Below are 63,800 nucleotides of genomic sequence, written 5' to 3' on the forward strand. Positions count from 1 at the left end.
ATGTTTTGGGCTGGAATCATGGGGAGAGAGATTGTCGGCCCCTTTAGGATCCCTGAAGGCGCTAAAGATGAACTCCATAATGTATGTGGATTTTCTCAAACAGCACTTCCTGCCATGGTTCAAGAAGAAGAACCGTGTATTTCACAGCAAGATCATTTTTCTGCATGATAATGCACCATCTCATGCTGCACATAAAACATCTGCATCTCTGGCTGATATGGGCATAAAAGGGGACAAACTTATGGTGTGACCCCCATGCTCCCCTGACCTCTACCCCATTCAGAACCTTTGGAGCATCATTAAAAGGAGTGTCTATGATGGCGGGAGGCAGTTCACATCTAAGCAACAGCTCTGGGAGGGTATTCTGTCCTCATGCAAAACAATTGAAGCAGAAACCATCCAAAACCTGACAAATTCAATGGACGAGAGAGTTCAGAAGCTCCTTTCGAACAAGGGGTCCTATGTGAAAATGTAACATCACCTAAAATAAAGTTTTGAGTTGAAAACTGTTTGATTTCAGTTTCTAACAACCTGCTAATGCTTATAATTTCAAAAATGACCATTTTTTTGGTCTTTATTAAAATGAAAAGGTTGATCGAAAAGTTTGGGGGATCTAAGAGTGTGGCAACCCAGTAGTCATGATTACTTCGAATTCTGACAATATGAGGGTCATGCTGCAGGTAGTGCAGCAAGAAGGCACTTATGTGCCTTGCGCATCTCGGAGCCCCAAAATTATTTTCCGGGCTAGATACAGCTAAAAATTATTTTTAATTTTAAATCTGGTGAAGCTTTAGTATAGATGGCCTAATAGGATCAGTGCTGCACACTGCTACAAAGCCAAAATTATTTTCCAGTCAAGATACAGATAAACATGATTAGTAATTTGAAAGCTTAAAACGGTTGGTAGGGTGATTTTAACCAATCATCAAGCTTTTACTCTCCCCAGGATGACACAGGGGTAGAAAAGTCATTTCGGATCCATGATTTGTTCATCTTTATGAACGTGAGTCTGTCTACATTATCAGTGGAGAGCCGCGTGCGCTTATCTGTCAGCACACCACCAGCAGCGCTGAACACACGTTCAGACAGAACGCTGGCTGCGGGGCATGACAAGATCTCCAAGGCGTAAGTGGCTAGCTCCGGCCATTTATCCAGATTGGAAGCCCAAAAAGAGCAAGGGTCCAGTGACACAGTCGTGGCTTCAATGTTTACTTGGAGATACTCCTGTACCATCGTCTCTAGGCGTTGACTATGTGTCAGACTTCTTGTCTCCTGTGGCCTTGCAAAGGATGGGCTAAAAAAGTGGTGAAAAGATTCCGCAAAATTGATGTTACCAGCAGATACTGTGGTTCTGTTACGGTTTGAGTGCTGAACACTTGACGGTCCCACGGTTGGCAAGTTGGAACTGTGAGATTCACTACGTGCACCACTGGTATTTTGTGGAAAAGCACATGTAAGATTCTGCAACAGTCTCTGCTGATACTCCTGCATGCGTGCATCCCTTTCTATGGCAGGAATAATTTCTGCAAATTTACTTTTGTACCGGGGATCTAACAGTGTGGCAACCCAGTAGTCAGGATTATTTCTAATTCTCATAATTCGAGGGTCATGTTGCAGGTAGTGCAGCAAGAAGGCACTCATGTGTAGTGTTGAGCCACCCCCGTAGTGTTCGGGTTCGGTTCGGTTCGTCGAACACCGGGATGTTCGAGGAACTGTTCGTCGAACTGTTCGTCGAACAACTTAGAACACCGTCGAACACCGTTAAAACCAATGGCAGGCAAACAAAAACACATAGAAACACATAGAAAACACCGGCAAAGGTGTCCAAAAGCTGACAAACTGCTCAGAAGACACTCTCTTTAAAAAAGCCGGCCGGCAAATTCAGCAGCGGCATACACCGGTACCCGACAATTTAGACAAGAAGGAATAGAGCATCACACATAGATTAGATAGATAGAAACATGTCAGTCACACATATAAGAAGCACAGTGACAGTGTTGGTTACTGCACTTGTCATTTAGTGTAAAGGATTTATTAAAAAAAATATTAGTGTTTTCATGCACCGTCTCTTTAAAAAAGCCGGCCGGCAATTCAGCATCTGTACCCGACAATTTAGAACAGAAAGAATAGAGCTTCACACATAGATTAGATAGATAGAAACATGTCAGTCACATATATAATAAGTACAGTGATAGTGTTGCTTACTGTACTTGTCATTTAGTGTAAAGGATTTATTTAAAAAAATAATAGTGTTTTCATGCACTGTCTCTTTAAAAAAGCCGGCCGGCAATTCAGCAGCGGTACCCGACAATTTAGAACAGAAAGATAGAGCATCACACATAGATTAGATAGATAGAAACATGTCAGCCACATATATATATATGAAGTACAGTGATAGTGTTGGTTACTGTACTTGTCATTTAGTATTAAAGTAAAGGATTTATTATTAAAAAAATTGGCGTGGGGTTCCCCTTAATTTTAGGCTCTAGCGGAGGTTAAGCAGACGGCTGGGGCAGATGTTTGAAGCCTGGGAAGGGGGTAATACCCACGGAGCTTCCCAGGCTACTAATATCAGCCCCCAGCTGAATACATAGCCTTTACTAGCTATTAAAATGGGGGACCCCCCAAAAAAAATGACGTGGGGTCCCCCCTAATTTAATAGCTAGCAAAGGCTAGGCAGACAGCTGGGGGCTGATATTAATAGCCCAGGAAGGGAGCCATGAATATTGGCCCCCTCCCAGGCTAGAAACACCAGCCGTCAGCCGCCCCAGAAATGGCGCATTCATTCAGGAAATTCATGAAATAATTTAAAAAAAATTGACGTGGGGCTTCGCACTATATTTGTGTCCAGCCAGGTACAGCAGGCAGGAACGGGCTGCCCCCAACCACCAGCTGCCTATTTGTACCTGGCCGGACACAACAATATAGGGAAGCCCTTTTTTTCTTAATTATTTCATGAAATAATTTAAAGAAAATTGACGTGGGGCTTCGCCCTGTTTTTGTGTCCAGCCAGGTACAACTAGGCAGCTGGGGGCTGGAATCCACAGCGCAGGGAGGCCCAAGCTTTCTGGGCCACCCCCGCTGCAAATTGCAGTCCGCAGCTACCCCGGAAAATGGCGCGTTCATAGAAGCGCCATCTTCTGGCGCTGTACCCAACTCATCCAGGGCCCTGATGCGGTGGCTCCCTGGGTAATAAAGGGGTTAGGGCCAGCTTGGCATTATCAGCTGGCCCTAAGCCCGAAATTCATGGGGTCACGCCAATATTAGACATGACCACCATGAATTTCTAGTAAAGTATTTAAAAAAAACACAACACCCAGAAAAAAGTCCTTTAATTGAAATAAACACACAATTCTTTATTGTTCTAAATTAAACCATACTTACCATCAAGCCCATTCCAGCTGAAGCCAACGATCTCCTGAAATAAAAGAAAAATAATAAAGCAACATCATCCTTACCTTTCCATGGTTCCCATGACAGCTTCAGCTCTGCTACATCGAGATGACAGGCTGGACCGCAGCAGAACGCTGCCATCCAGCCTGTCATCCCGCAGACACTGAGAAGCGCAGGCTTGCTTGCGCTCCACAGTGTCTCTCTGTGAGGGCATCCAGATGAGCCGAGTTAATGTCCAATGAACTCGGCTCACCTCACGCACGTCACTGACAGCGTGGGAAAATTCTCCTGCACTCAGCGCTTCAGCGTGGGAGAATTCTCACACTGAAGCGCTGAGTGCAGGAGAATTCTCCCACGCTGTCAGTGACGTGCAGGAGGTGAGCTGAGTTCATTGGACATGAGCTCACCTTATGCACGTCACTGACAGCGTGGGAAAATTCTCCTGCACTCAGCGCTTCAGCGTGGGAGAATTCTCACGCTGAAGCGCTGAGTGCAGGAGAATTCTCCCACGCTGTCAGTGACGTGCAGGAGGTGAGCTGAGTTCATTGGACATGAGCTCACCTTATGCACGTCACTGACAGCGTGGGAAAATTCTCCTGCACTCACCGCTTCAGCGTGAGAATTTTCCCACGCTGTCAGTGACGTGCATGAGGTGAGCCGAGTTCATTGGACATGAACTCGGCTCATCTGGATGTCGTCACAGAGAGACGCTGAGCAGCGCAAGCAAGCCTGCGCTTCTCAGTGTCTGCGGGATGAGAGGCTGGATGGCAGCGTTCTGCTGCGGTCCAGCCTGTCATCTCGATGTAGCAGAGCTGAAGCTGTCGTGGGAACCATGGAAAGGTAAGGATGAGGTTGCTTTATTATTTTTCTTTTATTGCAGGAGATCGTTGGCTTCAGCTGGAATGGGCGTGACGGTAAGTATGGTTTAATTTAGAACAATAAAGGATTGTGTCTTTATTTCAATTAAAGGACTTTATTCTGGGTGTTTGTGTTTTTTTTAACTTTGACTATGGGGTTAGTAATGGGGGTGTCTTATAGACGCCTCTCCATTACTAACCTGGGCTTGATGTCAGCTGGCATTATAAGCTGACATCAACCCCAACCCTATTACCCCCTGCCACCGCACCAGGGCAGCGTGGAAGAGCGAGGCTAAGTGCCAGAATTGGCGCATCCTATGAATGCGCCATTTCTGGGGCGGCTGACGGCTGGTGTTTCTAGCCTGGGAGGGGGCCAATATTCATGGCTCCCTTCCTGGGCTATTAATATCAGCCCCCAGCTGTCTGCCTAGCCTTTGCTAGCTATTAAATTAGGGGGGACCCCACGTCATTTTTTTTGGGGGGTCCCCCATTTTAATAGCTAGTAAAGGCTATGTATTCAGCTGGGGGCTGATATTAGTAGCCTGGGAAGCTCCGTGGGTATTACCCCCTTCCCAGGCTTCAAACATCTGCCCCAGCCGTCTGCTTAACCTCCGCTAGAGCCTAAAATTAAGGGGAACCCCACGCCAATTTTTTTAATAATAAATCCTTTATTTTAATACTAAATGACAAGTACAGTAACCAACACTATTACTGTACTTCATATATATGTGACTGACATGTTTCTATCTATCTAATCTATGTGTGAAGCTCTATTCTGTCTGTTATAAATTGTCGGGTACCGCTGCGAATTGCCGGCCGGCTTTTTTAAAGAGACGGTGCATGAAAACACTATTATTTTTTTTGATAAATCCTTTACGCTAAATGACAAGTACAGTAATCAACACTGTCACTGTACTTCGTATATATGTGGCTGACATGTTTCTATCTATCTAATCTATGTGTGAAGCTCTATTCTGTCTGTTATAAATTGTCGGGTACCGCTGCTGAATTGCCGGCCGGCTTTTTTAAACAGACGGTGCATGAAAACACTATTATTTTTTTTGATAAATCCTTTACGCTAAATGACAAGTACAGTAAGCAGCACTTTCACTGTACTTCGTATATATGTGGCTGACATGTTTATATCTATCTAATCTATGTGTGAAGCTCTATTCTTTCGGTTCTAAATTGTCGGGTACAGGTGTATGCCGCTGCTGAATTGCCGGCTTTTCATGTTTCACTGTTGGCACTGTTCCCATCGATTTGGGCAATCACTGTAATGCCACAACCACCATGGCTGTGGCATTACAGTGAGTGGCAGACAATCCCTGCATGATTGGTGCTCTAAATAGCGCCAGACATGCAGGACACGCTTTTGGTGCACGAACAGTTTTCGAACATAACCTCGAACAGCCGAATTTCTTGCAAATCGTTCGGGTTCGTCGAACAACTCGAACACCGCCCAAAACAGCTCGAATTTGAGATTGGCGAACAGTTCTAGTCGAACACCGCTCATCTCTACTCATGTGTGTTGCGCATCCAGGAGCACCAAGTCCCTGTTGTGTTGGTGGCGAGGTAACAATCATGCTTCCTTCCTCTGTCCTCTCCCCCCAACCTCGCACAACAGAAATGTGATCAAGGTCTCCCTCATCTGATGAGTCTTCCATCAGTTCGTCCTCCACTTCTTCCTGGGCTCCTGCACCTTCCTCACTAGTTTGGCTGCTACCATGCGCCCTGGTAAAACCATCTCCCCCACCCTCACATGCCTGCCGCCTTGGTGCTGCCGACCGTCTGGACCTTGCAGATGTTAGCCCTTCCGCATACAACTCCTCCTCCTCTACTTCCTCCACCTCCTCTTGTGCCACCACCTGACTCCGAATTCTGTTTAACATGTGCTCCAGCATGTAAATCACCGGAATAGTCATGCTGATAATGGCATCGTCAGCACTAAACATCTTCGTCGCCATTTCAAAACTGTGCAGAAGGGTGCATAGGTCCCTGATCTGAGACCACTCCTCCAGCGTGATTTGCCCCACCTCTGAATCTCGTTGGCCCAGGCTATACGTCAGAACGTATTGCACCAGGGCTTGTCGGTGCTGCCACAGTCGCTGCAACATGTGCAGAGTTGAATTCCACCGGGTAGGCACATCGCATTTTAGCCGGTGAAGTGGCAGGCCCAACGACTTCCGTAGAGATGTAAGTCGCTGAGCTGCGGGATGCGAACGGCGGAAGTGAGCACACAGCGACCGTGCCCTCTGCAGAAGACCATCTAGTCTGGGATAGTGGGCTAAAAATTGCTGGACAACCAGGTTCAACACGTGAGCCATACAAGGCACATGTGTGACATTGCCCCGGCGAAGGGCCGCTCCCAGGTTTGCAGCATTGTCGCACACGGCCTTCCCTGGTTTCAGGTCCAGTGGAGACAACCATTCATGAAATTGGTTCTCCAGAGCTGACCACAACTCCTCAGCTGTGTGACTCACATTTCCCAGACATTTCAATGTAAAAACCGCCTGATGACGTTGAGCCCTACTGCCCGCATAGTAAGGAGGTGTGCAGGATCCCTTCTGCGCAGTTAGAAAGCTTGTGGCATGACCAGACAGGCTTTGGGTGCAGGTGGAAGACCGAGAGGAGGTTGAGGAGGCAGAAGCAGTGGAGGAACTTTGACATAAAGAGGATTTACGCACAACTCGTGGGGACGGCAAGACTTGGACAGCAGCCCCTTGTCCTGCTGTCACCATAGTTACCCAGTGCCCAGTCAGCGACATGTAACGCCCCTGTCCATGCCTACTCGTCCAAGTGTCTGTGGTGAAATGCACCCTGTCACACACAGAGTTTCTCAAAGAAGCGGTGATGTTATGTGCGACATGCTGGTGGAGCGCAGGCACACCTTTCTTTGAGAAGTAGTGCCGACTGGGCATCTGGTACTGGGGCACTGCGACGGACATAAGGTCTCGAAAATCCTCTGTGTCCACCAGGCGGAAAGGCAGCATTTCTGTAGCCAAGAGCTTGCAGATGGTGAAATTCAACCTCTTAGCTTTCTCATGGCTAGGAGGAAATGGTCTTTTACTTGTCCACATCTGAGGGACCGAGGGCTGGCTATTGTGCTTAGACGGGGTTGATAAGGGTGTCCCCGGCAAACTGCCGGTCTGTGAGGAAGATGCAGGCGGACATGTTAGGTTGACTTCATCCAAAGGTGGTGCTATCGATGTCGGACAGCGCTCAACACCAGCTGGTGTTACCACCTCCAAAGAAAATGATGACCTGCCAATCACGCTGGCTGTTGCGGGTAAAGAGGTGGCAGGTCTGCGCCCCAAAACAGGTGTGACTGCTGTCCCCCCAGTCACAGAGGATGAAGAGGCCGCGGATGCACAAGATATGGCAGACGGTGGTTGGCCCTGCCGGCTAGGCCGCATTGTAGCACACTGAGCTTCCCACTGCAACTTATGCTTCATGTCCATGTGCCGGTTCATGCATGAAGTACTCAAACTATGTATTTTTTGGCCTCTACTTAGCTTTTGCTGACAAATGTTACAGATAACACGAGTTGGGTCATCTTTATCGATCTGAAAAAATGCCCAGGCTATGCAAGGCTTAGCACCCATGCGACCTGAAGAGCCACCACGACTTGTGGTGAGAGGCAGAGTTGTGTTTGAGGATGCAGTTGTTGACGTGCTTCCAGTACTACGTCTCTGTCCAGGAAGGCGCAACCTGACCTCGTCGTCACTAGCATCTTTCTCCACCTCCTCTGCTGACCTCATCTCTTGGCTGACTGTGGGTTGACAGTAAGTGGGATCTCCGACCTCATCATCATCACCCTGTGCGTTATCACACCCGTCGTCCTCAGAGCCAACCTGTTCCCGCCCTGACAAAAAACTAAAGTTGTCGCTCCAATCAGGTATTTGAGTCTTATCATCGTCTTCCTCATTGTCTCCACCAACAGGAGTTACAGTTTGGGAATGAGGGTCTACATTATGGTCAGAACCTTCTGCGTCTGGTCCTGGATCCGACTCATAAAGATTCTGGGCATCAGTGCAGATCATTTCCTCGTCTGGATTCACAGAAGCGCTGGAGTCGACCTCTGATTCCCAGGCTATAGTATGAGTAAACAGCTCTGCAGACTCAACCATCTGTTCTACCTCATACTCAGACGGGCAGCTGGAGATTTGGGAGCTGTGAGGAAGCAAGTGCGATTTGGGTGACACCTTTGAGGACTGGAGTATTTGTGATGTTGAAGTTGATGTGGAGGAGAGCCCACTTAAAGGAGCACTTGATATCCGTTGAAGCACCTGCTGTTTTTGTGCCTCATCTGGAATTTGTAGCGATTGGCGTGGCCGTAAGAAAGGGATCTTATCACATTGTCCGCTAAAAGAAGTAGACATTTTAGTTTGGCTGGAAGATGGTCTTTCTTCTGCAGATGTTACTGTTGCTTTAACACCTACCCCACGGACACAACCTTTTTTCCCCTTCCCAACACGCCTATTCTCCTTTCCACCAGCAGCAGGTCTTTTTCCACTCATTTTGGTGGTTAACTAATTCACAACTCTGGAGTTGTTTGCACAAAAAAACAATGGATGGTAACCGAGCAGAGCTGAGTGGCCAAACTGTGGTATTAGGCCAAAACTATTGGCTGGGTTAGATGCAGAAAAAAATTATTTTGAATTTGCAACCTGATGGAGGTCAGTATAGATGGATTAATAGAACAAGACCCACACACAGCTAGAAGCCCAATATTTTTTCAGAGGTAGATGCAGAAAAAAATATATTCAGTTTGCAACCTGATGGAGGTCAGTATAGATGGACTAATACAACAAGTCCCACACACAGCTAGAAGCCCAATATTTTTTCAGAGGTAGATGCAGAAAAAAATATATTCAGTTTGCAACCTGATGGAGGTCAGTATAGATGGACTAATACAACAAGTCCCACACACTGCTAGAAGCCCAAATATTTTTTCAGAGGTACTGTAGATGCAGATAAAAATTAGTTTTAATGTGCAACCTGATGGAGGTCAGTATAGATGGACTAATAGAGAAAGTCCGACACACTACTAGAAGGAAAAATATTTTTTCAGAGCTAGATGCAGAAAAAAATTATATTCAGTTTGCAACCTGATGGAGGTCAGTATAGATGGACTAATAGAGAAAGTCCGACACACTACTAGAAGGCAAAATTTTTTTTCAGAGCTAGATGCAGAAAAAAATTATATTCAGTTTGCAACCTGATGGAGGTCAGTATAGATGGATTAATAGAACAAGACCCACACACAGCTAGAAGCCCAATATTTTTTCAGAGGTAGATGCAGGAAAAAAATATATCCAGTTTGCAACCTGATGGAGGTCAGTATAGATGGACTAATACAACAAGTCCCACACACAGGTAGAAGCCCAAATATTTTTTCAGAGGTACTGTAGATGCAGATAAAAATTAGTTTTAATTTGCAACCTGATGGAGGTCAGTATAGATGGACTAATAGAATGATGCTATGCCCAAAAGATTTTACTTCACTAGGTGCAGTACACAGGTGGTATATCTTGCAACACAGATAGGCTACTCCACTGACTAACACACTCTGCAATAGGCCAAAAAGGATTAGCTTTGCTAGATTCAGCCAAATGCTGTGAAAAAAACTTGCACAGCACTGGCACAGACCTGCCTGGCAAAAACTGATAGGAACTGATGTAACCTAGTCCTGAAAAGGACTCCAATTACAATTAGTCTTTACTCCCACAACCTATCTATTTAAGAGCACAGACCTCCCTGATAAAAGTCGTAGGAAATGCTGTAACCTAGTCCTTAAAAGGACTGCAATCACAACTATTCCCTACTCCCAAGCTATCTGTATATTTGTGCGAAAATTGGCTTGAAATTAACAAGGTATAGCGCACACAGCAACAGCGGTGCCGTCTAACACGCAGCTGCAGCAGTGAGAAAATGGTGGCGACGGGGAAAATGGCTTGGTCTTATAGGGCAAGGACATGTGACATACACTGCCAATGACACATGCCCTTGCTTGTGTGAAAAAAAGCACTTCGCTCCGTGTGTGCGCTGCTGATAGGCTGACAGATTGCACCTCCCCACTGCAAATGCGGGAAAGAGAAAAAAAAATGGAGATCTTCATTGTTCCTGCAGAGATCCATCCCCTGCCCCTCCCCCCACCCCGCTGTACACTCAAACTGCGTATTAACATTAATTTTCATCATTACTGAGAAAAATCCAGTTATGATTTTGGTGCACGAACAGTTATCGAACATAACCTCGAACAGCCGAATTTTTCTCAAATTGTTCGTGTTCGCCGAACGGCTCGAAGACCGCCCAAAACAGCTCGAATTTGAGATTGGCGAACAGTTCAAGTAGAACAACGCTCATCTCTAATTTTGACATCATATTTTGGCATGATTTTGTATAATTTCAGCAAATTTTTCCTCATTTTAATTTGGAGTTGAGCCTGGGTAATTCCAGAATTCTCTGATATTTTTAGTGGCTCTTGTACGTCCGTTCCTCCTACGTCACTCAAGTCTCCTCCCACATCACCTAGTATGTCGGTTTCTCGTATGTCAGTCATGTCTCCTCCCATGTCAGGTTTCTGTATGTCCGTCTCTTGGTCAGACCCAAGGTCACCTTCAGTTACAGACACGTGTCTTACTTCTTGTTCATTTTCCACATTACAGTCAGAATCAGTATCACCGTCTGACACTTCTACACTATTTTCCTGCTTAGAAATCTCTAACACAAGACTATGAAAAAAATCTACCAAATGTTGAATATTTCTCAATTTCTGTTTGTCTCTATTTACCAATTTAGAAGTTAACTGTAAATTCTGCAATTCACATTCTTTGTATAAACTGAGCCACAAAACTTCTATGTCATCTCATACATTAACTTTGAAATTAATATTACTTTGTTTAGCAAAAGAAGAAATTATATCCATATTTTGCTTACCTTAAGATTCCTTGGCTTCTCTTTATCAGCACGTCCTGTCTTCAGTTTGTCTGATTCTTTTCCTGTGTGATTCTGTTCCTTGTTAGTACCTCTGCGTCCTGTCTTTCCTCAGTCTGTAGGTCCTTTCTGCTTCTCGTGACAAACTAGTGAATTTACTGACACGTGAACAACAGCTGTTCAGCTCGTCAGGACTCCCCCCTTGTTCACGGAAGAAATTCACTTACTTAATTTAAAAAACAAAAAAACAGGACTGGCTGGCTCACCATTGTAAAATAATACTCTTCCTGTATTATTTTTTTCTACTGAGGACTTCTCAAAGTATCAATATCACGATATTCTTATAAAAAAATGTATCTATTTATTCTTGGATTGTCCATTAAAAAAAATCAGATTGCAGCAGGTACATACAATAATTAGTTATAAAGTAATTGTCCATTTGTCCATAATTAGCCTAATTGTTGAGATTCACCCATCTTTCCTTGGATCCTGGCTGGTAAATCATGTCTTTGTCCAGCATGTGTCCAGGCCTACATGTCATCTGCTTCTCAGCATGAAGATTCTGTGTCTTGTGGGGTGGGCAGAGCAAGAGAGCCCCCCTTTCTGTACCATGGGCTTTTATAGCCAGTCGTATGGACACCTGTTCTACATATGGTAGTGAACCAAAAATACACACACAAATAGCGCATGTCAACTAGACACGATGGCTGAGGCATAGAACTCAGAAAAATGATTATCGATTAACATTCCAAATGAATTTCCATAATTAACCATTTAACAGAGACCGCCTGGGAATACCAGGTGCTGTAGGCTTTTGCTTTTTCCTTCCTTCCACCAGCAGGGGGCACTCTCTTCTATGCCTTTTTTCCATTCCCTTTCACAAGTGCACACATTCATTCTCTTTTCTTTTTTTCATTTGCTTTCTCTCTTGCGCTATTTCATCTCTGCAAAATACCAGCATCCTTCTGATCACCGTGGGCCTCCAGCATTGTTGCTTATTTACTTTTAATACTAGGCTCCTTTTCACCAGGACCAGCATCTCCCGGGTGGCTGGAGGCAACCACCGGTAACCCCAAGCAGAAGACCTTTGCAGGCAACACGACCCTCCCCCCTGAAGAGCAGCTCAAAGTCACTGGCAACCATCTCACCCTCTTCCTTCATTCACCCCTGGACGTCTCGCTCCGCCCCCAAGTTACGGGTCCAGCTTGCTCTTTCTGTCACATTACCGCGATGAAGGGTTTAGCCTGCAGGAGACCCTGCGCCGAGCCATTTTTGAAGACACCTGATGCGGCGGGTGAATCACTGCTAAACAAACCACACCTGTAGGGACGGAACTGCCGTTGCATGGACCCTTTGGAGCCCGCCCCGTCACCACCAGATTGCTCGCCATCAAGCGATCCTGAGAAAGGCTGGCCGGGCGATGGATCAAGCAGCGTCTACTGGCCATACCACCTTGGATATGCCTGATCTCGTCTGATCTCGAAAGCAAAGCAGGGCTGGGCTCAGACAGTACTTGGATGGGAGACCTCCTGGGAACACCGGGTGTTGTAGACCATTTTGATGACGTTTTGCCCTACTGCCCAGCTCGGCTAGCATGGAACGGCGCCTTGCCGGACTCCGACCTTAAGTAACTTAGATGATGGAAGCCCCAAGGCCGCTGAGCCAGTTGGCAGCTAAGTACGCTACACCGCCGCCTTCACGCAGGCCTGACACCGAGCTCCTTGCCACGGCTAGGAGTTGTTATTGACTCCGCATCTCGCCGTGTGGAAATGATGGCGTTAAAAGCACCCGGGGCCGTGAAGGGGCCAGGCTTTCAGCAGGTGCCCAGGGAAGGTTTTGGATGCCGGCCGCCTAGCGAGGGCCAGCAAAAGTAACATGTTTCTCTGCAAAGAAGCTTGTGTAACCAAGCCAGACGGCTGACAAAGAGCTAACCTCAGTGCAAGGAAGGCAAGGAAGGTGCAGAAGGAATTGGGGAGGGGGGGGGTGATTCCAGCTAGGGCCCTGAAATCATAAAACAGGCAGGAGAGTCTGACGCATGGTGACGGAGAGGTTGTAGGGGCAGATAGGGGGTGTTGTCACGTGCGAGCACGTGTGCATGCTGGCTTGTGTGTGAGAGTGCGCTTCCTAGGTGTGGCGCGCTGCATACAGTCAAAGGGATTGTTCCCTTTCATTAAAAGTTAATCCTCGGCTGCAGGCTATTAGAAAGCAACTAACCGCGCTCTACTCACCCTACCCGGGTCTACCGGTGAGTCTCGCCTCTGCTCCCGGCCTGTGGCATTGGCCGTGAAGCCGACGTTCCGTTGACAGCGCTGCAGCCGATCAGTGAGCTCAGCGGCTCTGAGTGGGGCCTTCTGTCTACAAGACCTTTTAAGGAAGCCAGCAAAAAAATTGAAGAGAAGGGAAAGCACAAAAGGACCTGGTCTTGCTGAGCACTGGAAAGGGCAGCCGGCAGCAAGACTTTAAAGTAGAAAAGCAGCAATTGAGTGGCTTGTTTCTGCCTATGCCCACACCACCCTGAACAAGCCCAATGTTGTCTGATCTTGGAAGATATGCAGGGTTGGGCCTGGTTAGTACTTAGGTGGGAGACCGCCTGGGAATACCAGGTGCTGTAGGCTTTTGCTTTTTCCTTCCTTCCACCAGCAGGGGGCACTCTCTTCTATGCCTTTTTTCCATTCCCTTTCACAAGTGCACACATTCATTCTCTTTTCTTTTTTTCATTTGCTTTCTCTCTTGCGCTATTTCATCTCTGCAAAATACCAGCATCCTTCTGATCACCGTGTGCCTCCAGCATTGTTGCTTCTTTACTTTTAATACTAGGCTCCTTTTCACCAGGACCAGCGTCTCCCGCGTGGCTGGAGGCAACCACCGGTAACCCCAAGCAGAAGACCTTTGCAGGCAACACGACCCTCCCCCCTGAAGAGCAGCTCAAAGTCACTGGCAACCATCTCACCCTCTTCCTTCATTCACCCCTGGACGTCTCGCTCCGCCCCCAAGTTACGGGTCCAGCTTGCTCTTTCTTTCACATTACCGCGATGAAGGGTTTAGCCTGCAGGAGATCCTGGGCCGAGACATTTTTGAAGACACCTGATGTGGCGGGTGAATCACTGCTAAACAAACCACACCTGTAGGGATGGCACAGCCTTTGCATGGACCCTTCGGAGCCCGCCCCGTCACGGCCAGATTGCTCGCCACCAAGCGATCCTGAGAAAGGCTGGACTGGCGATGGATCGAGCAGCGTCTACTGGCCATACCACCTTGGATATGCCCGATCTCATCTGATCTCGGAAACAAAGCAGGGCTGGGCTCAGAAAGTACTTGGATGGGAGACCTCCTGGGAACACTGGGTGCTGTAGACCATTTTGATGACGTTTTGCCCTACTGCCCAGCTCAGCTTGCATGGATCGGCGCCTTGCCGGACACCGACCTTAAGTAACTTAGATGATAGAAGCCCCAAGGTCTGTGAGCCAGTTGGCAGCTAAGTACGCTACCCCGCCGCCCTTCACGCAGGCCTGACACCGAGCTCCTTGCCACGGCTAGGAGTGCTTATTGACTCCGCAGCTCGCCGTGTGGAAATGATGGCGTTAAAAGCACCCGGGGCCGTGAAGGGGCAAGGTTTTCAGCAGGTGCCCAGGGAAGGTTTTGGATGCCGGCCGCCTAGCGAGGGCCAGCAGAAGTAACATGTTTCTCTGCAAAGAAGCTTGTGTAACCAAGCCAGACGGCTGACAAAGAGCTAACCTCAGTACAAGGAAGGCAAGGAAGGTGCGGAAGGAATTGGGGAGGGGGGGGGTGATTCCTGCTAGGGCCCTGAAATCATAAAACAGGCAGAAGAGTCTGATGCATGGTGACGGAGAGGTTGTAGGGGCAGATAGTGGTTTTGTCACGTGCGAGCACGTGTGCATGCTGGCTTGTGTGTGAGAGTGCGCTTCCTAGGTGTGGCGCGCTGCAGACAGTCAAGGGGATTGTTCCCTTTCATTAAAAGTTAATCCCCGGCTGCAGGCTATTAGAAAGCAACTAACCGCTCTCTACTCATCCTACCCGGGTCTACCGGTGAGTCTCGCCTCTGCTCCCGGCCTGTGGCATTGGCTGCGAAGCTGACGTTCCGTCGACAGCGCTGCAGCCGATCAGTGAGCTCAGCGGCTCTGAGTGGGGCCTTCTGTCTACAAGACCTTTTAAGGAAGCCAGGAAAAAAATTGAAGAGAAGGGAAAGCACAAAAGGACCTGGTCTTGCTGAGCACTGGAAAGGGCAGCCGGCAGCCAGCATTCAAAGTAGAAAAGCAGCAAGTGAGAGGATTGTCTCTGCCTACGGCCACACCACCCTAAACACGTCCAATCTCGTCTGATCTCAGAAGCTAAGCAGAGTTGGGCCTGGTTAGTACTTGGATGGGAGACCACCTGGGAATACCAGGTGCTGTAGGCTTTTGCTTTTTCCTTCTTTCCACCAGCAGGGGGCACTCTCTTCTATGCCTTTTTTCCATTCCCTTTCACAAGTGCACACATTCATTCTATTTTCTTTTTTTCATTTGCTTTCTCTCTTGCGCTATTTCATCTCTGCAAAATACCAGCATCCTTCTGATCGCCGTGGGCCTCCAGCATTGTTGCTTATTTACTTTTAATACTAGGCTCCTTTTCACCAGGGCCAGCGTCTCCCGGGTGGCTGGAGGCAACAACCGGTAACCCCAAGCAGAAGACCTTTGCAGGCAACACGACCCTCCTCCCTGAAGAGCAGCTCAAAGTCACTGGCAACCATCTCACCCTCTTCCTTCATTCACCCCTGGACGTCTCGCTCCGCCCCCAAGTTACGGGTCCAGCTTGCTCTTTCTGTCACATTACCGCAATGAAGGGTTTAGCCTGCAGGAGACCCTGCGCTGAGCCATTTTTGAAGACACCTGATGCGGCGGGTGAATCACTGCTAAACAAACCACACCTGTAGGGACGGCACAGCCTTTGCATGGACCCTTCGGAGCCCACCCCGTCACGGCCAGATTGCTCGCCACCAAGCGATCCTAAGAAAGGCTGTCCGGGCGATGGATCGAGCAGTGTCTACTGGCCATACCACCTTGGATTCGCCTGATCTTGTCTGATCTCGGAAGCAAAGCAGGGCTGGGCTCGGACAGTACTTGGATGTGATACCTCCTGGGAACACCGGGTGCTGTAGACCATTTTGATGACGTTTTGCCCTTCTGCCCAGCTCGGCTAGCATGGAACGGCGCCTTGCCGGACACCGACCTTAAGTAACTTAGATGATGGAAGCCCCAAGGCCTCTGAGCCAGTTGGCAGCTAAGTACGCTACCCCGCCGCCTTCACGCAGGCCTGACACCGAGCTCCTTGCCACGGCTAGGAGTGCTTATTGAATCCGCAGCTCGCCATGTGGAAATGATGGCGTTAAAAGCACCCGGGGCCGTGAAGGGGCCAGACTTTCAGCAGGTGCCCAGGGAAGGTTTTGGATGCCGGCCGCCTAGCGAGGGCCAGCAGAAGTAACATGTTTCTATGCAAAGAAGCTTGTGTAACCAAGCCAGACGGCTGACAAAAAGCTAACCTCAGTGCAAGGAAGGCAAGGAAGGTGCGGAAGGAATTGGGGAGGGAGGGGTGATTCCTGCTAGGGCCCTGAAATCATAAAACAGGCAGGAGAGTCTGACGCATGGTGACGGAGAGGTTGTAGGGGCAGATAGGGGGTGTTGTCACGTGCGAGCACGTGTGCATGCTGGCTTGTGTGTGAGAGTACGCTTCCTAGGTGTTGCGCGCCGCAGACAGTCAAAGGGATTGTTCCCTTTCATTAAAAGTTAATCCCCGGCTGCAGCCTATTAGAATGCAACTAACCGCGCTCTACTCACCCTACCCAGGTCTACCGGTGAGTCTCGCCTCTGCTCCCGGCCTGTGGCATTGGCCGTGAAGCTGACGTTCCGTCGACAGCGCTGCAGCCGATCAGTGAGCTCAGCGGCTCTGAGTGGGGCGTTGAGTCTACAAGACCTTTTAAGGAAGCCAGCAAAAAAAATGAAGAGAAGGGAAAGCACAAAAGGATCTGGTCTTGCTGAGCACTGGAAAGGGCAGCCGGCAGCCAGACGTCAAAGTAGAAAAGCAGCAAGTGAGAGGCTAATCTCTGCCTACGGCCACACCACCCTGAACACGCCCAATCTTGTCTGATCTCAAAAGCTAAGCAGGGTTGGGCCTTGTTAGTACCTGGATGGGAGACCACCTGGGAATACCAGGTGCTCTAGGCTTTTGCTTTTTCCTTCCTTCCACCAGCAGGGGGCACTCTCTCCTATGCCTTTTTTCCATTCCCTTTCACAAGGGCACACATTCATTCTCTTTTCTTTTTTTCATTTGCTTTCTCTCTTGCGCTATTTCATCTCTGCAAAATACCAGCATCCTTCTGATCACCGTGTGCCTCCAGCATTGTTGCTTCTTTACTTTTAATGCTAGGCTCCTTTTCACCAGGACCAGCGTCTCCCACGTGGCTGGAGGCAACGACCGGTAACCCCAAGCAGAAGACCTTTGCAGGCAACACGACCCTCCCCACTGAAGAGCAGCTCAAAGTCACTGGCAACCATCTCACCCTCTTCCTTCATTCACCCCTGGACGTCTCGCTCCGCCCCCAAGTTACGGGTCCAGCTTGCTCTTTCTGTCACATTACCGCGATGAAGGGTTTAGCCTGCAGGAGACCCTGCGCCGAGCCATTTTTGAAGACACCTGATGCGGCGATTGAATCACAGCTAAACAGACCACACCTGTAGGGACGGCACAGACTTTGCATGGACCCTTCGGAGCCCGCCCCGTCACGGCCAGATTGCTCGCCACCAAGCGATCCTGAGAAAGGCTGGCCGGGCGACGGATCGAGCAGCTTCTACTGGCCATACCACCTTGGATACGCCCAATCTTGACTGATCTCAGAAGCAAAGCAGGGCTGGGCTTGGACAGTACTTGGATGGGAGACCTCCTGGGAACACCAGGTGCTGTAGACCATTTTGATGGCGCTTTGCCCTACTGCCCAGCTCGGCTAGCATGGAACGGCACCTTACCGGACACCGACCTTAAGTAACTTAGATGATGGAAGCCACAAGGCCTCTGAGCCAGTTGGCAGCTAAGTACGCTACCCGCCGCCTTCACGCAGGCCTGACACCGAGCTCCTTGTCACGGCTAGGAGTTTTTATTGACTCCGCAGCTCGCCGTGTGGAAATGATGGCGTTAAAAGCACCCGGGGCCGTGAAGGGGCCAGGCTTTCAGCAGGTGCCCAGGGAAGGTTTTGGATGCCAGCCGCCTAGCGAGGGCCAGCAGAAGTAACATGTTTCTCTGCAAAGAAGCTTGTGTAACCAAGCCAGACGGCTGACAAAGAGCTAACCTCAGTGCAAGGAAGGTTATCCTTATCCTCTCTTGCTGACAACTTTATCTTCCAAAAGGTAGGGGAGAAAACAAGGGGATCTGCTACTTTGGATCTAATCCTTATAAACAGGGAGGAAATGGTTGAGGAGGTAAAGGTGGCTGGGACCCTAGGAGGCAGCGATCATGCTATTATAGAATTTTGGATAACTAGAGGAGGAAGACATGTGAAGACTCAAACTTCAAGGTTAGATTTTAGAAAGGCAGATTTTAAGAGACTCAGAAAGAGAATAGGAAGGATCCAATGGCTGGATGTCCTTAAGGACAAAAATGTCCAGGAAGGATGGGAAATTTTTAAAAATGAGATTCTCAAAGCACAATCGTTAACAATCCCGAAAAGTAGGAAGAATGGGAAGCATTTAAGGAAACCAGGATGGATGAACACAGAACTTAAACACATGCTAAAAAGAAAGAAAGAAATGTTTATTAAATGGAAAGAGGGAGGCATATCTAAAGAAGATTATAATGCAGTCTGCAGATCCTGTAGGGCACGTATCAGGTTAGCTAAAGCTGACAATGAATTAAGGCTTGCAAGAGATGTCAAAAGCAATAAAAAAGGATTTTGGGGGTATGTCAAAAGTAAAAGAAAAGTCAAAGATGCTATAGGATTTTTACAGGATGAAAATGGAGAAATGGTAAGAGAGGATGTTGAAAAGGCCGAACTTTTTAATTCTTATTTTGCATCTGTTTTCTCTCAGAAAGAAAATGTAACATCAACTGATCTTCACTGTCCTTTTAAAGGAATAGAGGAATCCAAGTTATCTGTAAACAGAAATATTGTGAGGGAATATTTAGCTAACATAAATGAGTTCAAGTCTCCAGGTCCAGATGAATTACACCCCAGAGTACTGAAGGAGATCGTAGAAGAAATTTTAGAACCACTCTCCATAATCTTTGAAAATTCTTGGAGAACAGGAGAAGTCCCAGAAGACTGGAGAAGAGCAAATGTTGTTCCTATCTTCAAAAAGGGGAAGAAGGTGGACCCAGGGAACTATAGGCCGGTGAGTCTGACTTCTATACCAGGAAAGATCTTTGAACAAATTATTAAACAACATGTATGTAAGTACATGGATAAGAATGAAGTGATTAACCAGAGTCAGCATGGGTTTGTAACTAACTAGTCATGTCAGACAAACTTAATTTCCTTCTATGACAGAATCACTGACTGGGTGGATCAGGGAAATGCTGTAGATATAGTATATCTTGACTTCAGCAAAGCATTTGACAAAGTATCTCACACCATCCTTATTGAAAAAATGACCAAGTATGCAATGGACCAGGCAACTGTTAGGTGGATTCATAACTGGCTTAGTGATCGGACTCAAAGGGTGGTTGTAAATGGCTTCACATCCAGCTGGATGAATTTCTCAAGTGGGGTACCACAGGGCTCCGTCCAGGGACCTGTATTGTTCAACATCTTTATCAATGATTTAGATGAAGGAATTGAGGGTAAACTGATTAAATTTGCTGATGACACAAAGCTAGGAGGGATAGCTAATACTAGAGAAGAGAGAGAGAGGATTCAAAAAGACCTAAATAAACTGGAGCAGTGGGCAGCAACCAACAGAATGGTTTTTAACAGGGAAAAATGCAAAGTACTACATCTGGGCAATAAAAATGAAAAAAGCATATACAGAATGGGAGGAATAGAGCTAAGCAACAGTACATGTGAAAAAGACTTAGGTATACTAATAGATCATAGACTGAACATGAGTCAACAGTGTGATGCAGCAGCAAAAAAGGCAAATGCAATTCTGGGATGTATTAACAGAAGCATACAGTCTAGATCACGTGAAGTCATTATCGGTCTTTACTCCTCTTTGGTCAGACCTCATCTGGAATACTGTGTACAGTTTTGGGCACCACATTTTAAAAAAGACATAGACAAACTGGAGCAAGTTCAGAGAAGAGCGACCAGAATGGTGACTGGTCTGCAAACCATGTCCTATGAGGAACGGTTGCAGGATTTGGGAATGTTTAGCTTGCAAAAAAGAAGACTGAGAGGAGACTTAATAGCTGTCTACAAATATGTCAAGGGCTGTCACATTGTAGAAGGATCATCTTTATTCTCATTTGCACAAGGAAAGACTAGAAGCAATGGGATGAAACTAAATGGGAGGAGACACAGATTAGATATTAGAAAAAACTTTTTGACAGTTAGGGTGATTAATGAGTGGAACAGGCTGCCACGAGAGGTGGTGAGTTCCCCTTCAATGGACGTCTTCAAACAGAGGCTGGACAGACATCTGTCTGAGATGATCTAGTGAATCCTGCTTTGAGCAGGGGGTTGGACCAGATGACCCAGGAGGTCCCTTCCAACTCTACCATTCTATGATTCTATGATTCTATGAAGGCAAGGAAGGAATTGGGGTGGGGGGGTGATTCCTGCTAGGGCCCTGAAATCATAAAACAGGCAGGAGAGTCTGACGCATGGTGACGGAGAGGTTGTAGGGGCAGATAGGGGGTGTTGTCACGTGCGAGCACGTGTGCATGCTGGCTTGTGTGTGAGAGTGCGCTTCCTAGGTGTGGCGCGCTGCAGACAGTCAAAGGGATTGTTCCCTTTCATTAAAAGTTAATCCCCGGCTGCAGGCGATTAGAAAGCAACTAACCGCGCTCTACTCACCCTACCCGGGTCTACCGGTGAGTCTCGCCTCTGCTTCCGGCCTGTGGCATTGGCCGTGAAGCTGACGTTCCGTCGACAGCGCTGCAGCCGATCAGTGAGCTCAGCGGCTCTGAGTGGGGCGTTGTGTCTACAAGACCTTTTAAGGAAGCCAGCAAAAAAATTGAAGAGAAGGGAAAGCACAAAAGGACCTGGTCTTGCTGAACACTGGAAAGGGCATCCGGCAGCCAGACTTCAAAGTAGAAAAGCAGCAAGTGAGAGCCTTGTCTCTGCCTACGGCCACACCACCCAGAACATGCCTGATCTCATCTGATCTTGGAAGCTAAGCAGGGTTGGGCCTGATTAGTACTTGGATGGGAGACTGCCTGGGAATACCAGGTGCTGTAGGCTTTTGCTTTTTCTTTCCTTCCACCAGCAGGGGGTAATCTCTTCTATGCCTTTTTTCCATTCCCTTTCACAAGTGCACACATTCATTCTCTTTTCTTTTTTTCATTTGCTTTCTCTCTTGCGCTATTTCATCTCTGCAAAATACCAGCATCCTTCTGATCACCGTGAGCCTCCAGCATTGTTGTTTCTTTACTTTTAATACTAGGCTCCTTTTCACCAGGACCAGCGTCTCCCGCGTGGCTGGAGGCAACCACCGGTAACCCCAAGCAGAAGACCTTTGCAGGCAACACGACCCTCACCCCTGAAGAGCAGCTCAAAGTCACTGGCAACCATCTCACCCTCTTCCTTCATTCACCCCTGGACGTCTCGCTCCGCCCCCAAGTTACGGGTCCAGCTTGCTCTTTCTGTCACATTACCGCGATGAAGGGTTTAGCCTGCAGGAGACCCTGCGCCGAGCCATTTTTGAAGACACCTGATGCGGCGGGTGAATCACTGCTAAAAAACCACACCTGTAGGGACGGCACAGCCTTTGCATGGACCCTTCGGAGCACGCCCCGTCACGGCCAGATTGCTCGCCACCAAGCGATCCTGAGAAAGGCTGGCCGGGCGATGGATTGAGCAGCGTCTACTGGCCATACCACCTTGGATACACCTGATCTTGTCTGATCTTGGAAGCAAAGCAGAGCTGGGATCAGACAGTACTTGGATGGGAGACCTCCTGGGAAGACCGGGTGCTGTAGACCATTTTGATGACGTTTTGCCCTACTGCCCAGCTCGGCTAGCATGGAACGGCGCCTTGCCGGACACCGACCTTAAGTAACTTAGATGATGGAAGCCCCAAGGCCTCTGAGCCAGTTGGTAGCTAAGTACGCTACCCCGCCGCCTTCACGCAGGCCTGACACCGAGCTCCTTGCCACGGCTAGGAGTGCTTATTGACTCCGCAGCTCACCATGTGGAAATGATGGCGTTAAAAGCACCCGGGGCCGTGAAGGGGCCAGGCTTTCAGCAGGTGCCCAGGGAAGGATTTGGATGCCGGCCGCCTAGCGAGGGCCAGCAGAAGTAACATGTTTCTCTGCAAAGAAGCTTGTGTAACCAAGCCAGACGGCTGACAAAGAGCTAACCTCAGGGCAAGGAAGGAATTGGGGAGGGGGGGGTGATTCCTGCTAGGGCCCTGAAATCATAAAACAGGCAGGAGAGTCTGACGCATGGTGATGGAGAGGTTGTAGGGGCAGATAGGGGGTGTTGTCACGTGCGAGCACGTGTGCATGCTGGCTTGTATGTGAGAGTGCGCTTCCTAGGTGTGTCGCGCTGCAGACAGTCAAAGGGATTGTTCCCTTTCATTAAAAGTTAATCCCCGGCTGCAGGCTATTAGAAAGCAACTAACCGCGCTCTACTCACCCTACCCGGGTCTACCGGTGAGTCGCGCCTCTGCTCCCGGCCTGTGGCATTGGCCGTGAAGCTGACGTTCCGTCGACAGCGGTGCAACTGATCAGTGAGCTCAGCGGCTCTGAGTGGGGCGTTGTGTCTGCAAGACCTTTTAAGGAAGCCAGCAAAAAAATTGAAGAGAAGGGAAAGCACAAAAGGACCTGGTCTTGCTGAGCACTGGAAAGGGCAGCCGGCAGCCAGACGTCAAAGTAGAAAAGAAGCAAGTGAGAGGCTTGTCTCTGCCTACGGCCGCACCACCCTGAGCACGCCTGATCTCGGAAGCAAAGCAGGGTCGGGCCTGGTTAGTACTTGGATAGGAGACCGCCTGGGAATACCAGGTGCTTTAGGCTTTTGCTTTTTCCTTCCTTCCACCAGCAGGGGGAATTCTCTTCTATGCCTTTTTTCCATTCCCTTTCGCAAGTGCACACATTCATTCTCTTTCTTTTTTTCATTTGCTTTCTCTCTTGCGCTATTTCATCTCTGCAAAATACCAGCATCCTTCTGATCACTGTGGGCCTCCAGCATTGTTGCTTCTTTACTTTTAATACTAGGACCAGCGTCTCCCGCGTGGCTGGAGGCAACCACTGGTAACCCCAAGCAGAAGACCTTTGCAGGCAACACGACCCTCCCCCCTGAAGAGCAGCTCAAAGTCACTGGCAACCATCTCACCCTCTTCCTTCATTCACCCCTGGACGTCTCGCTCCGCCCCCAAGTTACGTGTCCAGCTTGCTCTTTCTGTCACATTACCGCGATGAAGGGTTTAGCCTGCAGGAGACCCTGCGCCGAGCCATTTTTGAAGACACCTGATGCGGCGGGTGAATCATTGCTAAACAAACCACACCTGTAGGGATGGCACAGCCTTTGCATGGACCCTTCGGAGCCCGCCCCGTCACGGCCAGATTGCTCGCCACCAAGCGATCCTGAGAAAGGCTGGCCGGGCGATGGATCGAACAGTGTCTACTGGCCATACCACCTTGGATACGCTCGATCTCGTCTGATCTCGGAAGCTTAGCAGGGCTGGGCTCGGACAGTACTTGGATGAGAGACCTTCTGGGAACACCGGGTGCTGTAGATCATTTTGATGACGCTTTGCCCTACTGCCCAGCTCGGCTAGCATGGAACGGCACCTTGCCGGACACCGACCTTAAGTAACTTAGATGATGGAAGCCACAAGGCCTCTGAGCCAGTTGGCAGCTAAGTACGCTACCCCGCCGTCTTCACGCAGGCCTGACACCGAGCTCCTTGCCACGGCTAGGAGTGCTTATTGACTCCGCAGCTCGCCGTGTGGAAATGATGGCGTTAAAAGCACCCGGGGCCGTGAAGGGGCCAGGCTTTCAGCAGGTGCCCAGGGAAGAATTTGGATGCCGGCCGCCTAGCGAGGGCAAGCAGAAGTAACATGTTTCTCTGCAAAGAAGCTTGTGTAACCAAGCCAGACGGCTGACAAAGAGCTAACCTCAGGGCAAGGAAGGAATTGGGGAGGGGGGGTGATTCCTGCTAGGGCCCTGAAATCATAAAACAAGCAGGAGAGTCTGACGCATGGTGACGGAGAGGTTGTAGGGGCAGATAGGGGGTGTTGTCACGTGCGAGCACGTGTGCATGCTGGCTTGTGTGTGAGAGTGCGCTTCCTAGGTGTGGCGCGCTGCAGACAGTCAAAGGGATTGTTCCCTTTCATTAAAATTTAATCCCCGGCTGCAGGCTATTAGAAAGCAACTAACCGCGCTCTACTCACCCTACCCGGGTCTACCGGTGAGTCGCGCCTCTGCTCCCGGCCTGTGGCATTGGCCGTGAAGCTGACGTTCCGTCGACAGCGCTGCAGCCGATCAGTGAGCTCAGCGGCTCTGAGTGGGGCGTTGTGTCTACAAGACCTTTTAAGGAAGCCAGCAAAAAAATTGAAGAGAAGGGAAAGCACAAAAGGACCTGGTCTTGCTGAGCACTGTAAAGGGCAGCCGGCAGCCGGCAGCTGGCAGCCGGCAGCCGGCAGCCAGACTTCAAAGTAGAAAAGCAGCAAGTGAGAGGCTTGTCTCTACCTACGGCCACACCACCCTGAGCACGCCTGATCTCGGAAGCTAAGCAGGGTCGGGCCTGGTTAGTACTTTGATAGGAGACCGCCTGGGAATACCAGGTGCTGTAGGCTTTTTGCTTTTTCCTTCCTTCCACCAGCAGGGGGCATTCTCTTCTATGCCTTTTTTCCATTCCTTTTCGCAAGTGCACACATTCATTCTCTTTCTTTTTTTCATTTGCTTTCTCTCTTGCGGTATTTCATCTCTGCAAAATACCAGCATCCTTCTGATCACCGTGGGCCTCCAGCATTGTTGCTTATTTACTTTTAATACTAGGCTCCTTTTCACCAGGACCAGCGTCTCCCGGGTGGCTGGAGGCAACAACCGGTAACCCCAAGCAGAAGACTTTTGCAGGCAACACGACCCTCCCCCCTGAAGAGCAGCTCAAAATCACTGGCAATCATCTCACCCTCTTCCTTCATTCAGCCCTGGACGTCTCGCTCCGCCCCCAAGTTACGGGTCCAGCTTGCTCTTTCTGTCACATTACCGCGATGAAGGGTTTAGCCTGCAGGAGACCCTGCGCCGAGACATTTTTGAAGACACCTGATGCGGCGGGTGAATCACTGCTAAACAAACCACACCTGTAGGGATGGCACAGACTTTGCATGGACCCTTCGGAGCCCGCCCCGTCACGGCCAGATTGCTCGCCATCAAGCTATCCTGAGAAAGGCTGGCCGGGCGATGGATCGAGCAGCGTCTACTGGCCATACCACCTTGAATACGCCCGATCTCATCTGATCTCGGAAGCTAAGCAGGGTCAGGCCTGGTTAGTACTTTGATGGGAGACTGTAAAATAATACTCATCCTGTATTATTTTTTTTCTACTGAGGACTTCTCAAAGTATCAATATCACGATATTCTTATAAAAAAATGTATCTATTTATTCTTGGATTGTCCATTAAAAAGAATCAGATTGCAGGAGGTACATACAATAATTAGTTATAAAGTAATTGTCCATTTGTCCATAATTAGCTTAATTGTTGAGATTCACCCATCTTTCCTTGGATCCTGGCTGGTAAATCATGTCTTTGTCCAGCATGTGTCCAGGCCTACATGTCATCTGCTTCTCAGCATGAAGATTCTGTGTCTTGTGGGGTGGGCAGAGCAAGAGAGCCCCCCCTTTCTGTACCATGGGCTTTTATAGCCAGTCTTATGGACACCTGTTCTACGTATGGTAGTGAACCAAAAATACACACACAAATAGCGCATGTCAACTAGACACGATGGCTGAGGCATAGAACTCAGAAAAATGATTATCGATTAACATTCCAAATGAATTTCCATAATTAACCATTTAACATTTCCCCCTTTTTTGAGAATAAAAGGACTTTAACTGAAATTTCTCAAAAGAAGATACATTCATCAATCATTTTTTCTTTCCTTCTTCCTTGGCAATATCATTAAATTTCCATAATAATAATAATAGTAATAATAGTATCAATATCGGATTATTGTTATATAATGATGTGAATTCATGTTATGGTAAGCCGTGACTAATATTCATTTAATATGTATAATTATACTTCCCTATATCTAAATTGAAGCAATCGCGGGTTCAATCGTCATTATCTGATTTCATCGGGTCGTCGTCTCGTCTTCTTCTTGGTTCTTTTATAACACAGTCTTTAGATGAAAACTCCTTTGAAATAAATTACAGCATGTAGATATTGTACAGTCCATAATTGTGCTCATTATTGTTCAGTCCATAAACTGTACTCTTTATTAGAAAGATCATGTGTGTCAGTTGATAAGAAAACAAAGTCCATGGATGAAATGTAGCTTTAATATCTGTGCAGTGTCACCTGGACTTACGTTGGATCGTCTTTGGAATCTTCCGTGTGTCCGCACTGGTCTCGTGTCAGTTTTGGAACAGATGTGACGTCTTTGGTCAGTAAAGCAAGGGTTAACTTGACACTTTCCTGCTTTATATATCACAATAACCAGTACTCAGTCCTTTATATACAGGACACATATGCCAGGTATTACTTGTTCACCAGCTTTCATTGAAGCGTTGCAGGTGATAAGAAACCACTGGAACGTGATGAAACTTGAACACAACACAGTACATATAGGATCATCGTCCTCTGCCGTCCTGGTGATCAGTGGTGTGAATTGTATTGTATGTAATGGACACAGTCTATTATAACACTCAGCATTCACACCTGTTACCTTCTGAGACGTCCGGATATCAGTTGCTTCTTCTTGTAACTTTTGAGAATCTCTTTGATTTATAAAAATTAAAAGTCTTTATTAAGATAGAATTCATAATTGCGATGTCTTGATTGAAGTCTTCATTCCCTAATCTGATACCAAATCTGGCAGTTTTTCCTAACCTATAATATCACAGCGTACCATAGCAATCAGTAATATCCATCTAATTATTATCAAAATATTAAAATAAATTATGTTTGGAATAATAAACAATAATAGATAATAATTCATTATCAATCAAGTTCTCCATATGATAGAACATTTTTATGTCATAGGTGTAATTACCTTTTCCAACCCATAGGTGTCAGTGTATTTTGAAAAAACAAGTTTTTATATCTTTATTAAACCAATAATATCAAAGAATGTATACTCCTGAACCAAAATGAATAAATATATGAATGTATGAATGAATGAATGAATGAATAAATGAATGAATGAATTGTTGTGTTTACTCAGAAAATGTAAACATTTTTTTCCTTAGCAATATATATTTAATGAAGCAATACTCTTGTATTAGACATTACTTTATTAAATATTAATGTGTTTTCTCAATTGAGATATTGAACTCAAATAAAATCAAATGTGAATTAAAAAATGAAAAAATAGAAAAATAAGAAGTATAAAGTAAGAATAAAATTTTAAAAATGAAAAATAAAATTAAGAGTAAAAATAAGAATAAAAATAAAAATAAGGCCTTTAAATTTTAATGACAAATGCAGAGTAATTATATTCTCCATAAAAAAATACCCTTATATCTCCATTATCTGGATGATTTCATATTTGTCATAACCTTGTACCACCAAAAAATATTAAATTATGCAACTTTGCATGTAATACCCTTCTTAATTATACCATAGTACCTTATTATTATTTCTTCTTTATTAAAATGTGTGGAAAATAAGTATTGATCAAAAGTGATTATGTAATCAGGATCAAAAACACATTTTCCCCCTTAATACCAAAAATATTATTTTATAAAATTTATGTATATATCAGAACCAAATTAAAAATAATTATTCTTCTAGAAATATTGTGCATAAATTTCATATCGATGAGTAGCATAGATTTGACTAAAGAGAGGTGTGTACCTATTTAGGTAACCATTAAAACTAATATTATAGTTATTCAAGAATATTATCATGTGGAAAATTATTCTAAATATAAATTTGCTTTGTAAACCATTTTGATGTGTGGTTGCCCTTATCCACTATTAGTTAAATCAAGAAATAATAATTATTAAAGAAATAAAGAAATATATATGTAGATAATACCTAATTATGTATTATAATTTCCTCAGAATTAAATATATTTTTGTACCTTCACATAAAGAAACATTTTTTTTTTTCAAACATACAAACATACGAGGCCTCTGTCACATCAATCACACTTAGCAGCTGCTGATTTACTCATCTGTCACCTTCACTCTGACATTCACAGATCTGTTCAACTCAAACATTCCACATATGAAGTTTTATATATATATATATATATATATATATATATATATATATATATATTTAACTCAAAATTGTTGTATCCCAATTTATTAATGCGCATTGCCATATCAATTGAATATCTTTATATTTCTTTGAATATTCCCCAAGTACATATTATATAATATGAGAGTAAGTCACTGCAATTTCAGACACTTGAAAAAACTCTTGTCTTAGATTCTTTTTTCACTGGCTGCCCGGTCTTAAGTTACATCAGTTGAAAATAGAATGAATGGGATCCTATACTATTAGCTCAAAGTTCAAAGGCCGCAGCTGTCACACGTCATGCTGTAAAGCTACTTTAATTTGAACGAACACTTCATGCACAGAAAATATTAGCAACACAAAAGAATTAATAAGTATTACATATATATTATAGTTCAACTAGATATATTGTTATTATTTTAAAATGTTATACACATAAAGTCATGCAATTTTTTCACTTCCTGTGTGAATAAAGAAATAAATCCATTTTAGAGTTCTTTGATCAAATCCTGCTTTGGAATGAAAACTCTAAGGAAATATAAGAAAATAAAATTAAATATCAAATTCATACAGAAACAGAATTATTTAAATATCTTATACATATATTGGTTGGTTCTAATGTAATTCAAAATATTGCTACTTAAATTTATATATATGAAGTTCTAATTTATTAATTAATATATATATATATATTTTATAAACGTATATATAAATACAATTATACGCAATCTCTACTTAGACAAGTGTATATATTTATATATATATATATAAATGTATATATATATATATATGAACTATTAGAAACTATGTAACTACAATTTTACTGTATAAGATTATAAATAAATATTGAGACATTGTATTACATTTTGATACAACATTATAACTGCAGTTTTTCCTTAGCCACTCCCTAAACCAAATCTTCTGTCTCTCTCAAATATCTCCAGGAACGCCCTACTTAGGAAAGACATTTTTCTATCCTTCAAAACCTCAGAGAACTGCCTGTTCTTCTGTCCACATTCCATGACGTCACTGTGAGTTGGTCGTCTCACCTGTCTCTGTCCATCAGTTTCAGCCATTTTCCTTTTTAGAGAATCACAGTTCTGACTGAGAATTAACTCATTCTGTGGAGAGATGGATCTTTGCACTGGCTAATATGGCTTATAACATATATGAAATCTTCTGCGTATTTGATAGAGTTCACTATGGGGATGACTCAGTCTAGGAGAGTTTGATATTGGCTTTTGGTAAGATTTTACCTTTCCTGGTTTTATAAATTTAGCTTGATTTATTTTCTTTTCACGATTCTCATGTTTTCTAACAAAATCCAGCATCTGCGCACATTCAAATAATGAATTTTTTTGTGATGCCATAACTTGGGAAACTGAATTTAGGAATTTGAATTTTTGTACAAAAGTTGTTATCATATGTTGTACTTTTCCATTTTTGATGAGAGCTTTGTACAACCGCTCAAATATGGACATGAATGTATATGTACATTCCTTCCTACCAATCCTTAGTTTCTGCAGATCTTCTATGTTGGGAAAATCCTTTGTGACACAATAAATCAAATATCTTAATCTGTCCGAATCATTTTCCCATCCATTAGAAGAGTCATTTTCACAGGGCATTAAATGTAAACGTCTGGACAATGTCACAGGAATCCATATTTTAAATAATTGATTCCTCTCCTCATTGGATAAATCAAACTTATCAGAGATGCTCTCAAATGTCTCTGAATTTCTACAGGCATGGATTTTGACATCATATTTTGGCATGATTTTGTATAATTTCAGCAAATTTTTCCTCATTTTAATTTGGAGTTGAGCCTGGGTAATTCCAGAATTCTCAGATATTTTTAGTGGCTCTTGTACGTCCGTTCCTCCTACGTCACTCACGTCTCCTCCCACATCACCTAGTATGTCGGTTTCTCGTATGTCAGTCATGTCTCCTCCCATGTCACGTTTCTGTATGTCCGTCTCTTGGTCAGACCCAAGGTCACCCTCAGTTACAGACACGTGTTTTACTTCTTGTTAATTTTCCACATTACAGTCAGAATCAGTATCACCGTCTGACACTTCTACACTATTTTCCTGCTTAGAAATCTCTAACACAAGACTATGAAAAAAATCTACCAAATGTAGAATATTTCTCAATTTCTGTTTGTCTCTATTTACCAATTTAGAAGTTAACTGTAAATTCTGCAATTCACATTCTTTGTATAAACTGAGCCACAAAACTTCTATGTCATCTCCTACATTAACTTTGAAATTAATATTACTTTGTTTAGCAAAAGAAGAAATTATATCCATATTTTGCTTACCTTAAGATTCCTTGGCTTCTCTTTATCAGCACGTCCTGTCTTCAGTTCGTCTGATTCTTTTCCTGTGTGATTCTGTTCCTTGTTAGTACCTCTGCTTCCTGTCTTTCCTCAGTCTGTAGGTCCTTTCTGCTTCTCGTGACAAACTAGTGAATTTACTGACACGTGAACAACAGCTGTTCAGCTCGTCAGGACTCCTCCCTTGTTCACGGAAGAAATTCACTTACTTAATTTAAAAAACAAAAAAACAGGACTGGCTGGCTCACCATTGTAAAATAATACTCTTCCTGTAATATTTTTTTCTACTGAGGACTTCTCAAAGTATCAATATCACGATATTCTTATAAAAAATGTATCTATTTATTCTTGGATTGTCCATTAAAAAGAATCAGATTGCAGCAGGTACATACAATAATTAGTTATAAAGTAATTGTCCATTTGTCCATAATTAGCTTAATTGTTGAGATTCACCCATCTTTCCTTGGATCCTGGCTGGTAAATCATGTCTTTGTCCAGCATGTGTCCAGGCCTACATGTCATCTGCTTCTCAGCATGAAGATTCTGTGTCTTGTGGGGTGGGCAGAGCAAGAGAGCCCCCCCTTTCTGTAACATGGGCTTTTATAGCCAGTCGTATGGACACCTGTTCAACATATGGTAGTGAACCAAAAATACACACACAAATAGCGCATGTCAACTAGACACAATGGCTGAGGCATAGAACTCAGAAAAATGATTATCGATTAACATTCCAAATGAATTTCCATAATTAACCATTTAACAGAGACCGCCTGGGAATGCCAGGTGCTGTAGGCTTTTGCTTTTTCCTTCCTTCCACCAGCAGGGGGCACTCTCTTCTATGCCTTTTTTCCATTCCCTTTCACAAGTACACACATTCATTCTCTTTTCTTTTTTTCATTTGCTTTCTCTCTTGCGCTATTTCATCTCTGCAAAATACCAGCATCCTTCTGATCACCGTGGGCCTCCAGCATTGTTGCTTCTTTACTTTTAATGCTAGGCTCCTATTCACCAGGACCAGCGTCTCCCGCGTGGCTGGAGGCAACCACCGGTAACCCCAAGCAGAAGACCTATGCAGGCAACACGACCCTCCCCTCTGAAGAGCAGCTCAAAGTCACTGGCAACCATCTCACCCTCTTCCTTCATTCACCCCTGGACGTCTCGCTCCGCCCACAAGTTACGGGTCCAGCTTGCTCTTTCTGTCACATTACCGCGATAAAGGGTTTAGCCTGCAGGAGACCCTGTGCCGAGACATTTTTGAAGACACCTGATGCGGCGGGTGAATCACTGCTAAACAAACCACACCTGTAGGGACGGCACAGCCTTTTTCATGGACCCTTCGGACCCCGCCCCGTCACGGCCAGATTGCTCGCCACCAAGCGATCCTGAGAAAGGCTGGCCGGGCGATGGATCAAGTAGCGTCTACTGGCAATACCACCTTGGATAAGCCGATCTCGTCAGATCTCAGAAGCAAAGCAGAGCTGGCCTCAGACAGTATTTGGATGGGAGACCTCCTGGTAACACCGGGTGCTGTAGACCATTTTGATGACGTTTTGCCCTACTGCCCAGCTCGGCTAGCATGGAACGGCGCCTTGCCGGTCACCGACCTTAAGTAACTTAAATGATGGAAGCCCCAAGGCCTTTGAGCCAGTTGGCAGCTAAATACGCTACCCCGCCGCCTTCACGCAGGCCTGACACCGAGCTCCTTGTCACGGCTAGGAGTGCTTATTGACTCCGCAGCTCGCCGTGTGGAAATGATGGCGTTAAAAGCACCCGGGGCCGTGAAGGGGCCAGGCTTTCAGCAGGTGCCCAGGGAAGGTTTTGGATGCCGGCCGCCTAGCAAGGGCCAGCAGAAGTAACATGTATCTCTGCAAAGAAGCTTGTGTAACCAAGCCAGACGGCTGCCAAAGAGCTAACCTCAGTGCAAGGAAGGTGCGGAAGGAATTGGGGGGGGGTGATTCCTGATAGGGCCCTGAAATCAAAAAACAGGCAGGAGAGTCTGATGCATGGTGACGGAGAGGTTGTAGGCGCAGATAGGGGCTATTGTCACGTGCGAGCACGTGTGCATTCTGGCTTGTGTGTGAGAGTGCGCTTCCTAGGTGTGGCGCGCTGCAGACAGTCAAAGGGATTGTTCCCTTTCATTAAAAGTTAATCCCCGGCTGCAGCCTATTAGAAAGCAACTAACCGCGCTCTACTCACCCTACCCGGGTCTACCAGTGAGTCTAGCCTCTGCTCCCGGCCTGTGGCATTGGCCGTGAAGCTGACGTTCCGTCGACAGCGCTGCAGCCGATCAGTGAGCTCAGCAGCTCTGAGTGGGGCGTTGTGTCTACAAGACCTTTTAAGGAAGCCAGCAAGAAAATTGCAGAGAAGGGAAAGCACAAAAGAACCTGGTCTTGCTGAGCACTGGAAAGGGCAGCCGGCAGCCAGACGTCAAAGTAGAAAAGCAGCAAGTGAGAGGCTAGTCTCTGCCTACGGCCACACCACCCTGAACACGCCCAATCTCGTCTGATCTTGAAAGCTAAGCAGGGTTGCGCCTGGTTAGTACTTGGATGGGAGACCACCTGGGAATACCAGGTGCTGTAGGCTTTTGCTTTTTCCTTCCTTCCACCAGCAGGGGGCACTCTCTTCTATGCATTTTTTCCATTCCCTTTCACAAGTGCACACATTCATTCTCTTTTCTTTTTTTCATTTGCTTTCTCTCTTGCGCTATTTCATCTCTGCAAAATACCAGCATCCTTCTGATCACCGTGGGCCTCCAGCATTGTTGCTTCTTTACTTTTAATGCTAGGCTCCTTTTCACCAGGACCAGCGTCTCCCGCGTGGCTGGAGGCAACCACCGGTAACCCCAAGCAGAAGACCTTTTCAGGCAACATGACCCTCCCCCCTGAAGAGCAGCTCAAAGTCACTGGCAACCATCTCACCCTCTTCCTTCATTCACCCCTGGACGTCTCGCTCCGCCCCCAAGTTACGGGTCCAGCTTGCTCTTTCTGTCACATTACCACGATGAAGGGTTTAGCCTGCAGGAGACCCAGCGCCGAGCCATTTTTGAAGACACCTGATGCGGCGGGTGAATCACTGTTAAACAAACCACACCTGTAGGGACGGCACAGACTTTGTATGGACCCTTCGGAGCCCGCCCCATCACGGCCAGATTGCTCGCCACCAAGCGATCCTGAGAAAGGCTAGCCGGGCGATGGATCGAGCAGCTTCTACTGGCCATACCACCTTGGATACGCCCGATCTCATATGATCTCGGAAGCAAAGCAGGGCTGGGCTCAGACAGTACTTGGATGGGAGACCTCCTGGGAACACCGCGTGCTATAGACCATTTTGATGACGTTTTTAACTACTGCCCAGCTCGGCTAGCATGGAACGGCGCCTTGCCGGACACCGACCTTAAGTAACTTAGATGATGGAAGCCCCAAGGCCTCTGAGCCAGTTGGCAGCTAAGTACGCTACCCCGCCGCCTTCACGCAGGCCTGACACCGAGCTCCTTGTCACGGCTAGGAGTGCTTATTGACTCCGCAGCTCGCCGTGTGGAAATGATGGCGTTAAAAGCACCCGGCGCCGTGAAGGGGCCAGGCTTTCAGCAGGTGCTCAGGGAAGGTTTTGGATGCCGGCCGCCTAGCGAGGGCCAGCAGAAGTAACATGTTTCTCTGCAAAGAAGCTTTTGTAACCAAGCCAGACGGCTGACAAAGAGCTAACCTAAGTGCAAGGAAGGTGCGGAAGGAATTGGGGAGGGGAAGGGGTGATATCTGCTAGGGCCGTGAAATCATAAAACAGGCAGGAGAGTCTGACGCATGGTGACGGAGAGGTTGTAGAGGCAGAAGGGGGGTGTTGTCACGTGCGAGCACGTGTGCATGCTGGCTTGTGTGTAAGAGTGCGATTCCTAGGTGTGGCACGCTGCAGACAGTCAAAGGGATTGTTCCCTTTCATTAAAAGTTAATCCCCGGCTGCAGGCTATTAGAAAGCAACTAACCGCGCTCTACTCAACCTACCCGGGTCAACCGGTGAGTCTCGCCTCTGCTCCCGGCCTGTGGCATTGGCCGTGAAGCTGACCTTCCGTCTACAGCGCTGCAGCCGATCAGTGAGCTCAGCGGCTCTGAGTGGGGCGTTGTGTCTACAAGACCTTTTAAGGAAGCCAGCAAAAAAATTGAAGAGAAGGGAAAGCACAAAAGGACCTGGTCTTGCTGAGCACTGGAAAGGGCAGCCGGCAGCCAGAAGTCAAAGTAGAAAAGCAGCAAGTGAGAGGCTTGTTTTTGTCTATGGCCACACCACCCTGAACACGCTTGATCTCATCTGATCTTGGAAGCTAAGCAGGGTCGGGACTGGTTAGTACTTGGATGGGAGACTGTAAAATAATGCTTTAACTGTATTATTTTTTTCTACAGAGGACTTCTCAAAGTTTCAATATCACGATATTTTTTTAAAAAATGTATCTATTTATTCTTGGATTGTCCATTAAAAAGAATCAGATTGCAGCAGGTACATACAATAATTAGTTATAAAGTTATTGTCCATTTGTCCATAATTATCTTAATTGTTTAATTGTTGAGATTCACCCATCTTTCCTTGGATCCTGGCTGGTAAATCGTGTCTTTGTCCAGCATGTGTCCAGGCCTACATGTCATCTGCTTCTCAGCATGAAGATTCTGTGTCTTGTGGGGTGGGCAGAGCAAGAGAGCCCCCCCTTTCTGTACCATGGGCTTTTATAGCCAGTCGTATGGACACCTGTTCTACATATGGTAGTGAACCAAAAATACACACACAAATAGCGCATGTCAACTAGACACGATGGCTGAGGCATAGAACTCAGAAAAATGATTATCGATTAACATTCCAAATGAATTTCCATAATTAACCATTTAACATTTCCCCCTTTTTGAGAATCAAAGGACTTTAACTGAAATTTCTCAAAAGAAGATACATTCATCAATCATTTTTTCTTTCCTTCTTCCTTGGCAATATCATTAAATTTCCATAATAATAATAATAGTAATAATAGTATCAATATCGGATTATTGTTATATAATGATGTGAATTCATGTTATGGTAAGCCGTGACTAATATTCATTTAATATGTATAATTATACTTCCCTATATCTAAATTGAAGCAATCGCGGGTTCAATCGTCATCATCTGATGTCATCGGGTCGTCGTCTCGTCTTCTTCTTGGTTCTTTTATAACACAGTCTTTAGATGAAAACTCCTTTGAAATAAATTACAGCATGTAGATATTGTACAGTCCATAATTGTGCTCATTATTGTTCAGTCCATAAACTGTACTCTTTATTAGAAAGATCATGTGTGTCAGTTGATAAGAAAACAAAGTCCATGGATCAAATGTAGCTTTAATATCTGTGCAGTGTCACCTGGACTTACGTTGGATCGTCTTTGGAATCTTCCGTGTGTCCGCACTGGTCTGGTGTCACTTTTGGAACAGATGTGACATCTTTGGTCAGTAAAGCAAGGGTTAACTTGACACTTTCCTGCTTTATATAGCACCATAACCAGTACTCAGTCCTTTATATACAGGACACATATGCCAGGTATTACCTGTTCACCAGCTTTCATTGAAGCGTTGCAGGTGATAAGAAACCACTGGAACGTGATGAAACTTGAACACAACACAGTACATATAGGATCATCGTCCTCTGCCGTCCTGGTGATCAGTGGTGTGAATTGTATTGTATGTAATGGACACAGTCTATTATAACACTCAGCATTCACACCTGTTACCTTCTGAGACGTCTGGATATCAGTTGCTTCTTCTTGTAACTTTTGAGAATCTCTTTGATTTATAAAAATTAAGAGTCTTTATTAAGATAGAATTCATAATTGCGATGTCTTGATTGAAGTCTTCATTCCCTAATCTGATACCAAATCTGGCAGTTTTTCCTAACCTATAATATCACAGCGTACCATAGCAATCAGTAATATCCATCTAATTATTATCAAAATATTAAAATAAATTATGTTTCGAATAATAAACAATAATAGATAATAATTCATTATCAATCAAGTTCTCCACATGATAGAACATTTTTATGTCATAGGTGTAATTACCTTTTCCAACCCATAGGTGTCAGTGTATTTTGAAAAAACAAGTTTTTATATCTTTATTAAACGAATAATATCAAAGAATGTATACTCCTGAACCAAAATGAATAAATATATGAATGTATGAATGAATGAATGAATGAATGAATGAATAAATGAATGAATGAATTGTTGTGTTTACTCAGAAAATGTAAACATATTTTTCCTTAGCAATATATATTTAATGAAGCAATACTCTTGTATTAGACATTACTTTATTAAATATTAATGTGTTTTCTCAATTGAGATATTGAACTCAAATAAAATCAAATGAGAATTAAAAAATGAAAAAATAGAAAAATAAGAAGTATAAAGTAAGAATAAAATTTTAAAAATGAAAAATAAAATTAAGAGTAAAAAAAATAAAAAAAATAAAAATAAGGCCTTTAAATTTTAATGACAAATGCAGAGTAATTATATTCTCCATAAAAAATACCCTTATATCTCCATTATTTGGATGATTTCATATTTGTTATAACCTTGTACCACCAAAAAATATTAAATTATGCAACTTTGCATGTAATACCCTTCTTAATTATACAATAGTACCTTATTATTATTTCTTCTTTATTAAAATGTGTGGAAAATAAGTATTGATCAAAAGTGATTATGTAATCAGGATCAAAAACACATTTTCCCCCTTAATTCCAAAAATATTATTTTATAAAATTTATGTATATATCAGAACCAAATTAAAAATAATTATTCTTCTAGAAATATTGTGCATAGATTTCATATCGATGAGTAGCATAGATTTGACTAAAGAGATGTGTGTACCTATTTAGGTAACCATTAAAAATAATATTATAGTTATTCAAGAATATTATCATGTGGAAAATTATTCTAAATATAAATTTGCTTTGTAAACCATTTTGATGTGTGGTTGCCCTTATCCACTATTAGTTAAATCAAGAAATAATAATTATTAAAGAAATATAGAAATATATATATGTAGATAATACCTAATTATGTATTATAATTTCCTCAGAATTAAATATATTTTTGTACCTTCACATAAAGAAACATTTTTTTTTTCAAACATACAAACATACGAGGCATCTGTCACATCAATCACATTTAGCAGCTGCTGATTTACTCATCTGTCACCTTCACTCTGACATTCACAGATCTGTTCAACTCAAACATTCCACATATGAAGTTTGAGATATATATATATATATATTTAACCCAAAATTGTTGTATCCCAATTTATTAATGCGCATTGCCATATCAATTGAATATCTTTATATTTCTTTGAATATTCCCCAAGTACATATTATATAATATGAGAGTAAGTCACTGGAATTTCAGACACTTGAAAAAACTCTTGTCTTAGATTCTTTTTTCACTGGCTGCCCGGTCTTAAGTTACATCAGTTGAAAATAGAATGAATGGGATCCTATACTATTAGCTCAAAGTTCAAAGGCCGCAGCTGTCACACGTCATGCTGTAAAGCTACTTTAATTTGCACGAACACTTCATGCACAGAAAATATTAGCAACACAAAAGAATTAATAAGTATTACATATATATTACAGTTCAACTAGATATATTGTTATTATTTTAAAATGTTATACACATAAAATCATGCATTTTTTTCACTTCCTGTGTGAATAAAGAAATAAATCCATTTTAGAGTTCTTTGATCAAATCCTGCTTTGGAATGAAAACTCTAAGGAAATATAAGAAAATAAAATTAAATATCAAATTCATACAGAAACAGAATTATTTAAATATCTTATACATATATTGGTTGGTTCTAATGTAATTCAAACTATTGCTACTTAAATTTATATATATGAAGTTCTAATTTATTAATTAATATATATATATATATCTTATAAACGTATATATAAATACAATTATACGCAATCTCTACTTAGACAAGTGTATATATATATATATATATATATATATATATATGAACTATTAGAAACTATGTAACTACAATTTTACTGTATAAGATTATAAATAAATATTGAGACATTGTATTACATTTTGATACAACATTATAATTACAGTTTTTCCTTAGCCACTCCCTAAACCAAATCTTCTGTCTCTCTCAAATATCTCCAGGAACGCCCTATTTAGGAAAGACATTTTTCTATCCTTCAAAACCTCAGAGAACTGCCTGTTCTTCTGTCCACATTCCATGACGTCACTGTGAGTTGGTCGTCTCACCTGTCTCTGTCCATCAGTTTCAGCCATTTTCCTTTTTAGAGAATCACAGTTCTGACTGAGAATTAACTCATTCTGTGGAGAGATGGATCTTTGCACTGGCTGATATGGCTTATAACATATATGAAATCTTCTGTGTATAGTTCACTATGGGGATGACTCAGTCTAGGAGAGTTTGATATTGGCTTTTGGTAAGATTTTACCTTTCCTGGTTTTATAAATTTAGCTTGATTTATTTTCTTTTCACGATTCTCATGTTTTCTAACAAAATCCAGCATCTGCGCACATTCAAATAATGAATTTTTTTGTGATGCCATAACTTGGGAAACTGAATTTAGGAATTTGAATTTTTGTACAAAAGTTGTTATCATATGTTGTACTTTTCCATTTTTGATGAGAGCTTTGTACAACCGTTCAAATATGGACATGAATGTATATGTACATTCCTTCCTACCAATCCTTAGTTTCTGCAGATCTTCTATGTTGGGAAAATCCTTTGTGACACAATAAATCAAATATCTTAATCTGTCTGAATCATTTTCCCATCCATTAGGAGAGTCATTTTCACAGGGCATTAAATGTAAACGTCTGGACAATGTCACAGGAATCCATATTTTAAATAATTGATTCCTCTCCTCATTGGTTAAATCAAACTTATCAGAGAAGCTCTCAAATGTCTCTGAATTTCTACAGGCATGGATTTTGACATCATATTTTGGCATGATTTTGTATAATTTCAGCAAATTTTTCCTCATTTTAATTTGGAGTTGAGCCTGGGTAATTCCAGAATTCTCTGATATTTTTTAGTGGCTCTTGTACGTCCGTTCCTCCTACGTCACTCACGTCTCCTCCCACATCACCTAGTATATCGGTTTCTCGTATGTCAGTCATGTCTCCTCCCATGTCAGGTTTCTGTCTGTCCGTCTCTTGGTCAGACCCAAGGTCACCTTCAGTTACAGACACGTGTCTTACTTCTTGTTCATTTTCCACATTACAGTCAGAATCAGTTTCACCGTCTGACACTTCTACAATATTTTCCTGCTTAGAAATCTCTAACACAAGACTATGAAAAAAATCTACCAAATGTAGAATATTTCTCAATTTCTGTTTGTCTCTATTTACCAATTTAGAAGTTAACTGTAAATTCTGCAATTCACATTCTTTGTATAAACTGAGCCACAAAACTTCTATGTCATCTCCTACATTAACTTTGAAATTAATATTACTTTGTTTAGCAAAAGAAGAAATTATATCCATATTTTGCTTACCTTAAGATTCCTTGGCTTCTCTTTATCAGCACGTCCTGTCTTCAGTTCGTCTGATTCTTTTCCTGTGTGATTCTGTTCCTTGTTAGTACCTCTGCTTCCTGTCTTTCCTCAGTCTGTAGGTCCTTTCTGCTTCTCGTGACAAACTAGTGAATTTACTGACACGTGAACAACAGCTGTTCAGCTCGTCAGGACTCCCCCCTTGTTCACGGAAGAAATTCACTTACTTAATTTAAAAAACAAAAAAACAGGACTGGCTGGCTCACCATTGTAAAATAATACTCTTCCTGTATTATTTTTTTCTACTGAGGACTTCTCAAAGTATCAATATCACGATATTCTTATAAAAAAATGTAACTATTTATTCTTGGATTGTGTCACGCGTGTGTCGCCACGAAGATCGTCACGATTACACAGCCTGACTTCTCGCAGCTGACTTTTTGGTGCTTTGTGTTTTCGGCAGTGAGGGAGTTAATTCTCTCTCTCTCTGTGCTAGACGAAGTCCAGCCTCGCCCAGCTGCAATCAATGCTGCTGTAGTGAGACTCCTTCAAATGCCTTCTGGTCTGTTTGGGAAGTGTCGGTGAAAGCATTTCATGCAGACTAATAGAGCGGATCGTGGCATTTGGAGTTTCTGAGATAAGTGTATTTGGAGTGTTTTTGCCCTTCCTCGCTTTATCATTTATCTCCTTTCCCGTTGGTGTTCCCTCTGTTGTAGTTGTGTAGTTTTTGTATGCAAGGTGGTTTTGGTTTTTCCCTTGTACTGTCTCGTTCGTCTAAGTACTGTGTGTGGGCATATTATTACTTGTCCCCTTTTGTTGTGATCGGGGTCCTTCTCAGGACTAGATTACTTAGGTGCAGGGATCCTCAGGAGGTAGGGGTTACGCTGGCGGCCTGGACCTCTGTACCTTTAACAGTACCTCCAGGTTGAGGGATTAGTCTGGGCCCCAGCTTAGGGTCAGCTTAGGCCCCCTACCTCCAGTATACAGAGACAGCGTGACATTTTCACCGATCCACTTAGTTTTTCTCCAGCTACCATGGATCCAGTAGCCGGTCTAGCTCGGCAGTTGCAGAGTTTGTCCATGGAGCTGGCGGACGTTAGGTCCAAGGTTTTGCATCCTCAGGAGCAAGCCGGACCAGAACCTAAAGTAGCTCTCCCTGACAGGTTCACTGGGGGGCGGGACAAGTTTTTGTTTTCCGGGAGGCATGCAAGTTGTACTTTCGGCTGCGGCCTCGGTCATCGGGGAGTGAAGAACAAAGGGTGGGAATTGTCATCTCGCTCCTACAAGGGGACCCACAATCTTGGGCGTTCTCTCTTCCCCCGGGCTCCCCGGCTCTCCAGTCAGTGGATAGGTTTTTCGCTGCTCTGGGACTCGTTTATGATGACCCAGATCGGATCTCCCTTGCTGAGTCTAAGTTACGTAGGATCCAGCAGGGAGATCGTCCGGCGGAGGAATTCTGTTCGGAGTTCCGTAGGTGGGCCACGGACACCCAGTGGAATGACCCGGCTCTTAGGAGCCAGTTTTGTCAAGGTTTATCCGACAAATTACAGGATGTGTTGGCACAGTATGACTCTCCCGCGTCACTGGAAGCCGCTATGGCCCTTGCTATTCGCGTTGACAGACAGCTTCGGGAGAGGTGCGGGATAACTCTACCCCCTGTGATGACTCCACCTCCTACAAGGTCCCCTCATATGGTGGTTCCCCTGGTCAGTCCAGAGGAGCCTATGCAATTAGGAGGGACATCATTTCGGGGGAGGGGACCGGTGGTGTGCCATAAGACAGGAAGGTGTTTCTTCTGCGGGAGAAAGGGACATTTTATTGGGGGGTGTCCATCCCGTCCCTTGCAGAGTGAAGAGTCATCGGAAAACTGTTGATCCCAGGTTGTGTGGTGGACGGCAATCTGGGAGTAGGTATTTCGTCCCTAGGTTCGTCTCAGTTTCTCGTACCGGCGGAGGTGGTGGTGGGTACGAGAACTGAGAGGATATCTGTTCTTCTGGATAGTGGGGCCGGGGCTAATCTGGTTGATGCTCGGTTTGCCCGGGTTCAAGGTATGCGATTGAGTGAGTTGGCTAAACCCATCCCCATATTCTCGATCGATGCCAGGCCTCTCGGTCAGGGAAGTTTTTTGCAAGCTGTGCATGACGTAAAACTTCAAGTGGGGGCGATACATAAAGAACTGTTGTCTTGCTACGTGTTGGAGGGTCTTCCCACTCCTATAGTGTTGGGCCTTCCTTGGTTAACTAAGCATAACCCGGTTATTAATTGGCAAACCAGAGAGATAAGCCAATGGAGTAAATTCTGTAATAAAAACTGCATGAACACGGTCATCGGTGCGGCTACTCCTTGGGTCTTACCTCCATTTCTGGCGGACTTTGAGGATGTATTCTCGGAGAAAGGGTGTCAGGAACTACCTGCTCATCGCGAGTATGACTGTTCTGTAAAACTGCTCCCTGAGGCCAAGTTACCTAAAGCTAGGTTGTATAACCTTTCTGGTCCTGAGAGGCAGGCCATGAAGGATTATATTTCAGAAAGTCTGGCTAAGGGGCATATTAGACCTTCATCTTCACCGGTGGCTGCGGGGTTCTTCTTTGTTAAGAAGAAAGATGGAGGCCTACGCCCTTGCCTGGATTTCCGTGAACTTAATCAGATTACGGTCCGAGATCCGTATCCGCTCCCACTTATTCCCGATCTCTTTAATCAGATCGTGGGCGCCAAATGGTTCTCTAAGTTGGATCTCAGGGGGGCGTACAATCTGATTAGGATGAAGGAGGGGGATGAGTGGAAGACGGCGTTTAACACTCCGGAGGGGCATTATGAGAACCTTGTCATGCCATTCGGTCTGACTAATGCCCCGGCGGTGTTCCAACACTTTGTTAATGACATTTTTCGCCGCCTGGTGGGACAGTTTGTTGTCATATATCTGGATGATATCTTAATTTACTCGCCGGATCTGGTGTCTCATCAGGAGCACGTTAGGCAGGTGTTACAGATCTTGCGGGATAATAAACTGTATGCCAAATGGGAAAAGTGTGTGTTCGCCGTACAGGAACTCCAGTTTTTAGGCTTCCTGGTTTCAGCGTCCGGTTTTCGTATGGACCCTGGGAAAGTGCGGGCAGTTCTTGAGTGGGATCGACCAGAGAATCTTAAGGCACTACAACGTTTTCTGGGGTTTGCTAATTATTACCGGAAGTTCATTCGTAATTTCTCGTCCATGATTAAGCCTCTCACAGACATGACTAAAAAGGGGACGGATTTTTCTAGGTGGTCTGACAAGGCTTGTCAAGCATTCTCCTCCTTGAAAAAATGTTTTGCCTCGGCACCCATACTCATTCAACCTGATGCGTCACAGCCATTCATTGTAGAGGTAGACGCTTCCGAGGTAGGGGTGGGAGCAGTATTGTCACAGGGTTCGTCCCCTGGTAAGTGGCATCCGTGCGCCTTTTTCTCTAAAAAATTGTCGTCCGCTGAGAGGAATTACGATGTCGGCAATAGGGAACTCTTGGCCATTAAGTTAGCTTTTGAGGAGTGGCGCCATTTTTTGGAGGGGGCAGTCCATCCGGTCACCGTCATCACCGATCACAAGAACCTGCTATATCTGGAGTCCGTGAAACGTCTGAATCCCAGACAAGCTAGGTGGTCATTGTTTTTTACCAGGTTTAATTTTGTCATTACATATCGTCCTGGGTCAAAAAATGTAAAGGCGGATGCCTTATCTCGTAGTTTCCCTGGGGCCGGGAATACGGACGACCCGATTCCTATCCTTCAGGAGGGGGTGGTGGTTTCGGCAGTATGCTCTGAGCTGGAGGAGAAGGTATTGGAGGCTCAGGGGGACGCCCCTGTTGGACCTCCGGGGAGACTGTTTGTTCCAGATCAGTTGCGACAAAAGGTGATCGAGGCACACCATAACTCAGTTTTGGCAGGACACCCGGGGAGTAAAGCAACTGTGGATCTCCTCTCGCGTCGGTTTTGGTGGCCTAACTTACATAAGGAGGTGGTAACTTTTGTCGCGTCCTGTGGGGTTTGTGCGCGCTCTAAGACCTCACATACCCATCCGTCTGGGGCCCTCTTACCTTTGAAGATCCCGGAGCGTCCTTGGACTCATCTGTCTATGGACTTTATTACAGACCTCCCTCCGTCTTCGGGTAAAACGGTCATACTCGTTGTAGTGGACAGGTTCAGCAAGATGGCACATTTTATCGCTCTTCTGGCTCTCCCTAATGCTAAAACTCTTGCGCAGGGGTTCATTGGGGAGATTGTGAGGCTTCACGGGGTACCCTCCGAGGTGGTGTCTGATCAGGGGTCTCAGTTTGTGTCCAAGTTCTGGAAGGCGTTTTGTGCACGGCGGGGGATGCATTTGTCATTCTCATCGGCTTTTCATCCTCAGACCAATGGTCAGACGGAACGTATGAACCAGAGCTTGGAGACATATCTCCGGTGTTTTGTGTCAGAGAACCAGGAGGACTGGGCTTCTTTCTTACCTCTGGCAGAGTTTGCTCTTAATAATAGGCGGAGCGAGTCCACTGGTAAGTCCCCGTTTTTTGGGGCATATGGTTTTCACCCCCAGTTTTGTACTTTCAGTAGGGGGGGCTCTTCGTGGGGGTTCCTGAGGAGGAACGATTTTCCTCATCACTCGCTTCAGTATGGAGAGGGGTGCTGAAGAATCTGAATACTATGGGGAACCGATACAAACGTATTGCTGATAGGAGGAGAGTGTCTGGTCCGGACCTAAGTGTGAACGATCGGGTATGGTTGTCTACCAGGAATATTAAACTTAAGGTTCCCTCCTGGAAACTGGGTCCCAGGTTCATCGGGCCGTACAGAATCAGTTCTATTATTAATCCGGTGGCATTCCGTCTTGACCTCCCCCCTATGTTTAAAATTCACAACGTGTTCCACAGATCGTTGCTTAAGAGGTATGTGGCGCCGGTGGTACCGTCACCTTTACCTCCCCCTCCAGTGGTGGTCAATGGTAACTTGGAGTTCCAGGTATCGAGGGTCATCGATTCACGCTTTAATCGCCGGTCCCTTCAGTACCTGGTTCATTGGAAAGGGTATGGTCCTGAGGAGAGGATGTGGGTTCCTGCGTCGGATATTAACGCAGACCGATTAGTTCGGGCCTTCCACACGACTCACCCGGATAAACCTGGCCCTGAGGGTCCGGAGGCCCCTCGTAGAAGGGGGGGTACTGTCACGCGTGTGTCGCCACGAAGATCGTCACGATTACACAGCCTGACTTCTCGCAGCTGACTTTTTGGTGCTTTGTGTTTTCGGCAGTGAGGGAGTTAATTCTCTCTCTCTCTGTGCTAGACGAGGTCCAGCCTCGCCCAGCTGCAATCAATGCTGCTGTAGTGAGACTCCTTCAAATGCCTTCTGGTCTGTTTGGGAAGTGTCGGTGAAAGCATTTCATGCAGACTAATAGAGCGGATCGTGGTATTTGGAGTTTCTGAGATAAGTGTATTTGGAGTGTTTTTTCCCTTCCTCGCTTTATCATTTATCTCCTTTCCCGTTGGTGTTCCCTCTGTTGTAGTTGTGTAGTTTTTGTATGCAAGGTGGTTTTGGTTTTTCCCTTGTACTGTCTCGTTCGTCTAAGTACTGTGTGTGGGCATATTATTACTTGTCCCCTTTTGTTCTGATCGGGGTCCTTCTCAGGACTAGATTACTTAGGTGCAGGGATCCTCAGGAGGTAGGGGTTACGCTGGCGGCCTGGACCTCTGTACCTTTAACAGTACCTCCAGGTTGAGGGATTAGTCTGGGCCCCAGCTTAGGGTCAGCTTAGGCCCCCTACCTCCAGTATACAGAGACAGCGTGACAGATTGTCCATTAAAAAGAATCAGATTGCAGCAGGTACATACAATAATTAGTTATAAAGTAATTGTCCATTTGTCCATAATTAGCTTAATTGTTGAGATTCACCCATCTTTCCTTGGATCCTGGCTGGTAAATCATGTCTTTGTCCAGCATGTGTCCAGGCCTACGTGTCATCTGCTTCTCAGCATGAAGATTCTGTGTCTTGTGGGGTTGGCAGAGCAAGAGAGCCCCCCCTTTCTGTACCATGGGCTTTTATAGCCAGTCGTATGGACACCTGTTCTACATATGGTAGTGAACCAAAAATACACACACAAATAGCGCATGTCAACTAGACACGATGGTTGAGGCATAGAACTCAGAAAAATGATTATCGATTAACATTCCAAATGAATTTTCATAATTAACCATTTAACAGAGACCGCCTGGGAATGCCAGGTGCTGTAGGCTTTTGCTTTTTCCTTCCTTCCACCAGCAGGGGGCACTCTCTTCTATGCCTTTTTTCCATTCCCTTTCACAAGTGCACACATTCATTCTCTTTTCTTTTTTTCATTTGCTTTCTCTCTTGCGCTATTTCATCTCTGCAAAATACCAGCATCCTTCTGATCACCGTGGGCCTCCAGCATTGTTGCTTATTTACTTTTAATACTAGGCTCCTTTTCACCAGGACCAGCGTCTCCCGCGTGGCTGGAGGCAACCACCGGTAACCCCAAGCAGAAGACCTTTGCAGGCAACATGACCCTCCCCCCTGAAGAGCAGCTCAAAGTCACTGGCAACCATCTCACCCTCTTCCTTCATTCACCCCTGGACATCTCGCTCCGTCCCCAAGTTATGCGTCCAGCTTGCTCTTTCTGTCACATTACCGCGATGAAGGGTTTAGCCTGCAGGAGACCCTGCGCCGAGCCATTTTTGAAGACACCTGATGCGGCGGGTGAATCACTGCTAAAAAACCACACCTGTAGGGACGGCACAGCCTTTGCATGGACCCTTCGGAGCCCGCCCCGTCACGGCCAGATTGCTCGCCACCAAGTGATCCTGAGAAAGGCTGGCCGGGCGATGGATCGAGCAGCGTCTACTGGCCATACCACCTTGGATATGCCTGATCTTGTCTGATCTTGGAAGCAAAGCAGGGCTGGGCTCAGACAGTACTTGGATGGGAGACCTCCTGGGAACACCGGGTGCTGTAGACCATTTTGATGACGTTTTTACCTACTGGCCAGCTCGGCTAGCATGGAACGGCGCCTTGCCGGACACCGACCTTAAGTAACTTAGATGATGGAAGCCCCAAGGCCTCTGAGCCAGTTGGCAGCTAAGTACGCTACCCCGCCGCCTTCATTCAGGCCTGACACCGAGCTCCTTGCCACGGCTAGGAGTGCTTATTGACTTCGCAGCTCGCCGTGTGGAAATGATGGCGTTAAAAGCACCCGGGGTCGTGAAGGGGCCAGGCTTTCAGCAGGTGCCCAGGGAAGGATTTGGATGCCAGCCGCCTAGCGAGGGCCAGCAGAAGTAACATGTTTCTCTGCAAAGAAGCTTGTGTAACCAAGCCAGATGGCTGACAAAGAGCTAACCTCAGTGCAAGGAAGGAATTGGGGAGGGGGGTGATTCCTGCTAGGGCCCTGAAATCATAAAACAGGCAGGAGAGTCTGATGCATGGTGACGGAGAGGTTGTAGGGGCAGATAGGGGGTGTAGTCACGTGCGAGCACGTGTGCATGCTGGCTTGTGTGTGAGAGTGCGCTTCCTAGGTGTGGCGCACTGCAGACAGTCAAAGGGATTGTTCCCTTTCATTAAAAGTTAATCCCCGGCTGCAGCCTATTAGAAAGCAACTAACCGCGCTCTACTCACCCTACCCGGGTCTACCGCTGAGTCTCGCCTCTGCTCCCGGCCTGTGGCATTGGCCGTGAAGCTGACGTTCCGTCGACAGCACTGCAGCCGATCAGTGAGCTCAGCGGCTCTGAGTGGGGCGTTGAGTCTACAAGACCTTTTAAGGAAGCCAGCAAAAAAATTGAAGAGAAGGTAAAGCACAAAAGGACCTGGTCTTGCTGAGCACTAGGAAGGGCAGCCGGCAGCCAGACGTCAAAGTAGAAAAGCAGCAAGTGAGAGGCTTGTCTCTGCCCATGGCCACACCACCCTGAACACGCCCAATCTTGTCTGATCTCAAAAGCTAAGCAGGGTTGGGCCTGGTTAGTTCTTGGATCGGAGACCACCTGGGAATACCAGGGGCTGTAGGCTTTTGCTTTTTCCTTCCTTCCACCAGCAGGGGGCATTCTCTTCTATGCCTTTTTTCCATTCCCTTTCACAAGTGCACACATTCATTCTCTTTTCTTTTTTTCATTTGCTTTCTCTCTTGCGCAATTTCATCTCTGCAAAACACCAGCATCCTTCTGATCACCGTGGGCCTCCAGCATTGTTGCTTCTTTACTTTTAATACTAGGCTCCTTTTCACCAGGACCAGCGTCTCCCGCGTGGCTGGAGGCAACCACCGGTAACCCCAAGCAGAAGACCTTTGCAGGCAACACGACCCTCCCCCCTGAAGAGCAGCTCAAAGTCACTGGCAACCATCTCACACTCTTCCTTCATTCACCCCTGGACGTCTCGCTCCGCCCCCAAGCTACGGGTCCAGCTTGCTCTTTCTGTCACATTACCGCGATGAAGGGTTTAGCCTGCAGGAGACCCTGCGCCGAGACATATTTGAAGACACCTGATGCGGCGAGTGATTCACTGCTAAACAAACCACACCTGTAGGGACGGCACAGACTTTGCATGGACCCTTCGGAGCCCGCCCCGTCACGGCCAGATTGCTCGCCACCAAGCGATCCTGAGAAAGGCTGGCCGGGCGATGGATCGAGCAGCTTCTACTGGCCATACCACCTTGGATACGCCCGATCTCATCTGATCTCGGAAGCAAAGCAGGGCTGGGCTCGGACAGTACTTGGATGGGAGTCCTCCTGAGAACACCGGGTGCTGTAGACCATTTTGATGACGTTTTTACCTACTGGCCAGCTCGGCTAGCATGGAACGGCGCCTTGCCGGACACCGACCTTAAGTAACTTAGATGATGGAAGCCCCAAGGCCTCTGAGCCAGTTGGCAGCTAAGTACGCTACCCCGCCGCCTTCACGCAGGCCTGACACCGAGCTCCTTGCCACGGCTAGGAGTGCTTATTGACTCCGCAGCTCGCCGTGTGGAAATGATGGCGTTAAAAGCACCCGGGGTCGTGAAGGGGCCAGGCTTTCAGCAGGTGCCCAGGGAAGGTTTTGGATGCCGGCCGCCTAGCGAGGGCCAGCAGAAGTAACATGTTTCTCTGCAACGAAGCTTGTGTAACCAAGCCAGACGGCTGACAAAGAGCTAACCTCAGTGCAAGGAAGGCAAGGAAGGTGCGGAAGGAATTGTGGAGGGGGGGGTGATTCATGCTAGGGCCCTGAAATCATAAAACAGGCAGGAGAGTCTGATGCATATTGACGGAAAGGTTGTAGGGGCAGATAGGGGGTGTTGTCACGTGCGAGCACGTGTGCATGCTGGCTTGTGTGTGAGAGTGCGCTTCCTAGGTGTGGCGCGCTGCAGACAGTCAAAGGGATTGTTCCCTTTCATTAAAAGTTAATCCTCGGCTGCAGGCTATTAGAAAGCAACTAACCGCACTCTACTCTCCCTACCCGGGTCTACCGGTGAGTCTCGCCTCTGCTCCCTGCCTGTGGCATTGGCCGTGAAGTTGACGTTCCGTCGACAGCGCTGCAGCCGATCAGTGAGCTCAGTGGCTCTGAGTGGGGCATTCTGTCTACAAGACCTTTTAAGGAAGCCAGCAAAAAAATTGAAGAGAAGGGAAAGCACAAAAGGACCTGGTCTTGCTGAGCACTGGAAAGGGCAGCCGGCAGCCACACGTCAAAGTAGAAAAGCAGCAAGTGAGAGGCTTGTCTCTGCCTACGGCCACACCACCCTGAACACACCCGATCTCATCTGATCTCGGAAACTAAGCAGGGTCATGCCTGGTTAGTACTTGGATGGGAGACTGTAAAATAATACTCTTCCTGTACTATTTTTTTTCTACCAAGGACTTCTCAAAGTATCAATATCACGATATTCTTATAAAAAAATGTATCTATTTATTCTTGGATTGTCCATTAAAAAGAATCAGATTGCAGCAGGTACATACAATAATTAGTTATAAAGTAATTGTCCATTTGTCCATAATTAGCTTAATTGTTGAGATTCACCCATCTTTCCTTGGATCCTGGCTGGTAAATCATGTCTTTGTCCAGCATGTGTCCAGGCCTACATGTCATCTGCTTCTCAGCATGAAGATTCTGTGTCTTGTGGGGTGGGCAGAGCAAGAGAGCCCCCCCTTTCTGTACCATGGGCTTTTATAGCCAGTCGTATGGACACCTGTTCTACATATGGTAGTGAACCAAAAATACACACACAAATAGCGCATGTCACTAGACACGATGGCTGAGGCATAGAACTCAGAAAAAAGATTATCGATTAACATTCCAAATGAATTTCCATAATTAACCATTTAACATTTCCCCCTTTTTTGAGAATAAAAGGACTTTAACTGAAATTTCTCAAAAGAAGATACATTCATCAATCATTTTTTCTTTCCTTCTTCCTTGGCAATATCATTAAATTTCCATAATAATAATAATAGTAATAATAGTATCAATATCGGATTATTGTTATATAATGATGTGAATTCATGTTATGGTAAGCCGTGACTAATATTCATTTAATATGTATAATTATACTTCCCTATATCTAAATTGAAGCAATCGCGGGTTCAATCGTCATCATCTGATGTCATCGGGTCGTCGTCTCGTCTTCTTCTTGGTTCTTTTATAACACAGTCTTTAGATGAAAACTCCTTTGAAATAAATTACAGCATGTAGATATTGTACAGTCCATAATTGTGTTCATTATTGTTCAGTCCATAAACTGTACTCTTTATTAGAAAGATCATGTGTGTCAGTTGATAAGAAAACAAAGTCCATGGATGAAATGTAGCTTTAATATCTGTGCAGTGTCACCTGGACTTACGTTGGATCATCTTTGGAATCTTCCGTGTGTCCGCACTGGTCTCGTGTCACTTTTGGAACAGATGTGACGTCTTTGGTCAGTAAAGCAAGGGTTAACTTGACACTTCCCTGCTTTATATAGCACCATAACCAGTACTCAGTCCTTTATATACAGGACACATATGCCAGGTATTACCTGTTCACCAGCTTTCATTGAAGCGTTGCAGGTGATAAGAAACCAGTGGAACGTGATGAAACTTGAACACAACACAGTACATATAGGATCATCGTCCTCTGCCGTCCTGGTGATCAGTGGTGTGAATTGTATTGTATGTAATGGACACAGTCTATTATAACACTCAGCATTCACACCTGTTACCTTCTGAGACGTCCGGATATCAGTTGCTTCTTCTTGTAACTTTTGAGAATCTCTTTGATGTATAAAAATTAAAAGTCTTTATTAAGATAGAATTCATAATTGCGATGTCTTGATTGAAGTCTTCATTCCCTAATCTGATACCAAATCTGGCAGTTTTTCCTAACCTATAATATCACAGCGTACCATAGCAATCAGTAATATCCATCTAATTATTATCAAAATATTAAAATAAATTATGTTTGGAATAATAAACAATAATAGATAATAATTCATTATCAATCAAGTTCTCCATATGATAGAACATTTTTATGTCATAGGTGTAATTACCTTTTCCAACCCATAGGTGTCAGTGTATTTTGAAAAAACAAGTTTTTATATCTTTATTAAACCAATAATATCAAAGAATGTATACTCCTGAACCAAAATGAATAAATATATGAATGTATGAATGAATGAATGAATGAATAAATGAATGAATGAATTGTTGTGTTTACTCAGAAAATGTAAACATTTTTTTCCTTAGCAATATATATTTAATGAAGCAATACTCTTGTATTAGACATTACTTTATTAAATATTAATGTGTTTTCTCAATTGAGATATTGAACTGAAATAAAATCAAATGAGAATTAAAAAATGAAAAAATAGAAAAATAAGAAGTATAAAGTAAGAATAAAATTTTAAAAATGAAAAATAAAATTAAGAGTAAAAATAAGAATAAAAATAAAAATAAGGCCTTTAAATTTTAATGACAAATGCAGAGTAATTATATTCTCCATAAAAAATACCCTTATAGCTCCATTAGCTGGATGATTTCATATTTGTCATAACCTTGTACCACCAAAAAATATTAAAAAATGCAACTTTGCATGTAATACCCTTCTTAATTATACCATAGTACCTTATTATTATTTCTTCTTTATTAAAACGTGTGGAAAATAAGTATTGATCAAAAGTGATTATGTAATCAGGATCAAAAACACATTTTCCCCCTTAATACCAAAAAATATTATTTTATAAAATTTATGTATATATCAGAACCCAATTAAAAATAATTATTCTTCTAGAAATATTGTGCATAAATTTCATATCGATGAGTAGCATAGATTTGACTAAAGAGAGGTGTGTACCTATTTAGGTAACCATTAAAAATAATATTATAGTTATTCAAGAATATTATCATGTGGAAAATTATTCTAAATATAAATTTGCTTTGTAAACCATTTTGATGTGTGGTTGCCCTTATCCACTATTAGTTAAATCAAGAAATAATAATTATTAAAGAAATATAGAAATATATATATGTAGATAATACCTAATTATGTATTATAATTTCCTCAGAATTAAATATATTTTTGTACCTTCACATAAAGAAACATTTTTTTTTTCAAGCATACAAACATACGAGGCCTCTGTCACATCAATCACACTTTGCAGCTGCTGATTTACTCATCTGTCACCTTCACTCTGACATTCACAGATCTGTTCAACTCAAACATTCCACATATGAAGTTTTAGATATATATATATATATATATTTAACCCAAAATTGTTGTATCCCAATTTATTAATGCGCATTGCCATATCAATTGAATATCTTTATATTTCTTTGAATATTCCCCAAGTACATATTATACAATATGAGAGTAAGTCACTGGAATTTCAGACACTTGAAAAAACTCTTGTCTTAGATTCTTTTTTCACTGGCTGCCCGGTCTTAAGTTACATCAGTTGAAAATAGAATGAATGGGATCCTATACTATTAGCTCAAAGTTCAAAGGCCGCAGCTGTCACACGTCATGCTGTAAAGCTACTTTAATTTGCACGAACACTTCATGCACAGAAAATATTAGCAGCACAAAAGAATTAATAAGTATTACATATATATTATAGTTCAGCTAGATATATTGTTATTATTTTAAAATGTTATACACATAAAATCATGCAATTTTTTCACTTTCTGTGTGAATAAAGAAATAAATCCATTTTAGAGTTCTTTGATCAAATCCTGCTTTGGAATGAAAACTCTAAGGAAATATAAGAAAATAAAATTAAATATCAAATTCATACAGAAACAGAATTATTTAAATATCTTATACATATATTGGTTGGTTCTAATGTAATTCAAAATATTGCTACTTAAATTTATATATATGAAGTTCTAATTTATTAATTAATATATATATATATATTTTATAAACGTATATATAAATACAATTATACGCAATCTCTACTTAGACAAGTGTATATATATATATATATATATATATGAACTATTAGAAACTATTGAACTACAATTTTACTGTATGAGATTATAAATAAATATTGAGACATTGTATTACATTTTGATACAACATTATAATTACAGTTTTTCCTTAGCCACTCCCTAAACCAAATCTTCTGTCTCTCTCAAATATCTCCAGGAACGCCCTATTTAGGAAAGACATTTTTCTATCCTTCAAAACCTCAGAGAAATGCCTGTTCTTCTGTCCACATTCCATGACGTCACAGTGAGTTGGTCGTCTCACCTGTCTCTGTCCATCAGTTTCAGCCGTTTTCCTTTTTAGAGAATCACAGTTCTGACTGAGAATTAACTCATTCTGTGGAGAGATGGATCTTTGCACTGGCTGATATGGCTTATAACATATATGAAATCTTCTGCGTATTTGATAGAGTTCACTATGGGGATGACTCAGTCTAGGAGAGTTTGATATTGGCTTTTGGTAAGATTTTACCTTTCCTGGTTTTATAAATTTAGCTTGATTTATTTTCTTTTCACGATTCTCATGTTTTCTAACAAAATCCAGCATCTGCGCACATTCAAATAATATATTTTTTGTGATGCCATAACTTGGGAAACTGAATTTAGGAATTTGAATTTTTGTACAAAAGTTGTTATCATATGTTGTACTTTTCCATTTTTGATGAGAGCTTTGTACAACCGTTCAAATATGGACATGAATGTATATGTACATTCCTTCCTACCAATCCTTAGTTTCTGCAGATCTTCTATGTTGGGAAAATCCTTTGTGACACAATAAATAAAATATCTTAATCTGTCCGAATCATTTTCCTATCCATTAGGAGAGTCATTTTCACAGGGCATTAAATGTAAACGTCTGGACAATGTCACAGGAATCCATATTTTAAATAATTGATTCCTCTCCTTATTGGATAAATCAAACTTATCATAGAAGCTCTCAAATGTCTCTGAATTTCTACAGGCATGGATTTTGACATCATATTTTGGCATGATTTTGTATAATTTCAGCAAATTTTTCCTCATTTTAATTTGGAGTTGAGCCTGGGTAATTCCAGAATTCTCTGATATTTTTAGTGGCTCTTGTATGTCCGTTCCTCCTACGTCACTCACGTCTCCTCCCACATCACCTAGTATGTCGGTTTCTCGTATGTCAGTCATGTCTCCTCCCATGTCAGGTTTCTGTATGTCCGTCTCTTGGTCAGACCCAAGGTCACCTTCAGTTACAGACACGTGTCTTACTTCTTGTTCATTTTCCACATTACAGTCAGAATCAGTATCACCGTCTGACACTTCTACACTATTTTCCTGCTTAGTAATCTCTAACACAAGACTATGAAAAAAATCTACCAAATGTAGAATATTTCTCAATTTCTGTTTGTGTCTATTTACCAATTTAGAAGTTAACTGTAAATTCTGCAATTCACATTCTTTGTATAAACTGAGCCACAAAACTTCTATGTCATCTCCTACATTACCTTTGAAATTAATATTACTTTGTTTAGCAAAAGAAGAAATTATATCCATATTTTGCTTACCTTAAGATTCCTTGGCTTCTCTTTATCAGCACGTCCTGTCTTCAGTTCGTCTGATTCTTTTCCTGTGTGATTCTGTTCCTTGTTAGTACCTCTGCTTCCTGTCTTTCCTCAGTCTGTAGGTCCTTTCTGGTTCTCGTGACAAACTAGTGAATTTACTGACACGTGAACAACAGCTGTTCAGATCGTAAGGACTCCCCCCTTGTTCACGGAAGAAATTCACTTACTTAATTTAAAAAACAAAAAAACAGGACTGGCTGGCTCACCATTGTAAAATAATACTCTTCCTGTATTATTTTTTTCTACTGAGGACTTCTCAAAGTATCAATATCACGATATTCTTATAAAAAAATGTATCTATTTATTTTTGGATTGTCCATTAAAAAGAATCAGATTGCAGCAGGTACATACAATAATTAGTTATAAAGTAATTGTCCATTTGTCCATAATTAGCTTAATTGTTGAGATTCACCCATCTTTCCTTGGATCCTGGCTGGTAAATCATGACTTTGTCCAGAATGTGACCAGGCCTACTTGTCATCTGCTTCTCAGCATGAAGATTCTGTGTCTTGTGGGGTGGGCAGAGCAAGAGAGCCCCCCCTTTCTGTACCATGGGCTTTTATAGCCAGTCGTATGGACACCTGTTCTACATATGGTAGTGAACCAAAAATACACACACAAATAGCGCATGTCAACTAGACACGATGGCTGAGGCATAGAACTCAGAAAAAAGATTATCGATTAACATTCCAAATGAATTTCCATAATTAACCATTTAACATTTCCCCCTTTTTTGAGAATAAAAGGACTTTAACTGAAATTTCTCAAAAGAAGATACATTCATCAATCATTTTTTCTTTCCTTCTTCCTTGGCAATATCATTAAATTTCCATAATAATAATAATAGTAATAATAGTATCAATATCGGATTATTGTTATATAATGATGTGAATTCATGTTATGGTAAGCCGTGACTAATATTCATTTAATATGTATAATTATACTTCCCTATATCTAAATTGAAGCAATCGCGGGTTCAATCGTCATCATCTGATGTCATCGGGTCGTCGTCTCGTCTTCTTCTTGGTTCTTTTATAACACAGTCTTTAGATGAAAACTCCTTTGAAATAAATTACAGCATGTAGATATTGTACAGTCCATAATTGTGTTCATTATTGTTCAGTCCATAAACTGTACTCTTTATTAGAAAGATCATGTGTGTCAGTTGATAAGAAAACAAAGTCCATGGATGAAATGTAGCTTTAATATCTGTGCAGTGTCACCTGGCCTTACGTTGGATCGTCTTTGGAATCTTCCGTGTGTCCGCACTGGTCTCGTGTCACTTTTGGAACAGATGTGACGTCTTTGGTCAGTAAAGCAAGGGTTAACTTGACACTTCCCTGCTTTATATAGCACCATAACCAGTACTCAGTCCTTTATATACAGGACACATATGCCAGGTATTACCTGTTCACCAGCTTTCATTGAAGCGTTGCAGGTGATAAGAAACCAGTGGAACGTGATGAAACTTGAACACAACACAGTACATATAGGATCATCGTCCTCTGCCGTCCTGGTGATCAGTGGTGTGAATTGTATTGTATGTAATGGACACAGTCTATTGTAACACTCAGCATTCACACCTGTTACCTTCTGAGACGTCCGGATATCAGTTGCTTCTTCTTGTAACTTTTGAGAATCTCTTTGATGTATAAAAATTAAAAGTCTTTATTAAGATAGAATTCATAATTGCGATGTCTTGATTGAAGTCTTCATTCCCTAATCTGATACCAAATCTGGCAGTTTTTCCTAACCTATAATATCACAGCGTACCATAGCAATCAGTAATATCCATCTAATTATTATCAAAATATTAAAATAAATTATGTTTGGAATAATAAACAATAATAGATAATAATTCATTATCAATCAAGTTCTCCATATGATAGAACATTTTTATGTCATAGGTGTAATTACCTTTTCCAACCCATAGGTGTCAGTGTATTTTGAAAAAACAAGTTTTTATATCTTTATTAAACCAATAATATCAAAGAATGTATACTCCTGAACCAAAATGAATAAATATATGAATGTATGAATGAATGAATGAATGAATAAATGAATGAATGAATTGTTGTGTTTACTCAGAAAATGTAAACATTTTTTTCCTTAGCAATATATATTTAATGAAGCAATACTCTTGTATTAGACATTACTTTATTAAATATTAATGTGTTTTCTCAATTGAGATATTGAACTGAAATAAAATCAAATGAGAATTAAAAAATGAAAAAATAGAAAAATAAGAAGTATAAAGTAAGAATAAAATTTTAAAAATGAAAAATAAAATTAAGAGTAAAAATAAGAATAAAAATAAAAATAAGCACTTTAAATTTTAATGACAAATGCAGAGTAATTATATTCTCCATAAAAAATACCCTTATAGCTCCATTATCTGGATAATTTCATATTTGTCATAACCTTGTACCACCAAAAAATATTAAATTATGCAACTTTGCATGTAATACCCTTCTTAATTATACCATAGTACCTTATTATTATTTCTTCTTTATTAAAATGTGTGGAAAATAAGTATTGATCAAAAGTGATTATGTAATCAGGATCAAAAACACATTTTCCCCCTTAATACCAAAAATATTATTTTATAAAATTTATGTATATATCAGAACCCAATTAAAAATAATTATTCTTCTAGAAATATTGTGCATAAATTTCATATCGATGAGTAGCATAGATTTGACTAAAGAGAGGAGTGTACCTATTTAGGTAACCATTAAAAATAATATTATAGTTTTTCAAGAATATTATCATGTGGAAAATTATTCTAAATATAAATTTGCTTTGTAAACCATTTTGATGTGTGGTTGCCCTTATCCACTATTAGTTAAATCAAGAAATAGTAATTATTAAAGAAATATAGAAATATATATTTGTAGATAATACCTAATTATGTATTATAATTTCATAGAATCATAGAATCATAGAATGGTAGAGTTGGAAGGGACCTCCTGGGTCATCTGGTCCAACCCCCTGCTCAAAGCAGGATTCACTAGATCATCTCAGACAGATCTCTGTCCAGCCTCTGTTTGAAGACGTCCATTGAAGGGGAACTCACCACCTCTCGTGGCAGCCTGTTCCACTCATTAATCACCCTAACTGTCAAAAAGTTTTTTCTAATATCTAATCTGTGTCTCCTCCCATTTAGTTTCATCCCATTGCTTCTAGTCTTTCCTTGTGCAAATGAGAATAAAGATGATCCTTCTACAATGTGACAGCCCTTGAAATATTTGTAGACAGCTATTAAGTCTCCTCTCAGTCTTCTTTTTTGCAAGCTAAACATTCCCAAATCCTGCAACCGTTCCTCATAGGACATGGTTTGCAGACCAGTCACCATTCTGGTCGCTCTTCTCTGAACTTGCTCCAGTTTGTCTATGTCTTTTTTAAAATGTGGTGCCCAAAACTGTACACAGTATTCCAGATGAGGTCTGACCAAAGAGGATTTCCTCAGAATTAAATATATTTTTGTACCTTCACATAAAGAAACATTTTTTTTTTCAAACATACAAACATACGAGGCCTCTGTCACATCAATCACACTTAGCAGCTGCTGATTTACTCATCTGTCACCTTCACTCTGACATTCACAGATCTGTTCAACTAAAACATTCCACATATGAAGTTTTAGATATATATATATATATATTTAACCCAAAATTGTTGTATCCCAGTTTATTAATGCGCATTGCCATATCAATTGAATATCTTTATATTTCTTTGAATATTCCCCAAGTACATATTATATAACATGAGAGTAAGTCACTGGAATTTCAGACACTTGAAAAAACTCTTGTCTTAGATTCTTTTTTCACTGGCTGCCCGGTCTTAAGTTACATCAGTTGAAAATAGAATGAATGGGATCCTATACTATTAGCTCAAAGTTCAAAGGCCGCAGCTGTCACACGTCATGCTGTAAAGCTACTTTAATTTGCACGAACACTTCATGCACAGAAAATATTAGCAGCACAAAAGAATTAATAAGTATTACAAATATATTATAGTTCAACTAGATATATTGTTATTATTTTAAAATGTTATACACATAAAATCATGCAATTTTTTCACTTTCTGTGCGAATAAAGAAATAAATCCATTTTAGAGTTCTTTGATCAAATCCTGCTTTGGAATGAAAACTCTAAGGAAATATAAGAAAATAAAATTAAATATCAAATTCATACAGAAACAGAATTATTTAAATATCTTATACATATATAGGTTGGTTCTAATTTAATTCAAAATATTGCTACTTAAATTTATATATATGAAGTTCTAATTTATTAATTAATATATATATATATATTTTATAAACGTATGTATAAATACAATTATACGCAATCTCTACTTAGACAAGTGTATATATATATATATATATATATATATATATGAACTATTAGAAACTATGTAACTACAATTTTACTGTATGAGATTATAAATAAATATTAAGACATTGTATTACATCTTGATACAACATTATAATTACAGTTTTTCCTTAGCCACTCCCTAAACCAAATCTTCTGTCTCTCTCAAATATCTCCAGGAACGCCCTATTTAGGAAAGACATTTTTCTATCCTTCAAAACCTTAGAGAACTGCCTGTTCTTCGGTCCACATTCCATGACGTCACAGTGAGTTGGTCGTCTCACCTGTCTCTGTCCATCAGTTTCAGCCATTTTCCATTTTAGAGAAACACAGTTCTGACTGAGAATTAACTCATTCTGTGGAGAGATGGATCTTTGCACTGGTTGATATGGCTTATAATATATATGAAATCTTCTGCGTATTTGATAGAGTTCACTATGGGGATGACTCAGTCTAGGAGAGTTTGATATTGGCTTTTGGTAAGATTTTACCTTTCCTGGTTTTATAAATTTTAGCTTGATTTATTTTCTTTTCACGATTCTCATGTTTTCTAACAAAATCCAGCATCTGCGCACATTCAAATAATGAATTTTTTTGTGATGCCATAACTTGGGAAACTGAATTTAGGAATTTGAATTTTTGTACAAAAGTTGTTATCATATGTTGTACTTTTCCATTTTTGATGAGAGCTTTGTACAACCGTTGAAATATGGACATGAATGTATATGTACATTCCTTCCTACCAATCCTTAGTTTCTGCAGATCTTCTATGTTGGGAAAATCCTTTGTGACACAATAAATAAAATATCTTAATCTGTCCGAATCATTTTCCCATCCATTAGGAGAGTCATTTTCACAGGGCATTAAATGTAAACGTCTGGACAATGTCACAGGAATTCATATTTTAAATAATTGATTCCTCTCCTCATTTTAGAAATCAAACTTATCAGAGAAGCTCTCAAATGTCTCTGAATTTCTACAGGCATGGATTTTGACATCATATTTTGGCATGATTTTGTATAATTTCAGCAAATTTTTCCTCATTTTAATTTGGAGTTGAGCCTGGGTAATTCCAGAATTCTCTGATATTTTTAGTGGCTCTTGTAGGTCCGTTCCTCCTACGTCACTCACGTCTCCTCACACATCACCTAGTATGTCGGTTTCTCGTATGTCAGTCATGTCTCCTCCCATGTCAGGTTTCTGTATGTCGTCTCTTGGTCAGACCCAAAGTCACCTTCAGTTACAGACACGTGTCTTACTTCTTGTTCATTTTCCACATTACAGTCAGAATCAGTATCACCGTCTGACACTTCTACACTATTTTCCTGCTTAGAAATCTCTAACACAAGACTATGAAAAAAATCTACCAAATGTAGAATATTTCTCAATTTCTGTTTGTGTCTATTTACCAATTTAGAAGTTAACTGTAAATTCTGCAATTCACATTCTTTGTATAAACTGAGCCACAAAACTTCTATGTCATCTCCTACATTAACTTTGAAATTAATATTACTTTGTTTAGCAAAAGAAGAAATTATATCCATATTTTGCTTACCTTAAGATTCCTTGGCTTCTCTTTATCAGCACGTCCTGTCTTCAGTTCGTCTGATTCTTTTCCTGTGTGATTCTATTCCTTGTTAGTACCTCTGCTTCCTGTCTTTCCTCAGTCTGTAGGTCCTTTCTGCTTCTCGTGACAAACTAGTGAATTTACTGACACGTGAACAACAGCTGTTCAGATCGTAAGGACTCACCCCTTGTTCACGGAAGAAATTCACTTTCTTAATTTAAAAAACAAAAAAACAGGACTGGCTGGCTCACCATTGTAAAATAATACTCTTCCTGTATTATTTTTTTCTACTGAGGACTTCTCAAAGTATCAATATCACGATATTCTTATAAAAAAATGTATCTATTTATTCTTGGATTGTCCATTAAAAAGAATCAGATTGCAGCAGGTACATACAATAATTAGTTATAAAGTAATTGTTCATTTGTCCATAATTAGCTTAATTGTTGAGATTCACCCATCTTTCCTTGGATCCTGGCTGGTAAATCATGTCTTTGTCCAGCATGTGTCCAGGCCTACTTGTCATCTGCTTCTCAGCATGAAGATTCTGTGTCTTGTGGGGTGGGCAGAGCAAGAGAGCCCCCCCTTTCTGTTCCATGGGCTTTTATAGCCAGTCGTATGGACACCTGTTCTACATATGGTAGTGAACCAAAAATACACACACAAATAGCGCATGTCAACTAGACATGATGGCTGAGGCATAGAACTCAGAAAAATGATTATCGATTAACATTCCAAATGAATTTCCATAATTAACAATTTAACAGAGACCGCCTGGGAATGTCAGGTGCTGTAGGCTTTTGCTTTTTCCTTCCTTCCACCAGCAGGGGGCACTCTCTACTATGCCTTTTTTCCATTCCCTTTCACAAGTGCACACTTTCATTCTCTTTTCTTTTTTTCATTTGCTTTCACTCTTGTGCTATTTCATCTCTGCAAAATACCAGCATCCTTCTGATCACCGTGGGCCTCCAGCATTGTTGCTTCTTTACTTTTAATACTAGGCTCCTTTTCACCAGGACCAGCGTCTTCCGCGTGGCTGGAGGCAACCACCGGTAACCCCAAGCAGAAGACCTTTGCAGGCAACACGACCCTCAACCCTGAAGATCAGCTCAAACTCACTGGCAACCATCTCACCCTCTTCCTTCATTCACCCCTGGATGTCTCGCTCCGCCCCCAAGCCACGGGTCCAGCTTGATCTTTCTGTCACATTACCGCGATGAAGGGTTTAGCCTGCAGGAGACCCTGCGCCGAGACATTTTTGAAGACACCTGATGCGGCGGGTGAATCACTGCTAAACAAACCACACCTGTAGGGACGGCACAGCCTTTGCATGGACCCTTCGGAGCCCGCCCCGTCACGGCCAGATTGCTCGCCACCAAGCGATCCTGAGAAAGGCTGGCCGGGCGATGAATCGAGCAGCGTCTACTGGCCATACCACCTTGGATACCCCTGATCTCATCTGATCTCGGAAGCAAAGCAGGGCAGGGCTCGGACAGTACTAGGATGGGATACCTCCTGGGAACACCGGGTGCTGTAGACCATTTTGATGACGTTTTGCCCTACTGCCCAGCTCGGCTAGCATAGAAGGGCGCCTTGCCGGACACCGACCTTAAGTAACTTAGATGATGGAAGCCCCAAGGCCTCTGAGCCAGTTGGCAGCTAAGTACGCTACCCTGCCGCCTTCACGCAGGCCTGACACCGAGCTCCTTGCCACGGCTAGGAGTGCTTATTGACTCCGCAGCTCGCCGTGTGGAAATGAAGGCGTTAAAAGCACCCGGGGCCGTGAAGGGGCCAGGCTTTCAGCAGGTGCCCAGGGAAGGTTTTGGATGCCGGCCACCTAGCGAGGGCCAGCAGAAGTAACATGTTTCTCTGCAAAGAAGCTTGTGTAATCAAGCCAGACGGCTGACAAAGAGCTAACCTCAGTGCAAGGAAGGTGCGGAAGAAATTGGGGAGGGGGGGGAGTGATTCCTGCTAGGGCCCTGAAATCATGAAACAGGCAGTAGAGTCTGACGCATGGTGACGGAGAGGTTGTAGGGGCAGATAGGTGGTGTTGTCACGTGCGAGCACGTGTGCATGCTGGCTTGTGTGTGAGAGTGCGCTTCCTAGGTGTGGCGCGCTGCAGACAGTCAAAGGGATTGTTCCCTTTCATTAAAAGTTAATCCCTGGCTGCAGGCTATTAGAAAGCAACTAACTGC

At 43.4% G+C, this 63,800-nt stretch overlaps 3 non-coding genes and 15 pseudogenes across 3 annotated transcripts; all 18 read left to right on the forward strand.

Moving 5' to 3' along the window:
- The first annotated feature begins 12,623 nt into the window (after positions 1 to 12,623).
- LOC141269013 (5S ribosomal RNA) lies at positions 12,624 to 12,743 on the forward strand (annotated as a pseudogene).
- Positions 12,744 to 13,685: 942 nt separating this feature from the next.
- On the forward strand, positions 13,686 to 13,804 carry LOC141269659 (5S ribosomal RNA; annotated as a pseudogene).
- A 621-nt stretch (positions 13,805 to 14,425) lies between these two features.
- LOC141266903 (5S ribosomal RNA) lies at positions 14,426 to 14,545 on the forward strand. Its single transcript, XR_012320922.1, has one exon. It is a non-coding gene; the product is annotated as a 5S ribosomal RNA (ribosomal RNA).
- Positions 14,546 to 15,487: 942 nt separating this feature from the next.
- On the forward strand, positions 15,488 to 15,606 carry LOC141267601 (5S ribosomal RNA; annotated as a pseudogene).
- Positions 15,607 to 16,227: 621 nt separating this feature from the next.
- On the forward strand, positions 16,228 to 16,347 carry LOC141269484 (5S ribosomal RNA; annotated as a pseudogene).
- A 941-nt stretch (positions 16,348 to 17,288) lies between these two features.
- On the forward strand, positions 17,289 to 17,407 carry LOC141269122 (5S ribosomal RNA; annotated as a pseudogene).
- Positions 17,408 to 18,028: 621 nt separating this feature from the next.
- LOC141269728 (5S ribosomal RNA) lies at positions 18,029 to 18,148 on the forward strand (annotated as a pseudogene).
- A 3,306-nt stretch (positions 18,149 to 21,454) lies between these two features.
- On the forward strand, positions 21,455 to 21,573 carry LOC141266824 (5S ribosomal RNA). The gene has a single exon (XR_012320846.1). It is a non-coding gene; the product is annotated as a 5S ribosomal RNA (ribosomal RNA).
- A 620-nt stretch (positions 21,574 to 22,193) lies between these two features.
- LOC141269940 (5S ribosomal RNA) lies at positions 22,194 to 22,313 on the forward strand (annotated as a pseudogene).
- Positions 22,314 to 23,236: 923 nt separating this feature from the next.
- LOC141270128 (5S ribosomal RNA) lies at positions 23,237 to 23,345 on the forward strand (annotated as a pseudogene).
- A 605-nt stretch (positions 23,346 to 23,950) lies between these two features.
- LOC141268858 (5S ribosomal RNA) lies at positions 23,951 to 24,070 on the forward strand (annotated as a pseudogene).
- Positions 24,071 to 25,020: 950 nt separating this feature from the next.
- On the forward strand, positions 25,021 to 25,129 carry LOC141269216 (5S ribosomal RNA; annotated as a pseudogene).
- Positions 25,130 to 33,543: 8,414 nt separating this feature from the next.
- Positions 33,544 to 33,662, forward strand: LOC141266454 (5S ribosomal RNA). Its single transcript, XR_012320490.1, has one exon. It is a non-coding gene; the product is annotated as a 5S ribosomal RNA (ribosomal RNA).
- Positions 33,663 to 34,283: 621 nt separating this feature from the next.
- LOC141268967 (5S ribosomal RNA) lies at positions 34,284 to 34,403 on the forward strand (annotated as a pseudogene).
- Positions 34,404 to 47,493: 13,090 nt separating this feature from the next.
- On the forward strand, positions 47,494 to 47,613 carry LOC141269400 (5S ribosomal RNA; annotated as a pseudogene).
- A 921-nt stretch (positions 47,614 to 48,534) lies between these two features.
- LOC141270084 (5S ribosomal RNA) lies at positions 48,535 to 48,653 on the forward strand (annotated as a pseudogene).
- Positions 48,654 to 49,274: 621 nt separating this feature from the next.
- On the forward strand, positions 49,275 to 49,394 carry LOC141267407 (5S ribosomal RNA; annotated as a pseudogene).
- A 13,631-nt stretch (positions 49,395 to 63,025) lies between these two features.
- LOC141267378 (5S ribosomal RNA) lies at positions 63,026 to 63,145 on the forward strand (annotated as a pseudogene).
- The last annotated feature ends 655 nt before the right edge of the window (positions 63,146 to 63,800 follow it).

The sequence above is a fragment of the Phyllobates terribilis genome, unplaced genomic scaffold (assembly GCF_046119375.1).
Source record: "Phyllobates terribilis strain yellow unplaced genomic scaffold, ASM4611937v1 Scaffold_4__5_contigs__length_816908805, whole genome shotgun sequence".
Taxonomy (NCBI): Eukaryota; Metazoa; Chordata; class Amphibia; order Anura; family Dendrobatidae; genus Phyllobates; species Phyllobates terribilis.